Here is a 72,089-nt window from a genome sequence, read left to right as displayed (position 1 = left end):
GAATTCTTCTGAATTTTGGAAAGTAGTGAAGCAACTGAATGGAAAAAATTCATAATTAGTAACAATTTGGATGCTCATATTTTGGGAAATCATTTTAAAAATCTACTTTATCCAAGAACCAATACAATTCGCTAAAAATTTTGTAATCGTTGACTCTTTAGATCGGGATATCACCATAGAAGAAATTCACAGTGTTTTACATAAAGCTAAAAATAGCAAAGCCCCAGGATATGAGTTCCTTATGAATTTTTCAAAAACGCTTCAAACCTTTTTTTGAATATTTAGCAAGGACCTATTCAAATCTATTGCACATGGCTGAAGTAGCTGAATCTTTCAGAAAGTCAATCGTATTTCCAATACACAAAAAAGGGCACATAAATAATTTGGAAAATTATAGGGTCATCACTTTCCTAAATATGATTTGCAAGATATTAACAGGAATTATACTAAAAAGGCTTGAGTTTTGGGTTAATGAGAACAAATTGTTGAACTAATCTCAAGCAGGTTATTCAACAACGGATCACATTTTCTCCATCAAAAATATCGTAGATTCTTACGCAGAAAATGGGGAAAAGCTGTATTCAATATTTATTGATTTCAAAGCTGCTTTCGATAGCATTGATCAAGGAGCATTGTTTTATAAATTAAATCTACTGGGGTTATTCTCTAAGATTTCTAAGGTACTACGAAAACTTTACGATAAAACACATTAGCTGTATGGGACGGTGAACAAATATCAGAATGATTTGAAACCAAAAGTGGAGTACGTCAAGAATGTCTTTTATCCTTTATCCTTTATACCTGATGCTTTGCCAAACGGTATTAAAATTGCAGGACTTGTTATACAATTCCTCCTATATGATGATGATGTCGTTTTGTTTGCAGACTCCCCAGAAAGTCTTCAGCTCATGGTAAGTAGGTTAGATAAGTACTATAAAGTGTGGAATCAGGTAATCGAAAACTATGATATTTAGAACATGGTGAGGACGACACAGTAGAAATGAAAGGTGGTTGCTAAATGGTGAACATATTAAAGTTGTGAATGATCTCAACCCTAAGAAACACTTTCAAAGTAAATTGAAGGAATCGTTATCTGCTATAAAATCAACCTGGAAAAACTTGTTAGGAACACAAATGTTGCACATAGTGTCAAATTTAGAGTGTTTGATGCGGCTCTGAGAACTATAATGACATATGGATTTCAGGTATGGGGATATCGGCAGTATTATGAGGTTAAAAAACTGCAACGGCTCTTCTTAAAAAAACTATTTAGATTTCTAAAACCAACACCTAATTACTTGCTGCTGCTTGAAACAGGTCTTCCTCCTATTTTTATTTTCACCTTAAAATGCACATTGATAATGGAGCCAAAATACTTTCTTATGATGATAATCGATTACCAAAATTATTTTTAAAAAACACATTACATAAAAAGATATAAGTTGGTTCAGAAAATGGGAGGATATAACCATATTGAGCGATATTTCGGTGCATCCTTGGGAGATGCAATTATAATCTGAATGAGCTCAATTATTTTACAGACAAAATGAGCTTATTTGAAATTTCTATCTTTTGTCGCATTAGGGGAGAGCTTCTTGACTTATTTTACAAACCTTACTTTAATGACCAATCTTTTTATTAGTGTGCCCCATTCTAAAAGAAAGAATGATTTGTATACTTTAAAAAGTCAATATTAAGCGAATCAGACTCTATAAGTATCTTAAATAGAAGCAACTGGAAACTTCTTGCACAATATTGCATTGAAGCTCTAAATTTCAAAAGAGATTTTATAAATTATTAAAAGATTTTAACCCAAAAATGTGTCCATTATAAGTATTTGAGCGTAAATATTGTACAAAATAAAACCCATTTTTGTATTGCAACTTATTTAATTTGTATGTTCATATATTTTTCTTTTATTACCTTTTTTACTTTTCTTTGTGAATATCCCATAAATGGGTTATTCAAAATTCCTGTTCATATAAAGATCAAATTTTGATACAGTTTTGTTTACAGCTGACGAATTTTTCAAAGATTTTTTTACCATTGCTGGACAATAACTATAGGTTTTTATGCATAAAAAAGGCTATGGTACATCCGAATATCCCACTTTTGAAAACTCGAAGGTGATATAAGGGTCTCGATATAAATCGACATTCTTCACCTGTGTTAAGGTTAGAAGAGAAAGATTTAAAACTAATGGATTGTTTCTTTTCGCGAATATCCTACATTTAAGGACTCGAAGTTTTTCCTCTTTTGTTTTGTTTTTAAATTAATTACTTTTTTCTTTTACGTCTGTATATCGGAAAAAATTGATTAAGCTACTTCCTTGCATTTTTTGAATATCCATGACTTGAAAATATTTTTTCTAAATCAAAATTTTGAACTAAGTTAATTAAATAATTTCATGATAATTAAATGTATTTTTGCTTTGTAGATATGAACAATTACAAGTATATTAAAAAATAGTATTTATTTACTTTTGAAGATATCAAATACTTCCAAATTCCAACATTTGTTAGAAAGCTCGGTTTTAATTCAATATTGATTTACGAAATATAATGGACGAAATATTGAATCAGCATCTGTGATGTATTCCAATGAACGGAACATCTGTGCCGATGACACATCCAGTCATTTCTTGAGAAATCACTTAAAGTACGACAAAAGGTTGTGTTGCCAAAAAATTGTGTACCGTTCAGAGAATTGTTTATCACATTCATCGTTACTGACACCTTGAATAGCTGTCACATTTCTTTAGCAAACAAACAACAAAACCCGCGATTCGCGACCACCAAAAAAGGTTTCCTGAATTCGCTTATTGAGGATCTTTACAAGCTAGGTATATTTATAGCCTTTTGGGTAACGTATCCTTTAGATGGTTATTAAATTCCTTTGTTTTTGATAGAAATTCCTCAAGCAAAACCATTTCTATGTTCAGTGTCAAGTTGATTTGTGATTATCTAGATTAAGTCCACCTAATGAAATAGGTAAACATCTCATAGTCATTTTTCATCGGACCTGCAACATATGTCCGTATCCATCCAATTGTCCCTGACTGACCGAATCGAATGCGAAAAAATTACCTAGCAAGCATTTTTGTTTTCTTACCTCGCAACCATCCAGGAGCAAAAGAAAGCGAAATCACCATCAAAGGAGCTCAAAGACACACTATAGTCACATCAACATCAGTATGAAAAGATGGTGTTTGGTCTTGTGGACCTTTAACTCGATAAATCATTGTAGAGTTGGGGTTCCTACGTCTTTTTATAATAATTTTTTTTTGTTTTTGTTTTGTGTGCCGAATCTTCTATTTCGATCTTAATGATGTCAGGTAGGCACTGATCCGCCCAGCTTCTGTGTATCTAGAGTCTAGAGTATGGTGTGTGAATGTAGTTTTTTTTTTGTTTTGTTGATATCTGCGAGGTGATCTTAACATCACAAGGAATCCGAATCCGAACAGAAATAAAAGGAATATAATTCCACTTGATAATAGTTTTTTTTTTCTTAATTTGAGTTCATCCTCTTGCCCCGCTGACGCCATATAAAGAAGCAGACACTGTTGCATCGAGGAGTTAGATATACACTTAGAGGAGCTAACCAACTGACGCCAGTTAAAGTGTATATTGTGATAAACTTCTAGAAAGGATCATTTAGCTCCTGTACAAGAGAATATTCATACCATATGTGATCTTGAGGTAGAAGGTATATCTGCTACAGCAGTGAAGAGATGGAGAGTACCTACATCCTGGCTGACAGACTGTCAGAGTGTTAGACAAAATTTAGTGTCGCACTCTTCAATCTTGATCTAGTGCTTAACAGGAATACAGGGTTGTTATATAAATATAAAAAACTCTTAATTTTTGTATTTTTGTAGGAGTACTATTCTGGTTTAGCTTTATAATGGGTGTTTTCTTAGAGGTTCAGATCCTAAAAAATTAATAAAACAAAGATGATTTTTTTAAAATTAGCATGACATTTGATTTATTCGAAAGATAAATTCTGATATTATCTTTATGCCATATGACCGCCAAGGCTAGCTTGGATGTATTCTAACCTAGAGTTCCTTTATTCGATGACTTTTCCCAATATTTTCGACAGAATATCAATAATGACAAGGCGAATGTTGTCCTTCTGAAAACCTTGAAACGATTTACCCTTTAATCGTTACAGGCTTATAAAAGTAAACTACCGACTTTATATAGCTCCATAGTAGTACCCGTAGCGTGATGGTTTATGCGTTGGAATGTCATGCAAGGGATCTTAGGTTCAATCCATGCCTGTGTCACCTAACTTTGTTCACGGGTACTGCCTCTTGCAAGGTGTTCGATTTCGGCATATAAACTGTATGTCTCTTCCATCTCTGACAACATTACTCGCACACAGGAATGGTTGAGAGTTGTAATTCACTAGGCCCTGGTTCTTTATCGTTTGTTGCACCAACTAATTTATTTATAGTGAATACCGTGAAACTATACGGCTATCAAACATTTTTTGACATAATGTCCCTCGTCATCTTGCTGAAAACACAGCTATTGCACATCATAGTTCTTTAATAGATGTCCGAAAAAGACAGTTTTCATGGTCCTATAGTGGTCCCTTTTGACTTTAACGTTTTACACTGAATTGCTTTTAAAGAAATAAGGACCAATCATTCCACTAACCCATGAAGCACACTAAATAGTCAGATTTTGTAGGTTTAATACTGACTCAACATATACTTTATGATATCATCAATCCAAATACGGAAGTTCTGATTACTGACGTAGCCTATGAACAAAAAATGAGAACTGTAACTTTTAAAATAAATTTGCACCATTCGGAAGTGTTGTCCAAATGTCAATCTATATTTGTGTTGAAATGCCAAACCAAACTTAAAATAACTTTCACATGAATTTTAAACAGATAACAAAACTTAACATTCAATTACGTTAAAAACTTAAACCTCCGAGTTATTTGATAAAATTCTTGGTCCTTAAAGCTGGAAACACAATAAATGAATTTAGAAATTCTAGTGACGATCTATTTGTTTTGATTTAGTGCTCCGATTCCAACTAAACTGAAAAATCGCTCGTGATTTACCCTCACTTCTAGCTTGAAACCCTTTCTTACGGAGTACGAGCTGGTAAAATTAATGTTTTAATCCACGTATTACGGTCCTAAAATCTTTCATGCATTATTTTTTGACAAATGTTCTTTGGCTTAGCAATTTTCCAAAAATTTGAGAGCCTTCGATTTAATTTTAAAGGTCTTACTTTTTCAATTTCTAATATTACCTCTTTAATATATATGTTGAGATTTTTTGAGCTTCACATTTCTAAAGAACAGTGCAGGTTTTGGAAGTAAAAGCTGGAGAACCAAATTTGAAAATACGTGAACTAAGGAGCTCAAAAATATCTCCGAAACTCATCCGTCATTACTTTTTCTAAGATTTTTAACCTAAAATTGCGAGTTTCTAGCTTTCGCAAGACTAAAAATTTGGGAGTAAATCAAAATTGGAACATTAAATTAGAATAAAAGGAACCCTGTATCTTATCAATATTAAAATTTCAAATTCAAATGGTGTGTTTTCACAAAACGATGTAATTTGTTTAAAAAAAAAATTATTTAATGTCTATAACAACGCTGCTCCAAAACAACTATGCTAATTATAACAAAAAATTCTGATCGCGATAATTGCTGATGGAAACCACTTTGAAGACGTTCCACATCGGGAGCTGCCTTGCCTTGCCTAATGCCTAGGCCCGGAAATGACGTAGCCAAAAAGTGGATCTACTTATCTTGTCCCCTGATGATTGTGTGTTGGTCTGTCCCATCTCTCCCATGATGGAATGGAAGTGGCAAAATTGAACAACATATATAAATACATCGCTGGCAATCTAATTGCTATGTTGTTCATGCTCCTTACGAGCGTATACGCGGCAAGTAAATAGGACTGGAAACACCACATCAGGGAAATTGGTTCACATGGTTGCAACAATTATAATCGCATTAAAAGATGGTTTGGTGGGTGATTTCCCGCCACAGTGCGGTGCTGCGCTGTAAGTTGATGGAACTCTGATGACGATCAAGATCAAGATTCAAGTTCCATGAGTTTACTGATGACAGTTGTAATATAGGTAAGCTATAGGTACTATTTGTTGTTCCTTAGTTTATAATTTTTTGTGGTGTTTTTGTTCAACTACAAGCTTGATTAGAAAAAGAACTCTTTATGAGAATGAGTTGATTCGCGCATCGGGCACATTAACACCTTTCACATAACACTTGTAGTTATGGCCTGGCTATGGAAACAGTCAAGTCTGCAAAGAAATAGGTTTTATAATCATAAAATTGTGCGGTTGATGGTGGTGCATTAGTGAAGTTGATTGCATTTGATATCCATCGGTTGTGGCTTGGGAAAAGGTGTCGATGGGACGACGAGGGGTGAAGATTGTAAGGTGTTTTTTTTCCACTTCCTTGAGCTTGGCTAATGATTCGGGCTTTTCTATATTATTCTGATGGTATAAATACCTTTGATGAAGCTGACGATCTATGATCGAGGATGGAACGAAAATGACGATCTATTCATTTTCAAGCATCAAACATCATTTGTTTTTCTCTTTGTTTAATCTAACGCCTTTCACTTCAATATGACTTAAAAGATTGTTTGGTTATAAGTGTTGTTCTTTTCGGTTAAGGTGGTTATTAGATGATTTTTATCAAAAGATAGATCAACAAAGAGGTAGTTCTATTCTTTGCTTTGAAAAAAAAAACATTAATGTATTTTGTATTATTTTTTATAAGTATTTTTACTTCCTGAAAGTTAAAAGCTTTTGTGTCGATAGAAATCAAAATCGCTCCTGAGATTGAAAACTCCCAATTAAATGGTTTGTTTATCCTCCTTTTTTTCGGTGAACACAGTTGTATATTATTATAAAAACAGATGATTGCGTTCACAAGAAAAGAAATTGATAAATTGAAATTGCTCATTGATTCATCTTTGTTTCTTTTTTCTATCAAAGACGATGACTAAAGTTTTTATGTTTCAAAATCTTTTGATCTAAGATATCAATCAACTGAAGTTTTTGTGAGATTCTTACGTCTTGATAGTGTCTTTCTAATATATACCTTTAATATGCTCAAATAAAAACTAATACAGCTTCATTCCATAATCACTTTTGCTGTATGAAACAAAGGAAAAGTTTAAAGGTTATTAACTTTGTTATTACTTTACTAAGAAATAATTTTCTTATTATTAATTATCCTTTTGGTAAAAGTGGAATGACTGGCTTACTTAATAAGTATAATGCTTATTCTGTGTTTTTTAACAAGGACGTTCTTTTGACCTTTCTCATCAGTAAGGTTTGCCATATCATGATGGAAAGATATACGAGCCAACAACGAGTCGAAATTGTTAAAATTTACTTCCAAAATTTTCAGTCAGTGGCCTCAACGTTAACGTCCAATATATGTTCGTCATAATCACCTTAACAGATCAACAATTGAGCATCTAGTGGACAAATTTGCATCCACAAAATGTTCCCGTGCCAGTAAGACAAAGAAGTGTCCGTAGCGTCGAGAATATTGCTACCGTTGAGGGTTCAGTTGCAGAAAGCCCAAATGTGTCTCTCACTCGTCGTTCTCAAGCGTTGGTCATCTCTGTGATGTCGTTGTGGCGAATTTTGCGAAAAGATCTTTACAAGTTAAATTTCCGCAAGAACTGAAGCCGCTTTAACACCAGAAGCGTCGTATGTTCATGCATGGGGCTGAGCAATAACTTGAAAATAATTCTGATTTTCATAGAAAAATCATCTTCAGCGATGATGCTCATTTCTGCCTATAAGTGGCTTCGTCAATACACGAAATAATATTTGGTATTGGTCAGGCAGCATCCCGAAAAAATTACTGTTTGGTGTGGTTTATAGGCCGACGTCGTCATTGGGCCTTACTTCTTCCGTGATGATCAAGACCAGCATGTTTCTGTGAGTGAAAGTTGCTACCGTTCACTGATAACTGAATATTTGTGGGCCCCAACAGGACGGCGCTACAACCCACACATCCAATGTCACAATCAATGTATTGGAAACCAAGTTTGGATAACGTGGTTATCTCACGAAATGGTCCAGTCGCTTGACTGCCATTGCCGTGTGGCATTTCCTGTGGCCCTACGTCAGGTCTATTGATGAATTGCGTACGAATGTCGAAAATGATATTTCAGCAGTATTGGCTGATTTATGCTTTGAAAACCGTCAAAATTGGGTTCAGCGTATGGACTTTTGGAAGCGTGCCCGTGTTGGCTATGCAAAACAAATCGAGTTCCTTACATTATGGCAACAAATGTACTTTCACGGGAATTAAGGATTTCATTGAAATCCGAAAATGTTTTTGTTTTATTTAGAAGAACTTTTGTAGTGCTTTTATTGAAAAAACATTTAAATATTAAATTAGGAAGAACAAGAGTTTAATGTTATCGTATTTCAAATATTACTTAGTTGTTAATATGGAAGTCAAAAAACTTAAAAATTTCGGAAAATATTGTTTTTAAGTTCAAATGGTCTTCTTATCTCAAAAATAAAAATTCAAAAGATTATATCCCGTAAATACTCCAAAATAATGTGTATATGATTTGATATTTACAATTATCAGAGGATTTCTAAGTCAAGTTTTCTACTTTCTATTTAAAAAAAAAACTCCAATTGGTCTAAAGTAAATAAATCCAAAAATCTGCTAAATTTTGAAATCAATCGCTTCATTAAAGTTATTTTAAATGCTCCAAAACGCGAAAGTCATTAGGCTGTGTTAAGAAAAACGAGTGGACTATCACCTTAAGTTTAAATGGGAGGAGCCGTTTTCTAAAAAATTACTTTAAATAAACAATAATATGTAACAAAGAAGAGGTAACGCAAACAGCGTCCTGTCTGTGCCATTTAAAGTTTTTTTTACGGGTACTGCCTATTGCAATGAATTGACAAATTTTGCAAGAGCAATTCTTGTCATGAAAAATGAATTCTCAAATTAGCCGTTCGGATTCTCTTCTCGATTCCTGACAACATTACTCGCACACAGGAATGGTTGGTTAAGAGTCGTATGTATATCATTAGGCCCTAGTTCTCAACGGACTGACGCGCCACCTAGTTTATTTTTTGTAACTAAATTTCATCGGTTTTATTTAGGTCTAAACCTAAACGAGTGAAAAAAAACTACCAATCACATTTAAAAAATCCAGTTTTTGTAATCTTGAATTATTTTGTAATATTTTTGAAAAAAAAGCCTAATACCTTAAAATTTTGGCCGGATGTTGTCCCCTTCTTTTTATACTATTCCAAATCCAAATGTATTAAACATCAACTTCAAGTCGAAATATTTCAATTCTACTAGCAAGAGGAATTCAGATAAGAAATTTAAAGAAGATAACAGTGCTTAAATGCATCCACGTAAGCGCTAATGACTCTTCGGGAATTTGTTTTTGAAATATGAAGTCACTTTTAGCACTGTCATAAATCAAATCTAAACATTTCTATATCTTTTTATACCTAACCTATGATAAATTTTGCAAGACCAGAATACTTTTTATCTACACAAATTTGAATTTTCAGTCCAAAAATTTTGCAAACCTTCTAACTCGAAATTTTGCAACAAATGGGATATGCACAGATCATAAAATACATTTACTAAGAATATACACCGATAGGTATTTTAGGGCTCAAAGTTATACACTTATCACTTGAATGCACATAAAAGAAAACTATTAGGTAGTTCATTTTACATATTTCATAATAATAAATCCTTAAAATTTAACCAACATTTTTTGGAATTTTACAACGGGTTCACTTTTACGTTTACATTTATCAGATATTGAGGAAACCTACCTGACATTTATAACACTGTTAAGGAACTTTTATAGGAACAGAATCGTAGCAGAGCACAAAATTGTTCAATTTCAGAACATACAAAAATTGTTATTATATTCTTCACTAACAATATTTTGCATTTAGTTTTTGAACATTTGAATAGTTTTAGATTAATTATTTTAAATATAGCAAAAGGTTCAAAGTGATATTGAAACTCAATATTTTATTCAAACGATGTTTTTAATGTAAAGTTTGAAATTAAAAAGAAATATAATTAGAACTGAATTTATCTGAAATCAAATGAGTCTTTCATATGAAAACTTAAAATAAAACAAGACCGAATCTCTAAAAGCCCATCCTTAATTAATATTCTGTATTTAGTTTTTTTTTTTTAATTTAGACAAAAGAGTTTTGATTGTCTTTTATAAAAACCATTATTACAACATTTTCTTTGCAAATGACAAAGCTAAGTATACATTTCAAATGTCCTTGAAATGAAAATGTAGGACTAAAAATAAATAAATTAGGTGGTGCAACAGTCCGTTGAGAACTAGGTTCTAGTGACTTACAACTCTCAACCATTCCTTTCTGCGAGTAATGTTGTCAGGGATGGAGGGGACCCACATTTTAAATCCGAATCCAAACGGCTGATTTGAGAAAGCACTTTTCATGACAAGAATTGCTCTTGAAGGATTTGTCAATTCCTCGCAAGAGGCAGTCCCGTGGAAAAAAAACTTTAGATGGCACAGGCAGATATCGAATCCAAATCCTCTATTATGACAGTCCAACGTACTAACCATCATACCACGGGTACTACTAACATGTATAGGACTAGCGCAAGTAATATTTCGAAAGGGTGTTTTCTTAGCCGCATGAGCATTTTTGGATGTGGTCTCTGGTTTGACAATTGAGAAAACTTTGCCATTTCCATTCAGTAAAGTTTGGCAATTCTTATAGATAGGCGATGTATTAATGTCTAAAATTTAAAATTCTAAAATACTATCTTCTTATAGACTTCAAAGCTGTCTATGAAAGCAGGGTAGAGCTTTATAAAGAAATGAGAACTTGGTGCCCCAAAGAAAATGATAAGAGCATGGAGAATGACCATCATGAGCATCTTTTCAATAAATACAAAGTTATCCAGATCGCTATCAAGACCCGTCAACATCTACATTGGAGATGGGCTGGCCTGTTTCCTTCTCAACCTGGCGTTGGAGAAAGCAATCCGAGATTCTGAAACATCTACCAGAATGACAATGGTCTAAAAGTGTACACAACTACGGGCTTACGAAGAAGACATTGACAGTTTTGGTAGAAGCTAAAAATACAAACTGTACAGAACTCATTTATCTATAGATTGAGTGAACTGAGCGAAAAAATCCTGGGATTGCATATAAATGAGGAAAAAGCAAATAGGTGGTATTCTACTCAAAGACACCTACTACAACTTATCAAAAATCTCACCAAATTGCTGCTGTATAAGACTATAGTCCTATTGGTATTCACTTATAGACCCAAAACTTCGCTGCTCAGTCAAAAACATCTTAGCTGAGCTAGATCATGTCTAGGAACTTTAAGGTGCTTAACTGGATGGCGTCAGCAAACAACCGGGAACCGGAGAAGCATGTTGAACAAGGGCCTGATCCCGAATGTGGCCAAAGATACCAGATTCATTTTCCAAGATGGTTAACACAGAACCACTTCCAGGGTTATCTTCCCTAGATGTCACTTCATCAAAGACTATAGATAAACATATCACTGTAGATGTGGTACCACGGGATATGTTGAAGCCAGCCCCCTGGTTAATTCCTGGAACATATGTTGGGATGGCCTCCTCGTGACAGTATCTGCATAGGGTATTGGTATTTTTACATTACTCAAAAAATCAATATATAGATAGACTAATCCAATACCAAAGGTTAACAATTACGTGAAATTGTTATGTGTTGGTAGCTTAGAAAGATGAACTCTCTCGAATCATTTCGCCAAATAAGAAAGAGTAAATTTTTGCATAAATCCTTTTGGTTATTTTCAAAAACTAAGCGACATAACAATGCCTGGGCAGCAAGTGTAAAAACTTGAAATCAAATTAAGGCTCACTGTGAGTTGTTGATGTTGTAAGAAATAATTCTCTGTCGAAGCAGACGAAGTAAGTAAGTAAGTTAAGTCATTGGATTATGCCGACAGATCAGCAACTTTTAAGCATTGGAAGCCAATACGCAAGCCATTAGATTTATTGGCAAACGTAGCAGCGGCGTATATGCCCCGGAAACCATATTTAAAAAATGAATTAAATTAAGTTATTAAACTAGATTATAACAATAAAAATAACAAACAATCCTTACAATATTTTAACCTTTATTATAATTTAAATTATTAGCTCTTGAAAAAGCAACAGATAACTGATTTAAGTCTAAGAACTAAAGAAGTTTCCGTCCTTCTCAATTGTTTCGAACTACTTAAATAAAACAATTAGTTTTGATGTTTCTAACTTTTTTTTTTAAATACAATTACTTATAGTTCTTACGTAACAAATTCTTAAATTAACCAAACTGTTCATTGACTTTCAAAGTTTACACGTTATTTTTTCTTAGAACTCTCTAAACAATTAGAGGAACCAAAAGTCATTTTCTAGATAGTGTTCGTTTAAAAATAAAAACCTAACTTCTTATATTATTAATAGACTTTTGTTTAATGTATGAGATCTAACATCAATGCGTTGGAACTTTGCATCATCAACAAATAAGACTCTATAATATGTTATAAGGTGAGGAACATGGAACACACTTAGTCACTTCAAACAAAAACTTCCAAACTGCCTAGGGACTAAAGGGTGATGATGCCTGGCTTAAGGTTTACCAACTCCTAGAGCTTATTATTAATGCTCAAGGCCATTAATTCTTTTCTCATATATATGAAAGTCATCGTCTTCGTTATCTAATAAATCTAAAGTCTCTGCTGCTTAGACTCAAAACCAAAAAAAAAAATTATCTTTAACTAGCATCATCACCTTTACTAATGCACGTATTTTACGCACAATTACACTTCTTTCGTCTAGAAGTTAGTTGCAAATTCCTATTTCCTTGGTGCAAAAAGATTTAAAAAAAGACAAAAACAAAAGAAAATGATTCCTAGAAAACTCATGTTTTATTATATGAGATTGTCTTTAAATCCCATCAGAGGTACAAAAACGTTCAAAAGTAATGATAACTTCGCAGAATCATCGCATCCATTTCGCATCCGTCTTAAACAACACCAACCTCTACGTTTCTATATTGCACAGGCACACATCGACATCACACACTCCGACTTCACATAATAATCCTTCCAACATCCAACTCTATAGTTCTATACCTCAAAACTCATATCGCAGAAAGTGCAGACCAAATGGAATGACAAGATAAAGGCAGCTCATAAAAAAAAGATACAAATGAAAATTTCACATAAGCGAGAGGAAGAAACAAAACTCACAGGAAACTCATTTATGTTGCAAAAACATCATCACCGATGGAGGAATGAAAAGAAGATGACGGCGCGTTGATGCTTCAATGGGATGACCTTCACAAGAAACACAAGAGCATTCAGCATCAACATCGGTTAGGTTCGCATTCGGATTCGGAATCGGATGGCAGATAATATTTCTTCCTAACGTTTGTGTGAATGTTGATTACATGGATACATTTTTATTGTTATTACTTCTCCAGGAAAATTTTGTTTCAACAGCCAGAAATTCTGCACAACAAAGAAGAAGCAACAAAATCAATTCCAGCAAAAAGCAGAAGTTCCCCCTGACGGACGTCAAGTTGTTGCTACATCAATATCTGCTTCGAATGCAGCCTGCAGAAGTAGGTATTTTCCCCGTTAATAGTCGAGGTTTTAAGAGAAAACCAACAAATTTCCCCTTGATCTGAATCCGGTTTTCCACTTTCGAACTTCATCGCTGCAGAATCTGCACAAAGTATCTAGAAATGTTGTATCTTTAAACTGATTGGCTGTTGCCTCTGCTAAACACGTGCTCTGTTTAACGTCCTCGCAATAATTACCATGTTCGAAAATGACTGCCATTCTAAAAACTGTATCTCAAACCATGTTCGAAGTATGTGTCGCTCTCTGCAGACCACACAGACGAAGTTGGATACTTTGCAGCAGCTACTTCTGCAGTTTTGCTGCAGCAACATGCAAAAGCAACAAAATCAAAAGCAGCACAACAATCTTCCATATCCATATCAAAAGGCAAAGCAACAAAGAGGCATTCAACAAAAACCAAACAACAACAACGAAAAAACATATCTACAGTCTGTCCCCGCTGTTTGCCTTCGTCCATATGTCAGTGTTCGACTGTATCTATCTCTAAATACGAAAGAAGTTTTTAATAGTATCTCGATACAGCCAGTTGCTTCAGTTTAGAATTTACCTTCGAGCAAGTTGGTCGAGTTGATTATTGCGATTCGGATTCGAGAATACCTCTGTTTTCGTTACGTACCTACAATACCCACAACCTACGCACTAAATTCACCGTCGTCAGAGTCTTCGTCGTCGTCTTTTTTTAAGTCGAGAGAATTTAGTTGTTTATTCATTTGGATATTTTTCATATGAGATTGTTTTTTGAAAAAAAAGATACAACAAAATTTTAAGTGTTTGAAGATAAATTAAGATTTTTTGAGTTCTTGATTTTGTTTGTTTTTTTAATTTTTATTCTGGTGTCTTGAGAAAAAGAGTGATTTTGAAAAATTATTTATTTTTCAAAGAAATAGAAAATACGTATTGTGAAGTGAAATTTATTGTGCACAAAATTTCGAACGGATTTCTACTTAAAAGAAAATCGGAAAATTTGAAAAAAATCAAACATCATGGTGAACTCACTAATATCCGATACTCAAATGCTGATGATGGTCTTTGCCGCCACAATTTTAGGATTTATAAATGCCCATGGAGTTGGGTCGAAGGATTTATTCCGGTGCCAACAGAGTTGCTATCAAAAGGTAAGAATAGAGTCTCACAAATGGGGCTAAACTTGTTGCGCGCCCAAAATATATGAAAATTAGTTTAGGCTCTTGAAAATAAAAAGAATAGTTTTAAGATATTGGTTCAGAGTTCTGAAGTTTGTCTTTAACAAATTTCGGTGATTTGTTGAAATAAAATTGTAAAAAATCAAGAGTTAGAAGAATAAGATAAAGTGAATAGATACTTTTTCATTTTTTAGAATTATAGAGAGTTTATGAGTAAATTTTCCATCAAAAAACGGAATCAGATTAAATCCAAAATAACCAGTCACTGAAAAAAAGTTATATCTAGAATATTGAGAAAAGATCTAGGGCTAGGTTTTTAGTTTTGAAATGCCGGTTAATAATGTGATGCAGGATAACTTGAACTATTAATCGCTAAAGCTAGTTTTTAAAGTTTTAAAGAACTGGAACATTTTTCAAAATAAATGAGAAGCGTGATTAAAATTGTTACTGAAGATCTCAAATGCTTAGCTGATTTCGGCTTAAACCTATGTTCTTACCTGATTTTAGGTAAGATCTTGAGAGAAAAGTGTGTAAATTGTCCATTTCATACATACCCTTGAGAATTTTCAACAATGCAGTTACTAGAAAAGTACAGGTCTACAAGGCGCAGGAGTCAAATTTTCATGATAGGTATACCTGCTTGAAAACAACATTTTTACCGGCTTAAAAGATCGATCGGATGTAACATTTTCGTAATTAGTTTTGCACTTGTGCATCTCGAAAGATTAAAATAGCTTGAAATAAGATTAGTTTGTTCATTCAAACAATAATTATTGTTTTCTTGAGACTTCTATAATTTAAAATTATTAAAGATCTTAACGCAACAAGGGAGTGTTTTGATTTTAAATTCAAGCTATTGGGAAAGTTCATAATTGCGGCAATAATCAGGCTGGATAGGTTTTGTTCAATAAATTTGTCCACCCAAAAGATAAAACTTCTTTGCTATTATAAAAATTTTAAAAAGAAGATGAATACAAGAACATTTATTATATGACCTAGAGCCTTAGGGAGGAAAGAATCTCTCATAGTTATCGGTTATCTAAAGGTCCTTGAATTATGTGGTTAATCATGAAGATCTTATAGATATTTAAGTCAATTAAGTTATAATGCAAGTGTTTTTATTATGAATAAAAATTAAAATAAATCATTTGAGGTCCTTAATAATATTCTTCCATTTCATTTATTTAAACACACTTGATGGGAAATTTGAGTAAGAGACTTTGAAACCTTTTTAACCTTACAAACATCATTTGTTATTTTCTCAAAAACCTTTAGTTTTCAATTTTGACCGAAATTAGTTTTCTGAAATTGTATTTACCTACTTCTGGTGGTTATTTTTGAAGTAGAGGCAAACGAACATTATATGTTTAGAGGAAAATCTAACATACCTACCTGGGCCTTCAAAATGTAAAAGAGGTCTTTAGTTTTGTTGTTGTTTTGTGAGATGGAAACCCATTTCTATAATAAAGTGCAAATCATGTTAGACATGTGTACTTCTTATGAGAACTAATTGCAACATTTTTTGACAGTTGAAGTCAATTGTTTTTTTTTTTTGTATTTTTAGGAAAGGTTTTAGAATCTAGATGCATACCTGTTTTCTACTTAACTAGGTATGTATCTTTTTGTAAGGCATAGTAGGTATGATCAAGTCAACTCAAACATTTTTAAAAGTCATATGGTTGTGAAATCTTTTGTTATTTTGGTTTATCTTAGCTAAAAATAGATGTATTTTTTTTATCTATAAAGTATCTTGAAGTCCAAATAAGTTCAATTAGGTTCTTAGAGAACATTTCTCCAGATCAATCAAAACGTTATCCAATTTCCAATTTTGAGAAATGGTTTTTGAAAATTTTCCTTTCAATACATTTTTTACCAATAATTATGAATGATTTCCTCAACTCTATGTGAAAAGATTGAGATGATATTAAAACTAGTCTGTCACTTATTATGGGTTTTAGAGCAATAAAGTTTTAAACTACGATATTTATAAGCTTGAACCATATTTTCTAATTTTTTTAATTGTGATTAAATATCTAAAAAAATAAGTTCACTTCTTTGATAAGTTTTGGTTTTTAACGTTAGTTTAGTTTCTTTTGAAACACTTGAACGACTTGTTACAAAGCATATCACTTAAATTTATTTAAGAAATATATATTTTATAACGTAGTTCATAAGACTTGTAAATTGTGTGCCTCAAAAACTGTTTACTGAAAGTTTTAATCGAATTTTTAATTTGTTGTTTTTATACAAATTTCACTTGAAATGATGACTCCTTTTCAATCCCGTCAGGTTTTTGAAATACCTTTCTAAAAATTTAAGAAATCGTAATATGATGTTTTTAAAGCCACGAATGATTTTGAAAAGTAAATATCTTTATCTTTAACCGATGACATTTTCAATCATTTTAGTTTTCGAAAATTGTCATTAATTTAGAGAGGATTCTTAAGCTTTCATTTGAATCTATATTAAGTTTTGAAAAGAGTTGAATATTTTATGTTCACAAGGCTTTAAAATATACATTTTCGAGTAAATCTGTATAACGATTTTTGAGCTTATCCTTAAATTTTAAAATATGTATTTACCCAGGGATTGGCTCAACAAAAGTTCTTCAAAGTAAACAAATCAGTGCATCGGTGACCAATAAAACTTGATACTTGCAGTAATCTTATACGGAAATCAAGTTCATGCTTCGCAGCATCATTTTTATAGTTTTCTTAATTCCACAATTTCAATGATTTAATAGTGATAACCTTGTTTAGGGATGAATTTGTTATAATATTTAAAAAAAAATACTCGTATACCGTTTAGAGTTTTTCTTTTAAGAACTGTTTTGGTATAAGTGCTTCAGCGTTCTTTTAAAGTTAATTTAGAGCAAGTGAAGTCTGAATACTCATGATGATTTTTTGAAGTAAAAAAATACTGAAAATATTAAATTTTAATACCGAAGATTGACAAAATTATTAAGAATTTTTTTGAAACAAAAAAATTACTTTGTGATTTTCAAATAGCCTCATAAACCCTAATACATTTTTTTTGTTGAATTTTTTGTTGGATTAAAAATTGGGCTACCAAAAAGCTTGGAAGTGTATTATTTGATTGCTAGTTACATAACCTTGTTGTTCATTTTTTTTTTGTAAAATTAAGTCAACAATATTTTGAGACAACCAAAATTTTGAAATTCCAAAGAACTGGCATATCAAAGGTTTGAACGAAATAGATATTAGTGACATTTGGTGTTTATTGAGATAATTTTCCTTATAACAGTAATCTAAAGATCTTAAGTCTTTTATTTTTATTATGTATTTTAATGGTTCTATTTTTGATATTAAGATGACAACTGCGCCAATAATTTATATTTTTTGTCAAAATATAGACATTTCAAAAATATAATTTTTTGGGAATATTGTCAATATGATTAAGATCTCTTTTGCTGAATTGATGGCAGACAAGTCTTAAAATTATATTTTAGCCAAACATAAAAATGTATGTATTACATATTTTTGAAAGATTAAAGCTTGTTGCATATAAAGAATTTTTTTCATTCAGATCATACATATTACTCATTGTTAACATCGTAATTATTTATCCGAAATTTTGCGCCACTATTGTAACTTATACCTATTTCCTGTAAAATTAAAACTAAGCACGTCGCCTTCCAGGGTCACAAACATAAACCAGATACATTAACTTAATAACTACATCTTCATCTACAAAAATGTATCACTTCCTTAATGTCTCATAGGTATGTTTGTATTTACAATTATGATGTCAAATTTCTTGAAACTCCAAAGTCGCATGTCAAAATGTAATAAAATCACTGAACGTGCTTTTTGTTTAAATTCCAATTATGAATTAACTTTAAGACAACAACAACTATGACTAAGAAGACGACAACGACAACATAGACGACGCCAAAGATTAAATTACATTTAAGATATTTTGCATTGTCTAAGAAATCTCCAATATCCAATTATAATTCTTTAAGACTCTCATTTACAATGAAAAATCGTGTTGTATTCTTTTTCTTCTTTAAGTTTCATGTCTCACTGACTGCATCTCTGGATTGTGACAAACATTTAATTAAGATGTGGAATCTTAAGTTTCAATTATTGTGAAACAATGATGTGAAAAAAAATTGTTTCAAACGTTTGAAATTATTTGCATACCATTAATTATGTAAATATTTTTTCCTTTAATGTTTTTTGTAAGCTGAAAATAATAACATTTATAATTCAATAGTTTTTGTTGGTATATTACACAAATCCTTAGAAATGAAAATTAAAATATCAAACATTTTTAATAGTAGACAGTCATTTTTATGAAAGTAAAATGGGTATTGGTGCACTTTCTCCATTATTTCAGAAAATATGCCAACATATGTTCATAACACAAAATTAATGATAACATTAGGTATAGTCTCAAGTATTTACCTAAAAATAAGTAAATCACAACTATTCAACCCTCTGAAACACAAAAACACATCTCTATCTTATCATTCATTATATTATACGAAACATATTTCTTCAATAAAAACTGACTTAGACAACTGCAATAAAAGCAAGCAAATATCACATTATCACCAATAAAATGGTTTCCTTTGTTTGTTCTCATAATCTTCATGTGTATTTTTATTCTGCATGGATTTTATTTTTTCAAATTGAACAAACAAACCTCGTATAGAAATGAAGAAGACATTACTTTTATTACAAATGGTATTCCATCACAATAAACCATTCAAACATACTCGTAAAATAATATTATATTTCGTCGAATTTCAAAGTTTTTCTTTGATGTTTAACTTTCGGATGCATTCTTCACCACCAAATCGTTAAACTTAGCCTTTGTCCCCTCTGACAAGAGTAATATAAAAATATGAATATATTGATAGTCATAATTAACTGATAACAAAGAAAATTATTTTAATATATTTTTGTATTATTTTTCCACATTAAAAAAAAAGCTACCCATGCCTCGTTTTTTTTGGTATTTTTTGGGGTCGTAACTGCACCGATTTCGTTTTAATTATTATCGGGAGCAGATATACGTACCGTTCAGTATTTTCTCTAAAAAACCAATAAAAGTTTATTACTTGTCGTAAATTAGATTATATCAAGTCAATGAGTTCCAATTCCAATAAGATTGGTTATGTTCTAATTTTGTGTACGTTCTGTCGTTCGTTAGGGTTTGATATAGCGTGCAGAGAATCAATAGTCCACTTTTGTTATTTATCAATCGAGTGTGGTGTGTATCTATTCCAATAGATCACACGATCCAGAAAGTCAACATAGAAAATAAGGAACAGAAATGTATTACAGGGTGTTTTGGTGAAATATATTTTGTGAATTAGAAGAGAAGATACGAACATATTTATGTGTCTCAGAAAGTTATCATTTGAAAGAAGACACTAAGAATGATCAATGCTTTTCACTGTAGTAATATGTTTCTATAAATTTAAAAGTTCAAATCTAACTATTTTCCAAAGTTGTCCATTCTTCACCATTTCTTCCATTTTTTTCGTTTTCGAATTTTATGCAAAAATATGATTTAAATGTAACGGAAGCTATTAAGTCATGGAAAACTTATAATTTAATAAGTTGTTTGTCACTTTCAACTACCAAAAATTCATCAATTATTTAGGTTCGTTAAGTATTGAAGAAATCAACAGTTATTGTTGACATAAATGTATCAATTACCAATAGTCACAATTTATTGATCAATTTCAACAAAAAATTATTATTTCTTATTCCTGATGATAGCAACACACCCTTTAACATTTTATTTGCTTTAAAGCTTTCAATCACCATTATATTGTCGAAATGTCGATACTCAATCAGTTAATAGAGGTAACCTGTATTTGGAGGAGTAATCACTTTTCTTGACAGCCGTTGTGTTTACTCACGCGCGTTTTGTTCCTCTGTTATTATTTGACCAAATAGCCATGGCTGGCAGCAGCGGATAGATAGACAGATAGATACACTTCAATCGTTTTGTACGTATCTATTTATCTGTGTACATGCAGTATCTCTAAAAGAGAGATACTTTTGTTTGCTGACAAGTTTCAGGTTTCATATTTACAATCTTTATAGGTTTGTATTTTTGTCTGTGTTCTATGATGTTCGATTATGTTATTTTCTATCTTTGTACTCTCTGTGATATATCATCTTCTCATCATCATCATCATCAGAATAACTGAGTATTCTATAGATACTTTTTGCTGATGAAACCAACAATAATAAAAATAATTTCACAAAAAAGAAAAAAATGTATCTATGTATCTCTTTATGTGTTTTATTTTGAGTGTTTGCATTGTTGTCAAAAAAATGTTACAATTCTTATCTTTTTTTTTTCTTCTACAGATAGATACTTTTATTTTGTCTTTTGATGTGCACTCAAATGGAGGACACACAAAATAGGTATCTTCTGGAGCAATAGAAGAAATGAATTTCAAGAACTGGATTTGTGCAAAAATATAACTTTTTTTTTTTTGCAGAATGAGTTACACTTATTATAAATCTTTTTTAGTTGTTGTTGTTTTCGTTGGTTCATAACAAAAAATCCATGTCAATGACAATGAGATTGTTGACTAAAAAATAAAAGAATCTAAACAAAAATAGGTTAGATTTTTTCGGTTGAATTGTTTTTGCATGCGGCAGGTAGAATGCATCAACTACTGTTTTTTTTCGTACTTTTTCCCTTTCGGAAGGAGTGAATGAAATTGTAGGTTCAGTTGATTTATATAAGTGCATCTTTTGTGTTAGAAATATTTTACATTTCTTTTTTTTCAGCTTTTATTTCATTCTAGTTGGATTTATTGTTATAAAGGGAGGAGGATGATGGCAACAACAAAAACGTATATATTCTGTCCCTGACTTGTTTTCCAACTTCGACCTAGTTTTTCTTTTTTCTTGTCTTGTTTTTTGTTTGTTGCTGTCTTAAAAATATGGTATAAAGGGTATGCAACTTAAAATTCATACTCTTTGTCAAAACAAAACATAGACACAGAAAATAAGTAATTAAGAAGGACGAACTTTTCCATTTTCAATGTTTTGTTGCAAAAAGTTTTGATACTTCTGTCAAATTTAATTTAGAAGAAAATGGCAGATAAAAGTATAAGAAATCAAAGATGCTATCTTGGAGAGATGCACTTTTAGATACATTTCAAGAAATTGAGCAATGTCATAATTATGGAGGTGACAATACTTATTTAAAATAGTTTTAAAATGGACACATAATATAAACAGAGAAAGATGCATTTTAAATATGAAATTTAAGTGATAAATTATTTACAAGGGAAAAAACTTCCATACTAACTTTTTCAATAATCACGAGTTATTGCTTAGCTTTAAAGAAGTCAAACAAAATTGTCAATCTACATAAATAAGCTTGCTGGGATTTTTATTAATTTTGAACTAAGTGTTTGGTTTTGGTCATGTTCAATTATTCACTTAAGTATTGAAGCTTCCTTAAGGCTTCTAACAAATTTTGTTTCCTTCCATTAAGTTTCGATTAATTTCAAAGACAAGTAAATAGAAAAAAATAAGGCATTTTTGGTCTTTCTCATTCACTTAGTGAACAAAAGCTACAAGCAAAAGAGTACTAAGTCTATGTTTAAAGCTCTTTAAAGGTTATTTTTATAAGATAATGTAAATTCTAAAACGAAAGCACCTAACAATTTCTATGGAGAAACATAGACTGTCAATAATTTACAATTTTTTTTCGAAGTTAGTGTTTAAATTTGTTCAGAAGTTCGATAAAGCTTCTATTAAATCTCTATTATTCTGTCAATTTGTTCACTAATTTAAAAGCTGAGGGCGTTTCGTAGCCCCGACGAGCGGCAATTAGACAGGATCACTTAAAGAAAAAAAGCTCTCAACAAATTGTTAACATGTTTCATTTTTTAAATCAAAAATTTGGATCTTAAGCTGATTAGTCAAAAAAAAAAGAATTCGGTCAAAAAGTCTTGATAGCGCTCTGCTTTCGCCCTAACTGCAGCTCCTTGCCCCTTTCGAAAGAAGTAAGGACCGATGATACATGTGATCTGCGCCAAACATTTAATTTTTATGAATATAATATTGATTGTCTAATGAATTGGAGATTGTCCTTGCTCTTTGTAGGGTAATTTTGCTTACTGACGGTATCGTTTAACCATGAATTAACTTCATCAATATTTACCGTTTAACAAATAAAATGCTCTAAGAACTTTTGGAAATTTGGAAGCTTTGTTCTGACACTATACAGTATATTAAAAGTTGTCAAATACTAGCTATACTGAAAAGGAATTTCAGCACGTAAGACAATAGCTATCGAAACTTCTCATTTATATAAAAAAACACCCTTTATATTACAAACACAATATTTTTCTCAAACAGATTTAGGTAAATTCAGTGTTACCAATTAATAAGATGTTCTTTTATAGAAAATAAAAAAGTTCTTATAATTTTTCCGTTTCTTATTTAGAAGTTTGTTAAGAAGTTGGCTAAAGCTTCCATTAAACAGTTTAAGTTTCTTTATTGTAAAGTTTAACAGAAAACTAAGTATTTAAAAATGACAGCAATATTTGCCAAAGCTAATATACATCAATGTCTGATAGAAAAAATAGTTTCCCAAAGAAGCACATTCTAATAGAAGCTTTATAGAAATCTTACAGAAACTAATAGAAATAATAACGTAATTTAATTCTTGTTTGTGTTGTTTTGTTATAAATTCTTCACTGCAACTGCAATCTCTTAAATCTATTTTTATATTTTCAAAATATTTTCCAATAATTGTCAACAAAGCAAAGTAATAATTATAAAACTATTTTTCTGTCTAAGAGTAGACTCAAACAAAAATTGCCTCTGCTGTACCAAGAGTACCAATCAAGGTTGTTTTTTTTCTTATTTTCGAAAAATAAAATACCAATTTCAATTCTATTTTTAAAATACAAATAACATCACTGAGAATTTTTGCACAGCTTGTGTAGGCGTCCGTCCGTCCGTTGGTCTACGCTGCAGAAGTGGCGTTAAAATTGTTTGAACTTATGTCCTATTGATGTCTTTAATTAAATCCTCGATGCATATGCAACAACGAATGAAAAGTAAAGAACAGAATGGCTTCGAAATATATAATAAACTCATATAAATTAAGACCATCAAGAAAGAAGATTGACAACAAACATGTGAAATATAAATTGAATTTCCGTTCATTTTATTTCTAACTGTATACGTTCTGTCATTTAAATGCAAATTAATTCCATAACCATCATCATTATTGTCATTTTTATCATCATCATCATCGATGACCAGACCATTCAACCATTCAACTTCAAACCTTATGGATAGAGTTTGAAAACCTGGCAAAATACAATTATGACTGGCACTTCCGTTGTCAACTCTTTCTGACAAGAATACATAAAATGGCGTTCTTTATATTCCAAACAAGACCACTGAAAGAAAAACGAATTATGATCATATAAATGCTCGATTAAATGCTGTCAATGTTGCCCCCAAAGCTAAAGAAACAAAAAAAAGAGAACGCTTTATAAACATGTAAATAGTATAGGACTGTTCGTAGTTTGAAAGACTTACTTGACAGTACGTTGCTTGCGTCGTCGTCGTAGCCGTATGTAAATTGAATACTTAATTGCCAAAGTGGCACGTGTGCAACCGAAATAAAAAGTTTCTTTATATTCTTCGAGCTTCGAGCAAAGGTATTTTTTGCGCATGCGTGCGTGCCTTGAGTTTCTTCAACATATCAAACATTCTTAGTCTTTGATTGGAATAGTTGCCTTATAGGTCTTAGGACTACTCCAGCAGCAACTGCCTGCTTCGGGGAACCAAGTGCGTCACGATTCACAAGCTGCAAAGAAGAACGTTTCAAACTTTTAATTCATTGCCCAGCAGGTATTCCCAAGCTCACCTCCAGCTGGAGTATAGAGCCGTCCAATGGTTATGACTCCTCTCGGTCTCGATTAGAATCTGTCCAAGTCCACAACATGTCATATTCACGCTAACTTTATGCGCGGAAGAATTCCCAAGATTTGATCTAGCGGAGAGCCTGGCGAACTATTATAAAAGGCACCCCAATGAAATTACTTACTTTATGCCAAAACTCCCTCTATCCCCACACACACATGTCCATTCAGTCACCGTCGCTTCGCTCGGTCGGTAGATGGCGTGTGATGTTTTATTTGCTCAGGCGTCTTAAAATTGCATTTCCCGTTAATTGATTTGTCAGTTTGGTTCAGAGTTTGCACGTTTATTTTTCCACCATGTCACTTCGGGAGGAATGAGAGGTATAGGTATAGTCTTAATGTTTTCTAGGCATCCACAAGATGGAGTTAGTGACTTACGAAACACGCGTTTTCATATGCAGATTGTAATTAAAACCAAATGTAGATTCTGGCCATATGATGACTCCTCCAGCTCTCGAGGAGCAATAATCGCATATGAGAGAGTTTGTGTTGTGTACTCCATCATCGAGATAATTACATGCCTTTCGAATTATATATACATATTTTTAACTTGGCGCTTTCGAAGATTCTTTTTGTATCTTATTTTTTTTTGTTTTATAGAAAAGATACAGATACGAATGTTACGATGTTGATGTTGACTTCGAAGAAGCAATGAAACGTGAAGAGAGATGTCTCATTTGGATTTAGTAGTTTTATTTTATAACTTTTGAAAAAAAAAAACATATTTTATCATTTTGTTGATCGCATTTTAATTGGACGTTGATATGTGGTTGAGAGCTGAATAAAATTCATCTTATGTATTTTTTCGTTTGGTTTGATAAATTTTATTTCGATTGCTTGGAGATGATAAGTTTGTGTTTATTTATGTTTTTATTTTTTGAAATATTAATTGGGGCCAAGAGCCATTAAAATGTAATGCGCGGAAAATCTTTTCGCGCGGGGGAGTTTTATAATATTCAGGTTGATTTTGTTCGTATACAAAGCAGTGGCGGTGCGGTGGTGTTGATGGGTGAGAAGGGAGCGACAGCGGTGAAGCTGGTATAAAATTCAGTGTAATTTACTTCGAGCGGAAATAGCAACAGAGTCGGGGGAAGATTACTTCTTTTTGTTTCTTCGTTTTGTATTTTTTCTTCATCTTTTTTGTTTTTGTGATTCAAGTGTGCCCCTCAGCAATTTTGTACTTTTGTTTTGTTTGAACTTTTTTCTTTATGTCTTTACATTTTTTAATATGATAGAAGGCTATTTTCTGGAGTCTTTTAAAAAGATATTAGGAGTGTGGGAATAAACAAATAATTTAATTGTTGTTTGTAAGTGTTTCTCTTTTTTTTTGTTGGTTGTTCATAAGGAAAAGTTATTTGGTCGAGTGGGTTTTTTGGCAACAAAAAAAAAATTCTTAAATAAAATGTTTTTTAATTATTTTTGTCTGAGACACACATAATTGGTGTGTTAGTTTTTTTTTTCTTCTTCTCATTTTAGTTGTTCAATTACTTTTTAAAAAGTTTGAAACAATAATTAAGATGTTTATTTGGGTTTTTTAAAATGAGAGTCAAATTGACTCACACCTATTTCTGGTGTTTGTTCTTAACTTTTAATACTCCCGAGGTACCATGTTTGGTGGTGTGAGACAAGTAAAAAAAGTTTCTTAAGGAAACAGCTCAGATTCCATTTTAAGAAGTCAGAAAAATAGATTAACTTTTTTACAAAAGCCATTTTCTTTTTTAAATGATTTTATCAAAATCTCAAACCTTTTCCTATTATTTTGTTTAGATTCTTATGTTTTGTATAAAATTTAAGACGAAATCAATTATTTCATCGTAAAAAGAAAAAAATATAATTAAAAACTTGACCAAAAGGCCGAATAAGAAATCTTGATAAGGATCCTTTGATTGAACTTAATTTTCTATTTCTCGTATGTCCTTCTCTCTTCTTCGTGTTTTTGATCTTATTAAATTTTCCAAATAAGTCGTTCAATAAAGATATGAAAATACTTTCAAAACCACCAGCTGACACCTTTTGTTAATTTGAGGGCATTTATCTTTAAGATCCTTTTTAATAGTAAAATTTATTTTTGTTTTGTTATTTTCTTTTCTCTGTAATTTTTTCGTTGTGTCCTCCAAAGGATATCCTTTCGATTAATTTTGTTAAGACGAAAGTATATGAGTTTTGTGTTATTTTGAATGTTTTATCCTTGATATTGTACAAGTTGTTGAAAGATAGAGATACTTTTTTATAAAAGAACCTAAAGAGACCAAGAGAAAAAGAAGAAAATATTATCCTTTGAAGTTTTTTTTGAGTTAATTAAGTTTCTTATACTTATTGTTTTGTTTTCTCTTTATAACGTTTAAAGTTTTAAAAGGTAGGCACTTATGTACTTCCATTTTTTAATTTAACTTATTCATCTTCTTTTGTATATACAATAACAACAGTCCCTAGGTTTGTAAGTGGTGCATACACAAAAAATAAAACTATGAAGGACATTTCTCAAGGATTTAATAAAATTTACATATCTCTAGCCTTGTTGTACTCCTAGATACATATTAACATACCACAAAACTGATAAAATTTTAGCAAATTATTATGTTGTGCTTTGTCTGTGTGGTGGCGGAGAGGATTTAATAGTAAAATTTACTGCCTCCACCCCATCAGGACATCCTTATCTTTTATAGAACAAAATAAGCAAATGCAAATTCCCAACCGAATGCGTTACAAATGCGATCTTAATCCCCCCAATTTAAATCGGATTCCATAATAATTTAAATAAATGCACACTCCGGTATAGGTACAAACATGGAGACAGACATTTGATTGCGGTATTCCTGTCTCTATACGAGGGATTTGCGACTTATTGTACATCTATTTTGTCATCTGAAGGTAAACGGCACAGTAGCTACTCGTATAAGAGGGGGAATTTCTAATTTTCATCCTGTCAAAAGCTCATCCTTTCTTTGAAACCCTTTTTGTGTGTTGTCTCTTCTTATGACGATGACAATATGCATAAGACACTCGATTTGTTTTTTTATGAAAATTCTGTGTATGAATGAAAACTTCTTACCCATATTATACCTTTTTTCTTGATAGTCCTGATTTTCAACGCTTTTCGTGACAAAACAGAATTATATCGACCGTCGGCGCATGGCGGCATCGGCAGTGTGCATAAACAAAATTCCCGAGCCAACATCCTGTTCAACCCTCTTTATTTTTAATACCTCTATATTCGCCCTCCCTATTTTTAAAACGAGTTGGTCTTATAGCTATTTAAAATTAAAAGAAAACAATACTGGGATTTAATAAAACCAGATCCAGATCCTCAAAAGCCCGATTCCCATGTTGTCCTTGAAAATGGAATATAATGAAAATGAAAAAAAGAAAGGGAATTTACATTAATTTCCAACAAATTAAAGATTGTCAATCTACGCTCTATTTAAGCCGATTAGTCCTTTCCCAGACTGCGTTTCAAAATTGATTATTTTTTTGTTTTCTTAAATGGCGCCCGGGTGTTTGCAAAACAAAAACACAGACTATAACGCGCTTTGCGATAAACAAAGCGAGTAACAAAAATGACCCTGCTTTTTTTTGTTGGATTGATATTTATTTTTGTCTATCAAGTTATCAAGATTGTCTGACATTGTTCGAAACATAGTTCAGCCTCCAGTAGCAGAAAAACCAACAACAAAAATATGAAGAAAAACACCCCTTTTCGAGTATGAAATAAATCCTTTTTGGTCATACGTATGAATCGACATCATGCAGAGGTAATTTTAAGTTCAATATCAGAACAGAAGTCAACTGCTTGCACGAGTCAGTTATTTGGATATCATCTGTCTTTCATTGTGTCTCTAGGTACGACTTTGGTGCTTATTTTTGATTTGATAGAAAAGGTAACTTTTTTATCTGAAAATATGCACACGTTTCCCAAAAAAGACAACACATTATAAATAATAATTACATGATTCGTATCGTTTTTGTCACAGAAACCATTGCAACTGATAAGGGATTTGGTCATACATAGATTAAGGCGTCAAGCTTCAGGGGGCGCCAAATGGAATTTATTAAATTATGTGTAAAATATTTCAACTACGTAAAGTTTCTTCGTTGAAAGAGGGTTCCATGCCAACTTTTATGAAAAAAGGACCTTTTTACCACATAAAGAAGCCTTAATTGCTCGTAGGGCACGATGGAACACAAATGCACCACTGTCACACATTGCGTTAAAAAACCATACACGTTTTGTGTCATATTTACATGACTATATGTTCATGACTTCAGCCAGGGAGATTTGACGATATGAGTATAAATCGAAGCCGATGCGCCAGCTTTATTGTTAACAGAAAAAAGTAGAAGAAGAAGAAAATCATAAAACATTTATGACCGAATATGACAAAAGAAAATTATGGAAAAATCCATCGATAAAAAAGAAAATAACAAGAAAATCGAGGAGAAAATATTTAAAAAAAAATAACAAAACAAAAATTGTAAACGGCCAAATAAACGGCTTCCGTTCGTCGAGGCTCATACGAACACACGTTTTGACCGTCGCTCGTCTTCTAAACCTTGTTTTCTTCGTTGTAGTTGTTGTTGCCACATTATGTATCTTAAATCTAATAAGAGAGTATCTTTTGAATAATTTTTGATTCGTGTTGAATTTATTTTGTTTTTCTTAGTTTCCTTTTGGGTGCACTCCTTTTTTAGCTTGGCTTGGGAGTATAGGATATTATGATGATAACACCAAAAAGGTCGATTATAGATACGTTTTTATTTTTTTTTGTTGGTTGCTCAAAGATATTATGCTGGTCTTGATACAAAAAGTTGATTTAAAATTCAGTTAGCGCGCAACAACTGACTCGTTTTGTGTTTTTCTGTTGTTTTTTTTTTTTTTACTCGAAACAAGCTCCTAGAAAAACATTTTGTATTGGGATCATATTAAAGGGTTAACTATATAAAGTGAATTTTAAAGAGAAAAGATATAAACAAATATTAAAAACCAATAAATAAATCAATAAAATTGTAAATGTTGAAATTAAACAATCATTCCAATGCCATTGGATATTTATTTAATGATTTATTCAATATTCAGAGGAAACAATATATGCATGTTTTTATTTACTTAGTTGTTATTATTTGTAAAATAAAATGAAACTTTAAAATATTCTGTACACTAACACAAAATACCACCACAACCATAGTAACTGTGAAAAATTTGAAGTATCATTAAAAAAATGAGTAAAATTACATAAAACATGAAGTACCATAGGGTTGAATATTTGGTCCAGTACTTTTTTGAATATTTTCATTTGCTGCTATTCAATAGAATACTTAAAAAGTGTATGTTAATGCGGTCATATTCTTATCGCCATATTTAAAAGAACAGTTTAAAAACTAAATGTCAGCATTTTGAAGATATACGTAAGCCTTACTTCAAAAAATTAAATCAACATTTTTAACTATAAAAACTTATTTCTCATCCCAAACCACACTTCCTTTATTATTGAAATATTCAAATTAGTACCATAAGAATGGCTTTAACTTAGACATCACTATTCTATATAATTAAAGTTGACAGATATAATTAATAAATCAATGAATTTATTATCCAATTAGTGGTTGTTTTTTGGCAACAATTCTATTTAATAATTCATAAATGATGAAAAAACATCTAAATTAAAAAACACTCAATAAATCTAACGAAAATGTTGTAATCCATAATGATTTATGACAGATTTGGCAAAATAAATTAAAACCACATATGTTTTGGAAAAAACATATTTTTGAGGAAGTAGATTTTGAAGTATTAAAATTTTGTTTAGCTAAGATTTGGCTGAACTTTTAAAATTATCAAATGATAATATGACCGGTAATTTCTCTCCATTTTTCATATTCTAATTTCTCCTTGTCTTTTTGAAATTAAATGTTTTATAGCAGCAAGCAAATTAAAAAGTGGTGGCCCTAAGGAACAGCCTTGTCATAAATCGTTGTTTTTTTCAAATGAAATGAGAGAAATTTATGTAAATCACTTAAATCAGCGAGTGATTTTAAATGATATAAGCAAAATCTTAATGCATTCAAAAATCAAAAAGTAGTGGCCTAAAAATGCAACCTTGTCATGAACCGACTTAAAATCCGATCTGCTTTTCTTCAAATAACATGGAAATTATGTATTATTATAAGAACAAAAACTGAATGCGTTGATAATTACAAAAGTAGTGGTCTTAAAGAGCAACCTTGTCAGTTACCACTTTAAACTGTTTTTTTTTTTTTTAATGAAAGGGAAGAAATTTATGATATTTATCTACAGTAGCTAATTTTAAAAAGAAACATAAGTGTCAAATATTGAATATGAGCAAATTTTGAAAGCATTACAAAAACTCTTCCCATGAATAAAGACTGCCGAACAAAGGTCTACATTAAATTTTTGTTTAAACTTACCTTCCTACATAATTCAATTTAAATACAAAATTATGTCAAACTTCTTCACTTTTAACTGGGTCAGGGATATTCTACTATTATATGAGTTGTGTACGGAGGATGTATGTACATGTATAATGTAGAGTTATAAAGCACTGTTATGTATACATAAATTTAATTCATTTTTATGAATTGCTTTCGAAACAATGCAACCCCATGCGCTCTGAAACACACAAAAGTACTATATATACATGACACACAATAGATGTGTGTCCAACCATCAGAGAGTCACCTCTTAACCTCTATATATAGTTGAAATATATATACATAGCTAGATCTACCTACCGCACCCGAAATTAAAATTATGTACGTATCTTTTAGATTGTTGGATGGTTTGAAAAGATTTCTGAATAATTCACACACCAAAATTTTATCTCAAATTTCCGTTTGCATGTACCTATAACTCGTATCTATGGATATGTGGTGGCATGCATTGATTAAGAGGATAATTTTTCACTTTCCTCGGTTTCTTCAGTGGCTTGGTTATTGTGCTTCTGTTCAACTATCCATTCAAAGTCATTCAGGGTGCAGGATGAACAAAAAAATAAATTAAAGAAAAAACCTATTCAAAGTTGCAGTAGCAACAAAACCCTACCTTTGCCTCTACCTATAGTTTCGGCAACGGTTTTTACGATTTTAATAATATTTCCCTTGAGAGAGTGAAAAGAAAATCCCATTCAGGTGAGCATATAATCATAACAACGTCACCATTGCCTTCACCGCTCCGTCGTCGTCGGTCTGTCTCTCGGCAACAAAAATTCATTGAAAAGGATTTTTGTTTCCTTTCATTTGGACTTTTCGTGAAGGTAGGTAGCTATGCAGAGTACAAATATATGGATGTCATTTTTGGACCTCCTTGAAGTAATATCATATAGAAAAACCTGGAAGGCTTACCAACTTATATTGCGGTGGAAATTCCAGAATAGATACACAGACGAAAAAATATCACCATTACTCTTACTCAACTCTTAGATAGAAAAAAAAGGAAATAAAATAAATGTCTGTCCTTGCATTTCCATTTATGAATTGCCATTCTGTTAGAGTGCGTCCTTTTTTGTATACAAGTATCTATATATGTATCTATGCATTATTCCCAATGCCTTCTCTCTTCCTTTCGACCATCCAGAAAGGACAATTAAATGCATTAATGTGACTCTTAGACTTGAATGGGCTACTACTATAATAGATGTCTCTTTCCATAGTTTATTGCTTTTTTCCCTATTCATTGAGGATTCTAGTTCTTTTTTTTTCTATCTGTATCTTTTTGTTCTTGTCATTCTTGAATCTTAACTCAAACTCATTGCTTTTGACTAGTGACCTCCTCCGTTTGCTTTTGTCCAGATTTTAAAATTTTTCTTAATGTCCTTTTTTAACACATCTACTGTAAGGATAGTGAAATATGTGTGTCTTTTGAAAAAATTCAATTGAGCAGAAAATAATTCTATTTCTTCAGAGTGAAATTGATGTGCAATTACATGGAGCAAGCTATATTCTTTGTGAAAGATATTTTATCTTTTTTTCTTATTATTCATTTTTCTTTCATCCTTTAACTTTTTCTTTTTGACAAAAGATAGATGTGCAAAATTTTTAAATACAAGCATTAAATGAGATTTCCCATGAAATGTTTGTCCCATTCAAAAATTTGGTGTAAGTATCTTAGAGATACACAATCGAATCTTTCCCAAAAAAAAAATAAAATAAAGATGCAAAAGTATATTATTGCATTTCATATACACAGGTGCAAAAGATACCAAATAAAATTGAGAAAAAAAACGATTCTCAAATAAATTAATCAAGAAACTGGTTTTGGGATAAAAATGAGAAGAGAAAAGAAAGAAGATGAAGAAAAAAAAAAAAAATTGGTGGTCTTCTGAGGAGAGATAAATAATTGTATGTTTGGTTGCATTGATGCGTATAAAAACATCACCAGCAGTATGTAGATACATGAAATCAATTCAAAGAGTATAAAACATACAACAATAACAACAACAACAACAATGCATTTATATGGATGGGATGATGGAGGATATTATATTGGCTTGAGATAGATTGCTGCTGGGTTAAACAAGAATAAAGACCCAGAGAATAAAATGATAATAATAAAATTATTTTTATGTAGTAGCCCCCACATCACCATCACAACTTTGTATTTTGTTTTATATTCGTATTATTTTTTTAACTTTCTGATATCGGCTTGATAGTCTGAGAAGGAGTGTTGACTGTTGAGAATTTTGATTTTTTCACACCTTTGGGTATGATTATAAATGTTAAAGATTCAATTTATATGATATCTTCTCTCCTCTCCTTCCATAGAATTACAATCACCAAAACTAAGAGGAACATGAACTTATATTCACTTTTTTCAAAATATAATTTTCAGAATTCTGAAAATTTTTATCAAGTCTTGAATTATCAATATTTCAGTACTTGTCCATCTTTTGTTTCCCTTTTTTAAAAAAAAGTGACAATTTTCTATTCATGAATATCAGGCTGCCAATTTTTCCTGTATATATACCGTAGTTTTCGTCTATTCAAGAAACTAAAAAAAAGGTTACTTGGGCGTATACGTACTTTTTTCATTTAATTTTCTTACTTGATTTCTTCTTTCTTAATTTTTGATTGTTCGCATACTTTGAATCAATCCATTAAAATATAATAATCAAAAAAGGTTTAAGGCTGTCTTTAGACACAAATGGGCTCATATTCTCAGAAGGAAGCTAATACAAATGGTCACTAGGGCGAATACGTACTTTTTTTCTTTAAATTTTTCTTACTTGATTTTTTTCTTTATTTTTGATTGTTTTTGAATACTTTGACTAGAGTCAGTAGAAACTGTAGCTAAAAGAAAGTTTAAAGCTGTCTTTTGACACAAATGTGCTCATATTCTCTAGAAGATAATAAAAATGGGCCACTCGGGCGTATACGTACTTTTTTCGTTTAATTTTCTTACTTGATTTCTTTCTTCATTTTTTATTGTTCGCATACTTTGGAAGGAGTCAATTGAAACATAATAATAAATTAATTAAATTTAAATTCGAACACGAAAAGTTGTTCATTTTTGGGTAAAATTTTTTTTTTTTTAAATATTGGAGACATCCACTTTTGTAAGTAACTTTCCAGTGTCACCATAAATATTGAACCTTTTTTAAAATAGAATGGAAACTTTTGATCTCGAACTATGTCCGATTTTCTTTATTTTCTTTTTTTTCTTGTCTTGTAATGTTTGTTGGGGCTTTCGATTGGTGATTTAATTTTATGAGAAGTTTATTTTATTCCCCAATATAAAAAAGGGTATAACTATATAAACAGAGTATAAAAAAGATGGTCCAAACTGAACGGTGTAGATCCAACGGACGGACGACGGCTGGCAGCGAAAGACCAACAACGCACGGGTTTTCGAATGCAGAGCACAAGGCAAAACCAATAATTCCAATCAATATAATACAAGACCGACAAGCAAGCATCATCGCAGAGTCTACCTATCTATCCATATGGAAGTATTATATCTGAGAATTTATTTATGTACAATCGTTACTCTTGACCACTTTAATTGATTGGAATTGAAGGAATTTAAAGTCTTTTGCTAACTAGTTAAGTCTGATTCATTGGGTTATGTTCGATGGAGTTAAATTAAATACAAAGCAAATTAATAGGTATTTATATTCCAATTTATGTGTAAAGAAAAACAAAAAGAAAGAAAACATGAGGGCTTGAACTTTGACCTCAAACTGTGCACAAAGAAAAAAAAATCATAGAATAGTTATTTAAATATATTTGATTGATGAATATAATTCTTCTTTATTTTAAAAACGGATTCTAAGGCTATAATTTAGGTAAATTCTTCTTTTTAGAATTTGATTTATTATAAATTGAACTTCCGTTAAAAAATTTAATAGTTCTCTCTTAATGATTGAACTCTATTTAATTGAAGTTTATGGCCTTGTGGTATTCAGAGCTTATTTCTTCCTTGTTTTATAAGAAATCAAAGAAACACTTACAAAAAAAAAAAAAATTACCCAAAGTTCCCAAGTTATCTACATCAAGTCAAAAGTTCAATCAAATTCACAGCTATAAAGTGTTAAAAAATAGTCCTCCTCCGACACAAAAAAAAAACAAAAAGGATTGACTTGGGTGTGAAAAGACAATCTGGTTATTTATGGCACATATTTAACTCTATAGAGAATCCAATAAACACACAAAATGCGATGCCAGAAACTAATAGCTTTTTTCCGTACTATAGTCTCCAATTTTCGACCTCTCAACAAGCGTTTTCAACATAGAATATTCATCCCAAAAGATTTAGGTTTCTTTTTTTTGGTGTTTGTCTTCGCGTTCGTTGGGGAGGTTGGTTGGTTTTTTGTTGTTGTTTTTAGATTATCACATGGTTTTGTTTGCTTTTACACCATCAGATTGTCTCAAATGAAACATAAATTTCGACTTAATCTCCAAAAGACACTTAATTCTAAGAAGTGTCCTTGGCATCACGAACAAGAACAATACCACACATAGATATCTAATACATTATTCTATGTATATACATACTCTTGTATATATGTAACCATTCCCATCAGTGACACAAATAAATCAGCGAAGGAAAAGCTTTTTACTCGCTTGGTCTCTTGTTGATTTGGGAATTCCTCATGCGACAGGCAATTTATCGAATTAGGAACAACAACAAAAACAACACAAAAAAAGTAATAATATACAAAATTTCAATCTATGGTTATGGTTATGTGCTAAAAGTGTGTGTTTTTTTTAGTCTTCCCTCTTTAACACATCCTACGCTATACATAACTACCTATTTATTCATCACCCCCGCAGAAAATAGCTTTGACTTAAAATAAATAAAAAGATACAAAAATGTATCAACGCACATCTCAAAAATTATTTTTTATGGTTTTTTTATTCCATTGTACCAATATAGCTAAAGGCCCTAAAACTGATGGGTTGAGATGTGTGAGCTCATTTATTCGTTTTTTGTTGAGATTTTGGGATTTTAGTCGGTTGATTTATGACAAGCGTTTTGTATGGCGATACATATCAATTTGTTGTTGCTTGTTGCACTGTAATAATAAAAACTAATTAGTTAAATAAATAATGGATCATCGATGGATTTAGGTTTAATTTTCCTTTTTAATTTCTTAAGGGAAAACCTTTAAAATAAACACACACAACATTTTTCTATAAAGAAAAAGAAAATCAAAAACACTCTCTGTGCCGCACCATACCTCTCTCTGATAGCGAATACTCGATGTATTTCAAAGATACATTATTACGTATTAAAATTTGATGGCGCGGAAAATTTGATTCTATGGATGGAAAGAAGCGATGGTGATGTTGATATGAAATTCAGGTTTATGTGAAAGACTTCATAAAAAATATATCTTCTGCTAAATATGAACAAGCTTAAGCTTACTCTCAAAATGTGTGAGATAAATAGATGCGATTTTGTTCTTTATAGATACTTCTTCTTCTGTGCCATCATTCGTGTATATTTAAGTCAAATAAGTCGATTATTATCTCTTCATTTAGATCGAATTATATATTCAAGAGTATAATTTTTGATGCCTCTAAAAAACAAACATCAAAATTAACTCACATCACATCAAAATTTATATCTCATAACAAAAAGATAAAAGATATAGATACAAATTAATATAATATCTTTTATTGGATTCATAATAATTATGAAAATTCTCACACTCTTAATGATCTTTTGTTTTATAATTGTTTGTTTTTTTTTTTCTGTTTTAAATTTTATTGTTTAAATGAAAAGCACATTTAGGGTCATATTTTATACTCATAAATTTGTTCTTTTTAATTAACTTTAAAAAAAAATAATAAAGAATAAAATATAAGAAGCTTAATGAATACAATTTGTCATGCGAAGTCATAATGATTTATTTTATGTGGGTCAGAAAATATATTTAAGTTGAAAAAAAATGAAGAAAATTGAAATACAAAAAGGAAATTAAGATAAACCAGCAAGAGAGGTGTAATGTGTCAAGTTTTTGGGTGAAAATTTTATAAATTACAAAGCTTCGAAGTTGAACAGGTCAGAGTTCTTTTGATGATAAATTTATTTAAGGAAAGAATTTCGCAAACTGGACTTTAGTAATGGGTAATTAAAACATTAAGTTTGAAATTTAAATCGTTTTGGACTTGTTATAAACTTTAAGTAATTGAATTACGAAAAGTCACAAGAAAAATTGGACTAATAAAATTCATCCATAAAAAGTTTTAATTCAAATATTTTAAAGGATATTTGGTACACTTAATTTACATTTTTTTAGGTAGTCAAAACTTTTTTGAAAGCCACATCAAACAAAATATTTCAATTCAGCTTTCATAAAATATTTTTAAAAAATTGTTTAGGCATTTTCGCCTTCATCATGAACTTTATAATTTAATAAGAAATTCGTGAGGTATAAAAAATTAAAACATCTGTCTACACTCTTGGAACTGTTCTGCCCCTAAAAATTGTTAACGCATAATAGGAAGTTTTTGGAATCGGTCCGATTTGTGGAATTGAATGTTTTCATATCTAGATTTTTTAAATTCCCTAGAATATAGACCAACGATTTTAAGAGAGATAACTGAGCGTCCATATCTTAGGACCCAGTAGAGATATCGTCTTCTAATTAATTTTGTTCAACTGGTAATAACATCAAAATATGCTAAAATCATTTTCAAAAAATTAAGTGGGTTGTTGTTGTTTACTTGAGCAATTTGAAAAAAGTGAAAATTTTTGGTAACAAAATATCTCACGAACCAATTACGCTATCGACTTCGTTTAAATGTTTTATTATGTAATGCGACGTGATACAAAATTATTATAATATTTAATCAAATTCAATTGACGGTTTTTCACAAATAAAAAAAAAACCGAACAGATGGTTTTTATATCAAATATCTTACGAAAAAAGAAGCTGGGATGCGACCCACACTGATAACTTCAAATCCCGTCTGTCCATTTTATTTTTTATGAAAAAACGGACTGTTGGATTTTTATATAAAAATTACTGAATAGCGAAAACAATATTTTAATTTTTGAAAAGCTATTTGAGTCGAACGTAAATTTTTACCAAGTTTTAGTATTGTTTTTTTTTAGAGCTTTATTTTTTGTAAAAAAAACTGTCAATCCGATTTTATTCATAGTTTTATCAAATATTGAAAACAATATTTCTTATAAGATAAAATTAGTTTGAAGCCAATATTTCAAATTTTTTAAAAGATATTTGAGTCGAAATTAAATTTTTACCAACTTTTATAAATTTTTTTTATGTTTATATTTTTTGTAAAAAAAATGTCAATTTGATTTTTCTCAAAATTTTACAGAATATTTTTTGAAAGATAAAAGTAAATTAAAGCCAATATCTCAAAGTGTTGAAAAGATATTTTAGTCGAAAATCAATTTTACCAGCTTTTATTAATTTTGTTTAGGTTTTTATTTTTTGTAAAAAAAAATGTCAATTCTATTTTTCTCAACATTTATCAGAATGTTGAAAACAATATTTCTTATAAAATAAAATAAAATTAAAGCCTAAATTTCAAGTTTTTGAAAAGATATTTGAATTGATATTCAATTTTTACCAAACTTGAGTCTTGTTTTTTTAGATTTTTATTTTTAATAAAAAAACTGTCAATTCGATTTTTCTCAAAATGTTATCACATGTCAAAAACATTATTCTCCGTTCCACAAAACTGTTTTAAAGATGTAATCATATTTTATTCGTACAATATTGAAGGTGACAAATTTTTGATTTATAAAAAAAAACCGTTAAATGGATTTTTTTCAAAAAATGTACTTCTTTGATATCACTCGACAACTTTTTTTACAAAATGCAAAACCTACAAAAACAAATAAATAGTTTTCGACTTAAATATTAAGAAAACAAAAAAAAAATATTGACTTAAAATGTTTGTATCTCACACAAAATATTGTTATAAACATTTTGTAAAATTATTAGAAAAATTGGCAGACGGCCTTTTTTTAATTTTTTTCTGAAAATAATTTTTTTTTAAGTTTCTTTATGTTTAAATCTTATTTTACTATAGACATTGATTTTTTTTTAAAATCCTCTATTTTTATTTTCTTGTTATAATTTGTAAAACAAAATTTATTTGGAGCCCATCTCTCAGCGGGTTTTTGAGATATGGCTGACAAGGTCCCGAAAGTATGGACACTACAATAAATTCTTTTTCGAAGTTAAAAATGATTTTTAGAATTTCACACTATTATGAATTTTGGAAATTATAATTTTGATTGCATAAATATTCAAAATTATTTGACAAATATTCAAGCTTTTTAAATATTTTTGTTTTGGACTTTGATTTAAGAAATTGTATTAAACTTAACTTTGAGAAAAAAAACCCTTAGAACTTTTTTAAATAAACTAAGATACTGTGTTTTTTAAATTGTTTTATTGATTTATTTTTAATATTGGGTACCTATTATTTTATTTTTCAAAATACAGCATTCTTAGATTTTTTTTAAATAAATATTTCTTCTTTTTTATTGCAGTTTGTTCAAGATTGGCATCACTGTATGGATTTCGATGATTGCAAAAGTGTAAGTTTTACTCAATAATTTCTCAAATCAAATTTATTTAAAAATATTATTTCCGTTTCTATACATATTACTGCATGTAACACACATATATGTACATATATGATAGCTGCTCTCTATCCCCCCTAATATAATCTCTATATATACTCGTATCTATATCCAACAAACCAAACTTATAAGCTCCCCTTTTGTGTATCTTATTTAATAAATTGTATCTTTTTGCTTTTTACTTCATTTATAAATATATCTGTTTATTATAAAACAAAGAAAATAAAAAAACATATTTCTTATAATACTCCTCCCTAATTCTTCTTTATTTTCTTTTTCCTTTTTTGAATGAATGAATGATGAATGTGCAACAAAAACGCACAATAGGTATTTTACTAAATGAAAGAAAATACATATAATAACATCTTTCGCACGCATTGGTTAGTTGCAAATACCCCCAGCATAGCATCCCATAAAAATAAAAGTCCTACAACTCATACATACAAATATACATATAGAATATAGAATAGTCCCTCTGTGGAAGGTAATATAAGAATAAAGGGTGTGCATTTTATTTGCTCCGTTTGTGTCTCTCGTGATGTGTCCGTGTGTGACTCCCCTCTTGTCATGCACTTAATTAATTCTTCCGCAAAACACAAGAGAAGCATGCTTAAGATCCATTTTAGTTTGACATAATACCTTCATGGTTTTTTTTCTCTTGTATATATTTTTTTTTTGAAAAAAGGGGACTTAACTGACATAACGACGGACGGACAAAACGAACGAACGCTCTTCAAAGTCCGTCCATCCATCCATCCATCCGTCGTCGTCCATCTATCCAATACACAACACACATCCATCCGTCCATTTCCGTATATATGAGGAGAAAAGAGATTTTCTGAAGGGTTTCTTCATTAAAGTCAATAAAAGCAAATAGAAAATAAAAAAATATTATGTTGACAAAGAAAACATAACCAAAAGGGGTTGACACACAAGAACACACCTCAAATCGAATATTATTAGGGACATACAAATATAGCATACAAAAAAACATGTATGATGGCAACGTCATCATTGTCATCGGTCCTCGCGAAAGTACGGGTATCCATTACAAAAACATTCTTTGCAGTATGGACGGGACGGACATGAACTTAACGTAGCGTACGTTGGATGGACGGACTTGAGGATAGTGGTCACATATACAAAAAAAAAAAAACATCATAAGTGGGGATCTGAGCTGCTGCTGCTGTTGGACTTGATGCAATGGAAACATGGCCGGTCACATGGAGTACGTACTCACACAGTGTTTAGTGTCCAGCCCACTTGAGATTCCACTTCTTTTTTTCAACGTACTCTCTCCTGAAAAAATAAAACAAAGAACATACAATATATGACAGGGCTCATTGTAAATGACGTTACTTTGATCATTCATTTGGATAATTTCATTTTGTTTTTTCAAGAATGACGGTATAGTCAGAATACAGTACAGAAAGAGGTTCCTTCAACTTGAACACACCACAATCATCATATTAAGTGTATAGTTAGTTGTGTGTCCTGTTATATTTCTCTCCTCTTTTTTGTTTTTTTTTTTCAACCCTTGTCATTGTAAAGTACGGTACATACCTAATAATAAGGATAAGGAATGTAAACTCTGCTATACCGCATATCTACATAACAAATAGTACACGAGTACATTTATTTCAAAACCCTTTTTTTGTGTGTTGGGTTTGCTTTTATTATGACCTACAAGGACCTCTCTCTCTCTACTTTTATCCTTGGTTTAAGTACAAGTTTATGTGGCGGTTAAATTCCTATGAATCCTTTGTACTGGTTTTACCAGTTTTATATCTTCTTTTTTTTTGTTTTGTTTTTTAAATTAAGGTAAACGGATGTTATTTGGACTATCTATGATTTGAATTGCCTTAAAAATTTCAAAATTTCAGGTCACTGTGTTTTTCTGACAGATTGTATTATTAACACACATGTTTACAGCTTAAAACAAAACATCCACCAAGGGTCGATTCTGATTCTAAAATGACCTGGATTTAAAATTTCATTTCGTTTGTTTTTGATGAAATAAGTTTTAATGGGGTAAGGAATAAAATGAGACTTATGACACCGTTAGTTTTTCGTAAGAGACGTTTTCATTAATTACAGAAACAAACGCGAACTTTTTCAACTTATTTTTTAAAACTAAAAGAAAGAACAATTGAAATTGCTTAGCGTCGCGAAAAACTTTATTAAATTTCTCCATTACAGAAAGTTACAATTTCCGACTGATAACTGATAAATGGTGAAGAATAAAATTTAACAATCGGGTTGCTAAGAATTTTGATAGTAAGAAATGATATAGACTTTTTTTAATAACAAGACATTTCAATATTTATCATACATCAATTGATAGTTGACACTCACAGATACTGTATTTTTGTGTACCAAACACCCATCCAACAATCCAGGAACCATCAATTGAAAGTTGACATTCTTAGTGACTGTATTTTCGAATACCAAGAAATTTAATTTAGATTTTATTAACCATCAATTGATAAACCTTATTTTTCTAATGCTGAAAGAATAAAAATCTGGAATTATATCAAATCAGAAAGGACCCATTCAGAAACTCAACAACCATCAATTAATAAGTTAATACTTTCAGAAACTGAATTTTCGAAAACCAAGAAGTTTCATTTTAATCAATTATCAATTGAAAAACCTTATTTTATTTTACGCTGATAAAAAACTGAACTTGTATTTAATCGTTTAAGGCCCATCCAGCACCTATCAATTGATATGTTGACACTCTCAGTAGCTGTATTTTCGAATACCAAGAAATTTCAATTTTATCAACCATCAATTGATAAACTTTATATTTTTTAACGCTCTGATAGAAAAGCATCTGAAATTATATCAAATTAGGGAAATACCCATCCAACAATCCAGCAACCATCAATTGATAGTTGACATTCTTAGTGACTGTTTTTAAAATACCAAGAAATTTAATTTAAATGTTATCAACCATCAATTGATAAACCTTTTTTTTAAAGCTTATAGAAAAAAATCCAAAATTATATCAAAATATAATTAGCAAAGGCCCATTCAGAAACTCAACAACCATCAATTGATAAGTTGATACTTTCAGAATCTGTATTTTCGAAAACCAAGAAATTTCAATCTTATCGACAATCAATTGACAAAACTTATATTTTTTAACGCTGATAGAAAAAAAATATTAAATTATATCAAAATTTAATCAGCAAATTCAGAAACTTAGCAACCATCAATTATTGGTAAGTTGGTACTCTCAACAGCTGTTTTTAAATTAAAATTTTTATCAACTACCAATTGATAGTTGACACTCGAAATAATAGTGTTTTCCCGTATATGACAACTAATAATTTTAAACATTAAATAAATTATCTAGAAACTTAATTTGATTGATAATTTATCAATGTGTAAAATTGTCAGCATTTCATCAATAATTGAGAACGACTGAGCCGATTTGACGAAATTAGTTTGGAATTGACAGAAAAGAATTTTGCTAGAGGAAATTTTGAGATTTCGGAGAATTCAGGAAAACCAAAATTTGATTTTTGTATTTGATGTTTTGTGTAAATGTTTATTAATATTTTATTATTGAATTGAAAAAAAAAGTATTTTGAGTAAAAAATTGATTAACTACAAAAGAAGGCAGGCATTTTTTAACGTGATTTTATGATATTGTTTGGAAGATTTATAAAATTCGGATATTTTTGAAACTTATTGTGATAAAAGATGAAAAAGATGGTTCTGTGTTGAAATCAATACCAAAAACAAATAGATGGCTGATGGTTGAATTTAGCTGACCTTAACTGAACAAGTGTCCTTTTGGGAAGGACAAATCAAATTGAAATGAGAGCACCTCACAAACTATGGTTATTTCAACTGAATTTCTCCAATTCAATTCATGTGGATTCAGTCCCAGAAAAGATTAGGTTCTTGCAATGGCAATCAATCAATAAATCTCAAGACCAATAGCTGGAAGTCTTTGGAAGTAATCTCAAATTTTTATTTTTACAAATAAATAAATCTTTAAGTAGTAATTTTTAAACAATCCCAAGTTTTTTGCCTCAAATTTAAAATATCTCCTGGACTCAATATATTGGCACGATTATAATGATAGACATAATAAAAGATTTATAAATTCATTTGTATTTGTTAAATTGAATAAAGGAATTTCTCAGTTCTTCGACTTTTTTTTTAGATTATTTGCTTGAAATCAATATCTTTTCACCAAATTGAATCGCACGTATTTCATCTTCTTTTTTTCTTTCTGACAACAATACAAGATGTCTGAACCTACATAAATTCGTAGGCTGATCCAAGCTATAGACCTATAGAATCCTATAAAACTAAAGACGACGTAGAAGTTAGGTATAGAAGTACATACTCGTATATGAATAGAAACGTGGACCTATTTCTTATACTCCATGTCTTGAGTCTTCAGTATTTTTTTTTCTTCTCTCGATATAGCTATCGCCTTTAATTTATTGCAGGGATTCCATGATGTGTGCTCCTCTTGTATCCCATTCCATATGACATATATATATCTTTGTCAACATCGCGTTGGGATCAAGCATTCCAATAAAAAACCAAAGAACTCAACACGTTTCAAGAACAAAGACATAACAACTACAACAAAAAAGACGATGAAAATCTTTTTAGTTCTCTAAATGTCAATCTACCTTGCCATGATTATGATTTACAGGATTAAGGATTTGTTTTTGGATAGACTCGTATGTGTGGTTGGTTTTAGAAATTAATTGATTTCTCCCTTTCTCTCTCTTTGGATTATTTTTCTACGAGGAGCGATATAAATCGTAAATCAGTTTTGAATTTTAAATATTTTTTCTTTGGAATTTATTTTTCATTCAAAGAAAGACAATTTCGGGAGTTAAAAGAGATTACCCCAAGGAGATTACTTATTTCAATTAATCCGAAAAAGGGGCAACAAGAAAAAATAAAAAATAAGAGGCATATAAGATCACATATCTATGTACCTATATATAAAAGAGGATTCATAAATTTACTTAACTAAGTTGAATCCTTCGATTTCAATGTAAAGAACGTATCTTGAATTTAAGCCTTCGAAGAAAAAAGTCTTTCCTTTGTTCAATCTCATCATGATATTTGTGTTGTAAGGAAAAAACAACCAACTGTATAAAGCGTACGTTCATCCCAGACATTCCTTAGAGATTTATTTGGAAAATCCTTCTTGTCCCCAAATTATTTTACAGAGAAACACATATGGACCTTATGTTGTTCTTGGCCTGTGCGAAGAAACGAAAGAAGAAAAATAATATCCTTGGGGTATATTGGCCACAAACCCATAGCTATAGATATAGTGGGGGATCTTATGTTATTGTTTGACCAATTACAGGGAGTTTGTGTTATTGCGTATCTTTTTTTTATGTATATAAATGGGGGGAAATCCGTTATAAATCTCACACATTCTCCAATTGGAAAATTTTACTCCCAACATCGCATCAAGTCTGCTATACATATAGGATAGGTCCTAGTATCAGAGATTTAAACAACAACAACAAAAATAAAAAAGGATGTTATACACACAATCAATTCACACACAACCATATTGCTAGGCAGGACATTCTAGCTCTAGATATATAAATATAGATAGGACAGCTTCATTCTGTTTATGTTCGTCGACTTCGTTTTATTTCAAAGAAATTTTATTGGACATGAAAATAATCGAAAGGGAGTAATACGTATATCTTTTTGTTCTCTCGACTTTTTTTTAATTCTGTGAAACATCGCAGAGTCCATATGTGTTTGTAATTTTAATCGGGAAAGATACCTTCCTCGAGCAGAGGAAAAAATTATTTTTCAAAAGGATACTCCTGCATATAGATATATCTCTTATACCAGATACAGTAACAGTTGGCTAGCAATTAAGGGTGCTAGATACGTAGTAATGATAATGATGATGATGATGACGACTGAACTGTGAATGGGTCGGCAAGGATATCGATTACACCCAGGATTCACGTTTTGTAGAACCAACTCCAGGATAAGTGGGAATATATAGTGCAAAATGGATTTAAGATACTGTTTCAGATCCTGCCACTACTCTTAATATATATTTGTGTATTTATGTATACTTTTGTATAATGTAAGGCAACAGGATGAGAAATATCTGCAGTGGGTGTCTTTGTGTGTGTGTGTATAGTGTTTATTTGTTTGGAAGGAAGAATTAAGTAGGTAATCTTATCAGAAAGAAAATCCTCAAGAACGAGAAGATGCTATGTGATGTAAAAGCTTTCGATTTGAAGAAGAGAAAGTATAGATGGTACATATATTATGGTTATAAAACACAAACAAAAAATACGAAAGTATCTATAAGCTGATGCCTGGCAGATTACATCCGACAGCCTTGACCTAATGACTTTTTGAATAATGGAGATGAAATTTTTCCAAAGCTATATTATTTATATATCTCTCCTATTCTATACTCCTTCCTACCAAACAATCTAACATTAGAGGTATAGGTACCTAGCTTCATAGATGCATCAAAATAATGCTCGAAGGATTTTCTGATGGAAAATAAACTTTTGTTTTATAAGTTTTTCTTCTTTTTTTTTAGTCTATATGCAATATACTTACATATTCCATACATGTATGTATACATATAAGAACGTTTTGTATACTTAAGGGTGTGCAGGTATATTATGGGAATTGATTTGCTTTTAATGCTCATTGAACTGAATGGTATTGAAGGATTTATGTTGAATTTCAATTTCTCACTGAAAGAGAATCCTTTTACGATAACAAAAAAAATCGAAATAGAAATAAAACAAACAATGATGAATTTCTTATACGAAACGTTTCAAGCAGATCTATAGATGTTTTATTTCAAATAAAATATCCTACTTTAGATTTGAGAATTATTATCAGTATAAGAGAGTTTCTAAAGTAAAGAACAGTCTAGTTTTATTATTTTATATAGAACAATAATAATATACTTAAGAACTCCCACACAACGAACCAAATGTACACAAAGTACGAATACTACGAGTAAGTTCATATTGGGGTAATTCCAAATGGCGCCCAACGTGAGGATTTCTTTGAATTAAAAATTACCTTAATACCCAAACTTGTGCCGAAATTGATTTCTGTTTGAAAGCACTTACAAATAATAATATTTAATTAATGAATTCTTTATATTTTCTTCATTTTTCAATTAATTTTTTGAGATCATTTATATTTTAAAGGGTTTACAAAACATTTTTATTTTTTTTCTAATGGCTAAGGTACACATTTGATGTAAACTTTATTTTTTTAAAACAGAAGTTGGTTATTTAAGCGTATGCATTTCAATGCCTTGATTTGATTTATTAAAATGGCTCCCAACTAATGATTTTAGAAAGCTACAAAAATTCCAATAAGGTTTTTGAATATTAGATAAAAAGCATATTTACACAACAATCTTTTTTTCTGTATTTTCAATGGATTCCATTATTTAAATAACGCCCAATTTGGGATTATGGATAGTTATAAAAATGCCAATAAGATTTTTGAGCATAATATGAATATGATATTTACACAACAATTTATTATCTTCTTTATTTACAACTGTGTTGATTTTCTTAAATGGCGCCCAACGAATGGTTACATGCAAATGTTATGCTTTTTTGTTTTTTTTGACTGTTTAATAAAACAATTGTGTTAAAAGCTATTGTGTTTCAATGATGACACAGTTTAATACTCCAATTCGACAACTTAATGAAATTGATTATTTTCTTAAATGGCGCCCAACTAGAACCTCTTTACTAATTTCCATGATTTCACTACGCTTCATTTTTTCAAACAGAAAATTTATTTACAATAATTGTATTGTTATTATAGTTCATACAGTCAAATTAAAAAGGCTTTAAAAATGGCACCCAACGTTAGTTTCTACTTCAATAAAATACTATTATTTATTTGGTGAACACAGTTGCTCTTAATTTCAAATATAAATAATAAATACAGATTTTAAAATATGCATACCCACTTAATGAGCATCTAATTTAAGACCAAACAAATACTTGTTAATTTGTGACTTATTTTAAAGTCAAAAAGAAAGAAAAAAAAACTTTCGTTTTATAATTGTTGCTTTGTAGTCATAATCAAACACAAGACAAACAAAATCGAATAAAATCAATGAGATCCGCACCTTTGTAACTGTCAACATACATAAATATCTCATATGAATTCTTTATTTTATTAAATTTCACTCAATTTTGATAAAAACGTATAACATATTCATCCAGAAGAAAAAAAAAAACTAAACTAAATAAAACGACTACTGGCCTTTCAAATTCTATTTTCTATTTAGGTCTCACATATTCGTAAAGTTTAATTAGAACAAACGATAATGTCAATAAATTGTCAACTGATCTGTTTCGATTATAAATGACATTAAGAACATGAAAATATTAGATAGCCGCTCATTAACAAAACGCACAAACAAATGGGATCATCATTTTTAATTTATTTTTGTTTTCTTTCGTTCTTTTAATTTGAATCTCAGGAAATATTCAGGGCAAATGAGATCAAAACTAATATATGTATGTTTCAATATGTTCTCCCCATCGTATCTTTAGATACCTACCAAAAATATTGAAAACAAGTTGAAATTTCTTTTCCACATATTTTGTTTTATTTTTATAATTAAAATAAAAAAGAAGAACACAAAAATCAATATAAGAAATAAAACAAACACCAGCTTCACGAAAATCGAAAATCGTTGAGGTGGATGACAACAACAACAAAAACGAATAAAAATCTGTATCTTGTATCTTGGCACAAGAATTTTCTCTTTTTTTTTTACTTTTTATATCGATTTTGATTGAATTAACAGATAAAAAAATGTCAACGAAATTGATTTCAAGAATGTAAGATACACTTGCATCTCTTTTGTTGTTATGCTTTTTTTTGTTTTTATTTTCATTTTGGTATTTGTAAAATATGTAAAATAATCTGATGATGACAATTTCGATTGAAAAGAAGAACAAAATCAGATTGAGTCAACCATTTGACCATTGCCACCCGAAAGCAACCCAATAATCGTAAAGAGATCAAATTTACGACTTGATTTTATTTCCAATTTCTCTGATTATTTGTGTATCTGTGTTTTTTTTATTTTCGAAGAAGTATCTTCAATATCTCAATAATATATTCGATTACTAGATCGATGATTAAATAAATTAGAAGCCCAGACATGTTCAATAATTCTTTTTCCCAAAACAAATACGTCTTTTTTTTGTTGTATGTATTTGGAGAATGCACCACCATCCGAAAGTAAATACCTCAAGGCAATTGACTAATAAAACATTTTTGATGAATATCATCGCTACTTTTACAGAAAACAGAAAATAATATCAACAAAAAATTAAAATCCATTAATCTGTGTATAAAAAGAAAAACTTTCAAATAAAAATTAATTTTTTTATCATTGAAGTATATTTAGTTTCCCCCCTAGATATGAATAAAATCATTTAGTTTTTCAAAAAGTCCATATCTCTTTTTCGAATCGAACATAAAAATACCCATATTGGTTTACATTAGATATTACTATTCACCACTGTGTATTGTACACTCGATACTTTTTTAAAGAGAGAGAATATAAAAATTCACTATGTGATGTGATGTGGAACTCGATTGGATTAAATTCGCATTTATAAAAACTAAGTTTTTGTATTTAAATTAGTTTTTCTATCTTTTTTTCGAATATGAAAGATAGACAATATTAAAAGCGACTTTTTGTTTAAACTCATTAGATATGTATCTATTAATGCGTGTATCTATGAGTTTAAACTATAAATGAAACTTGAAACTAATTTAAAACGCATAGATAGAAGATTTATTCATAAAGAACAACAACAACAATAAAAAAATGAAAAATAACTTTTAAATTCAACGATTTATTACAATTTTTGTTTTGTTTCTGTTGGGACAAAAATGGCGCCCAACAATTTTGTATTATTATCTTATATTTTTTTTTAATATAAATTGAAAGATTTATGTTGTATGTAGATTGGTTTTTTAAAGCCAATAAGAATTTCATTATAAATCAGTTTGTTGCTTGAACGGAATGGGTGTTTAGTCAGAGGTATGAATTTTGTTTTCGATATGGTTTATTAATTGGCTGAATTTACAAACAATCTTTAACTTATGAATGTGTAGATTGGAAATGGATAAAAAAATATTGTGAGAGACGTGGGTCTTATGGGAGAAAATATTATAAATTTCCTAAAAGATTATCTTAAAACTGCTGATGATTTATGAAAAAGGTAATGTAATTTATAGCTTGTCTAAAATATAGTCAAATGAGTTTGGCAAAATGCAATTATTCTTAGTGATAAATTATATAAAATTTAAATAGTCTATCAAAGCCCTCTTTTTGGAATATAAATTAATGTGTTGTGTTTTTTTTTCATTCACTCTAGCATATATTTTATGAGAAACATTCGTTAGCGAAAATAACACTAAGCAAATTAATAAAATGTTGTTATTTATTATAATTTTGGTTCTACGTTGGGCGCCATTTAAAATAATTCCTTGAAATATTGTTGAAGTTTAATATGACATGCTGGCCAAATCAACACAATTTGGTTCAAAGAAAAGCTTATTAATTGCTTAAGAGCTACTTTTCATAATTTTTGGTTTTGCGTTGGGCGCCACTTAAAATAATTTCTTGAAATATTGTTAAAATCTTTATTTATGTTTTCAAATAATGCAGCATACTGCCCAATGTATAACAATTTGGTTTAAAAAAAGCTATTTTTATAGTAATTTATTTGCTTATGAGTTACTTTTCATAATTATTGGTTTTACGTTGGGCGCCACTTAAAATAATTTCTCAAAAAAATTTGGAAATCTTTTTTGTGTTTTCAAATAATACAGCATGCTGACCAACTCAATATAATTTAGTTCAAAAAAGAATATTTTATAGTAATTTAATTGTCAATGAGTTACTTTTCATAAGTTTAGGTTTTGCGTTGGGCGCCACTTAAAATAATTCCCTAAGATATTGTTGAAATATTACTTGTATTTTCAAAAAAATAAAATATGCTGGCCAAAGTATAACAAATCAGTTCAATAAAACCAAATTTTATGGAAATTTAACTTTATTCGTTGGGCGCCACTTAAGTAAAAGCCGCTATTTAAAGAGATTTAAATTTATAATTTTGAAAAGAATATCAAATACATTCTTGAAGTCTTATTCCATTCGAGCTAAATTGAGTTTTTTTCGTTATATTATCTCATTTTTCAATGATTTTCATACGTTGGGCGCCACTTTTAAAATGTTGTTCAAAGAAAACTGTCAACATTAAAGCTAATGGTACAAATTTTGAAGACAATACAAATTCTGTTTTCAATTACTAGACACCATCAATTACATTCCATTTCAATTCTTAATTTTATCACCAACTATTAATCACACTTACTTTGAAATTTGTCCAATTTGAAATAGATCCTATCATTTTTAAGACCCAACCATCTGGATTCACTCACACAAAGGGTCTCTTTTTTTTTAAGACTAAATTTCTTAATTGGGGATCAACTCATGCTTATACATATATTTATACTTTAAAAACGAGTACATATCAGTCTGTCTTTTTTTTGAAAGAACAACAAACATGTTCTACTCTATTTTCTGGAAAGAATTAAATCCTCCCACTGAACATAAACATAAAATTTCAATTATCCTTCGAAAATGAAATTGAAAAAAAAAATTATTGTCAAATGTTCTCATCTTACACTCTAAAGAAGCATCAACAAAATGTACATTACAACCAGAAAATCCTTATCTTCATGTTTTTGAAATGTGTGTGTGGTGTCTTTTTGTATACATACTCGTATATGGTATAGATAAATTCACATTTCTTTCAGCAGCTCAATTGAATTCCCATTCAACTAGCGACCATAGAAGATGAGATGAAAACCAAAGATCTCTTAACCACATATCTATACAAAACTACTTATATAAGCACTATAAGAGTTTTGGAATCTCAGTGCAAAGGACCTGATGTTTGGAACGACACACAAACAGGCAAAAAATATAAGAATGAAAAAATAGAAACAGAAATGGTCTCCACATTTAGAGAACATCGACAACAGCAACGACAACACATTTGGGTGTCAAATATCATCTGCAATTTGTGTCATATCTTTCAATTTGTCACTTTAAGTGGTCACACATAGTATATTCTGTGAACTCCTAAAGGATGTGCTAGCTGGAGAAAAAAGAGTGAGAGGAGTCCTAACATACTCTTGTAGAAAGAAAACGACAAAAGGATGATGTAGCAGTTTTTTCTTTGAAAGGACTTTTCTATAGTTCTTCGAAAGGAGAGAGATACCAAAAAGAAAACTCTTTCCTAACAGATTCTCTGAGTCATTTGAGATTCCAAGTTATGAGATAATTGTACACTTCTCTATGGCATGGTGTTTGTTTTGAATGGACTTTTCCCTAGGGAGGTATACACATTATACAACACAGTCTCCAGCTCCATCTTGTCGTGATTAGATCAAAATTTGTTCATTCGAAAGATGGAAGTGATATTTTTTCCTAAATATCTTCCAGATGTCACAGAATACCTAATGGAGTCACCCTAAGTGGTGTAAATTATTCCAGAAACAAAACATAACAGACAAAATATATGGCTAGCATTAATATGCCAAAGGCTTGTCTATACCATTCCTTCTTACAAATGATTGGCAGGCCATCAAAATCGAAATCAAAATCTCATCTGGAAATCAGAAGATTTTCCTCTGATGGCTTCCCCCCTTTTTTTCTCGTTTTATACAGGATCAATAAATTTTTCGTCCGATTTATCAGCATAGTTGCATCAAATTTAAGAAGGGGGAACAACACTTTTCTCTATGAAAAGGAATTTCTTCTTTTTCTTCTAAATTATATTTATTTTTAAATTCCAAGTGTTTCTCACTTAAATATATTTGTGTATAAGATACACGAAGTATGTTGTTGTGTTATTATCCAACACTAATTAGATTCTGTTATGCGTTGTTGATATGAAGCAACATGGAACAAGAATCCAGCAACAGCAGCCAGAGTGTTTTTTTTGGAGGAAGTATGCTGGAGGTGCTCTGGTGGTGGTTTGGTTTATAGAAGAAGAAGATATTGCATGATGGTGTAACTTGTTTCATCTGTCAGCACATTGAATGGAGCATAAAGTGATTGAGATATAACCGCATCGATACACGGTTCAGTGGTTTTTAATTGTCGATTTTTGAAATTTTTATTTTGAAAATGTATTAAATTGGGGCCAAGTATTTCAATTTAAAAGAAGAAAAAATCCCCAAAACCCAACAAAAAAAAAACATATCTCCAGCAGGGAAACCATAAATGAGATGTTTTTACCCGAATTGGAAAAGAAAAATATTTAGAAAATAATTAAAAAGAAGAAATATTACATGTGTGGTTTTTGATGAAACTTTTTTTTATTTTATTTCTGTTCGAGAATACCGATTGATTGGTACATATACATAATTTAGAAATGAGTTGTTTTAATGGGGTTATATATAGAAAATAATTGTTTGTATATTTGGGAAGCCTTTAAAAAGGAATTTTGTGTTAGACATTCATTTCAATTCCAAGAAAGATAGTTAAATTAAAATGTATTTTATTGTTAAATGGCGCCCAAAAGATATTTTTTATTTAATATAAAACAATTATTAAATAATAGAATTGAGAAAACAGAACAAATGGACAATGTGTTTCCATTGAAAATTGTATTCCATACTGTCCTCAGGTTTGCCGATAATTATTCTTTTTCAATTAGTTTTTTTAAGTGGCGCCCAATGTGAGTTATTCAGTACCTAATTACATGATATTTTAGCATAATCGTAAAACAATGCATACATTAATGTCTTTCTATGCAATTGGCAAAACTACTAATGCAGAATATGATCGTTGAATTAATTAATTTGTAAATGGCGCCCAATGTGAGTTAGTCAGTACCTATTTCCATGATTTGTTAAGATATTTTCCAGAATATGAATACAGTTTTTTGATAGAACACAATTTTCAGTTAGTAGACATGCAGGATATGATCGCAGAGTGAATTATTTTTCAAATGGCGCCCAATATGAGTTATATTCAGTACCTAGTTTTATGATATTTTAACATCATCGAAAAACAATTCATACGATTATGCCTTACTATGTAATTGACACAACCTAGACATGCAGAATATGATCGTTGAAAGAATAAATTTGTAAGTGGCGCCCAATGTGAGTTATATTAAGTACCTAATTTCGTGATATTTGTACTTCTTTTGAAGAAAACACATACATTTATGTGTTATGATGCAGTTGACATACCTAAAATATGCTAAATATATAATCGTAGAACAAAGTAGTTTTTAAATAACGCCCAATGTCAATTATTCAGCACCTAAATTTATGATATTTCAATATTATCGTAAAACAATTCATACATTTATACCTTATTATGTAATTGACACAACTGAGACATGCAGAATATGATCGTAGAATTAATTAATTTGTAAGTGGCGCCCAATGTGAGATATAAAGTAACTATAACCATGACATTTTAAGATTATTGTAAAAAAACGCCTTCATTCATGTGATATCACGCAATGATTGAATATGAAAGACCTGAGATATGCAGAATATAATCATAGAATGAATTAGTTTTTAAATGGCGCCCAATGCGAGTTACGTTTTGTACCTAATTTAATGATATTTTAATAACTTTTTATTAAGAAAAAGCGTACATTTATGTGATATTATTCAATTGAAAGTCTTTAGGTGACTCTTAAACATGAACCTCAATGAAGATATAATTGATTTCTTAGCAGTGCCGCATGATCAATTGTATATTATAACCTTACCTACCTTTTGTATTCCAATATGTCCTATAAAAATTATATTTGTTTGCATAATTTAACTTGATAATATTATATTGAGTACAACCATTTTATAAACAAATATATTTCATGAGTATTAGTTTTTTAATTAATGTTCTTTAGCTTGTTTTTGTTTAAATAAATAATTCATCCCATTTCATATAATATTCATGCACAACAGAATTGAATGTATAATATATCACAAAATTACAATTAAAAAAAAAACACTTACACATTTAGAACAAAATATACCTAAAGACCACTACACTCTGATGCACTTAAATAATAAAGAAAAATTTTAACAAACTTAACAATTCCACTTAGTGCTAAAATAAATACACTTTTTAGTACCCTTTTATTTTCGAATGTACTAAAAGAATTCAAAAGAAAAAAACGAAATAATATTTTTTATTGTTTGCTTGTTTTTTTTTGTTGTTGTTTCTTTTTACATTACTCACTCATATATTTTTTTTCTTTTAGTACAAAAAAAAAATATACAACAATACAACCATCTCTATTCAAAAGTACTAAAACTTAGAAAACAATTCTTTTTTATGTTACAGATGTGCATCACACCACCAAATATCAATAGTTATATCCCAGAAGCGTTCAGTTTTCTGGTGAGTGATATAATTTATATTCAAAACAAAAAATAGTCAAACAATCAATATAATTTTCCATCTCTTTATATAAATAATAACATATGTATATTTTTTCCTATCAAAATTTTGTGCCAACAAAAATATTCATATAATCCATTCGCTTTTTATATCATTTTTATGTTGAAACGCTTTTTTGGAAAATTTTTCTCATTTTATTTTTGAGTGGCATTTTTGTTTTCTTTATTTTTTTTGGTGTATTTTGTGTTATAATATCCTTTTTATGTCCTGGATGTTTGTTTGTATGAATCTCGACAAAAAAAAACGAAAATTATATAAAGGGTGTCCATGAAAATGTATGAAGCTCCTCCAAAAAAAGTTATCATTTTGATGTCAGATATATGCGAAAACCGACATATCTATCTGAAAACGTTCTCAACACATTTTGTGGTTGTGCAGTAGATAGTTGTTGTTGTTCTTGTTGACTGTGTTATTATATTTGTTCTCCTTGTTGAGAATATATCTCGTTGAAAGGTCCACATGCAACGGCAAAAATAGAACCATCAGCTAGCTGCATAGAGGCAAAAGTTACTGTATGAACTCCCCGTGCCCTGCCCTGCCCTACCCAGTGCCCATGTATCCAAAGATAGATATGCTCGGGTATAACTAACAGAGAGTAAAAAAAAGGGATTGCACATCCTGAGGGAATATTTTATGCGAACGCGCGAGGTAAAACTATTTAAATATTAAAAGTTATATGAGTTAAATGCAGCAAAACTCATCGCATATGCAAAAACGTTGTTGCAACTTTCACAAGAGTCTGCTATGTGCCACATAGTGCTTTTTCTCTTACTATTGTTGCTGCTATTACTGCTGTACAGTTATGCATAGAGATACTGCTGATAGGTTGAAGTTGAAATTCTGTATAATATGCCCCCAAAAATCAGCGGGTATACCCAGGACACAATTTTGTTGTACTATAGTTTGATGCAAGCTCTAGTATATGATAAATAATATGGCAGATATAAAAGGAGGGGGTTTATGTTCCACATAGATAGAAGATTGTTGGAATTTACTCGAGTTTTGAAGTCGTTTAGCTTACTTTTCGTCCTGCTGGTGCAGAGTGTAAACTGTATATGAAATAGATGCATGATGAACAACTACTAACTATAAGAATGACAACTTTACTCCAGTTCAAAAGCATTCTTGGCAACGAAATCAGCTCATCAGTTGCATAAATAATAGAGCATGCACTGCACATCAGGAAGAGAACAAAAAAACCGGGGGAAAATATAAGTAAATGTGCAAAGAAAAAATACTAAAGTGAATATCAGAAGATTACAGCAACAATATGGTTTATAACGGCGAGAACTTTTTAGTACAATAAACGGAAAAGTATTTTTTTCCCTTTGTTTTTTAGTTACAATGTGCTTATGAAATATTTACTTCAAACTTTTTGAGATTAAAGAACAAAAAAAAACTTTAGATAACACAAATCTATCATGAAGTTGGAAGAAGGGGCAAAAAAACTCTTTTCAAATGGGGTCACAAACGCTTATGTCTTATGAGCACAATTTGACTTGGAAATTAATTTTTAAATAGTTGGAAAAAAGTTTTTATTTTTTTGTTTTATGTTGAATTAATGTTGTTTTTGAAGAGATTTTCTTTTTTTTTGCGGATAAAATTGGCAAGTTAATACAAAGTTTGCAAATTGAAAGTTCCTGAAATTGTTCATATGAGTATTTTCTGTGAAATGAAATTACTGAAAAGTCTCATTTAACGTAAAGGGAAGTGGATGTGTATAAGATGTCAATTTATATTTAAATTTGAGTAATAATAAGTTCCTTTGATTTATTTTTACAAGCAGTTCTGTAAAAATTAGTTCTAAAACTTTTTTAATCACTGGTACTAAATTTGTCTTAAGATGTACTAAAAAAAACTTGTAGAAAAGTATACAAAGAGAAAACCAATTAATTACAAATATCTGTTTAGACCTTTTGGTTCTAAAAGTGATCTTTACAGCATTGAAATACTTATAAAATTTGTAATGTACTAAATTATTTTCAGTATGTACTAAAAAACAAAATTTAATTTTGAGATAATTTTAAGCAACTTAGAGTTTTAAGCCCCAAAATAATAACTAGGTCCGTTTGTACTAAGATGTTTTAAATCTGTACTAAAAAAATCACAGGGAATGAGACAAAGAATTAAAACCATATAAGTAGAATTAATCTAATATCAACCAAAACTGTGTATTCTTTAGTTTCAATATTAATTTCATAAGTACTAAAAATAACAAAATACTTTTTCAAAACACGGTCTTATATATCTTATATGTATATATATCAAAGGCTTTACCAAGAATATTAAAAAAAAAAACAAAAGATGCAATTCTAAAAACTTCGTATGAACTAAGTTCATAGATACTTTGTACTAAAGTTAAACCAAATTTGGTTTAGACTCTCTAGATTTAAAAAAAATAATACAACAAATTCGAATTTTAACTATGTTTTTCTAATTTGTTCTAATAAGATAAAACCCTTTTTATTTTGAAAAAGAAATCGTATATATCATATCTTGTAAGCTTTGTACTAAAATTTAACTAAATTTAGTCTTATAAAATAAAATAATGTAGGTTTTGAAAACTCTTCATAAGAAAATTCATACTAAGTCGATCTTTAGCTGAATTGTACTAAAAGTAAACTAGAATTAGACTTATTAGGTAAAAGCCTATAGGTTTGTGTTATTTTATTTCCTTCCAAAGAATTTAGGAAATTATTTAGTACTAAAAAACATTGTACTCAGGTTCAATATAAAAAAGGTTTAATACCGAAACAATAGCAGTTGTAAGTAATTAGAAGAAACTTGATTCTACAGACCTAGTTCCCATGTTTAAGTCTCTTATAAGTTCTTGTTGATAGATCACTTTTATGGTTTTTATTGTTTGACCAAAAAAAAATAATCAAATTCCACATTCTAAGCTTCAACCTCTGCCTTGTTGCCTCTTCTATCCCAAATCTTTATACCTCGCTGACTCCTGCTACCAGAGTAAAGTAATCTAATCGACTACATAATCTTGATCTTCTTGATTGGGGACAAAAGCACCACATTCCCTCCCGTCTCTCCTCTATCGTGGATATCTTTGGTCAAAGACATTGTGGACTACAGCTTCCGAATTTAAAATTCAAAATATGCGCCCATGCTCGCTTAGTAGACATTCGAATAGGAATACGGGAGTATAATAAAGATCAAAATGTTACGATATTTTTCGACCATATTAAGCACATGCCAATGATGTTATAAGAGCTAAACATAGTTTAAGGAGTGGAATCTATCTTACTCTCTTGTCCCAGGGTAAAGGTAATTATTTTGTAGAAAGAAAAAAAGAAAAACATTTCTTCGTCTGCTCCTCTAAACTTATAGCAATTTACCCCCAAAAGATCTAAGAGACTGGAGTTGGTGGCGAGTATCTCCTGTAGTGCAGCACGTTGTCGTTCACGTCGTCGCATTACCGACTCCGTCGTTGTCGTTGCCGACCGCGTCGACTATTCCACGCTGCAGTACAGCATAACCGACCTATGACACAATCGAATAAAAACGCTGAACTAAATCGTGATTGATCCACCACCACGATGGGGCATACTTGACAAAAAGTTGGATAAAAAACAAGATTTCGGAGTTGTTGTTGTTTTTCTTCATATATGGCTATAATATACACAAAGTGCCAGAGATACATTGGTTAGGAGTACTTGTAGCCTAACAAAAATGATAATCTTTTGTTGCGTGATCGTTGTCGAACATTTGTTTGGAGTTGTATAACTTTGTAATTCGTCTTCTATCTCTTTCTATCTGCAATCTTCATACATAAAGAAGCTTCAAAATCCTTCTTTTCCTTTTTCTGTTTCATCTTTATTTCTTTCTCTTTAATTTTGTTTTACATCATTTTTTATACAGCTTTGTTAATTTTTTTCTTATTTTCTTATATCTTCCTTTACAGTGCTGGAATAATTGCGATCAACAACTTGGACCGTTTCCATTGAACGTTAACTCAGCGATGCGAGAAGGATCTCTTGTACTAACTGATATTGCATGGGATCAGGCTGTTACCAATGCATCTAAACAGTGTCTGGTCACGTGGGAGGTCTCTGGAGGCGGTCTGATGGGTAATCTACTGACTGATAGCTCCACCGTTGAGCTGTCCCTATGGCCGGACACAGTATATCACGTGCAGGTTACCTGCAAGCATAAGGTAAGTTGTTGTTTTTCTTTTCCTCAGTACTGAACGAACTGAGAGAGACTTTCTGCTTTGTTTGTTTTAGAAGGTACCTATCCTATATACCTTTAAATAGATATATACCCCTGTAAGGTACCTAATCTACCTCTTCGAGGTGGAAGGAAGATAGACCACAAAAAAAGTGGGGACATGTTTTCCAGAAAATCACGAATTTCTTCTGGATGCGCGCAGATATCGCATCTCTCGCATCTTCCTTAGAGCATAATAATAAATTGCTGATGTGCATTCCAAAGATCTTCGCACGATTATTTTTCCCGTTCTACGGTCTTGAGATGTGTGTTAGTGTTAGATTGAGTGTGTGTAGTGGTTCTGGATGCACATCGACTTGTTAATTGTTTGTTCGAAGAGTGTGAAAGCATCACTAATTGGCTAATTACATTGCAATTGAGATGTGTTGCATTGGCGAACATTCCAAGGACTTTTTTTCTTCCTCGTCTCATTTTTACTATTTTTGCACTACACACTCATTTTTATTGCTTCCACTGAGCTTATAGGAGTTTTGAACAAGTGCGCTTTGCGCTTGAGAGTTAAACCGGAGTTAAACTAGAAGGTAAAGCATTAACATCAGGCGTGGATTGGATGCGGTATGGCTGCAATGTTTGTAGAGAATTTGCGTGCAAAGTGATTAGTGTCGCTAAGTTGGCTATCGGCACCGGCACGCATGTGTCGATAGGAATCTGAGAGCTTTGTTTTTCTTAACTATGGGGGGAAGGGGCAAGAATGAGACGCAGGTTTGTTTGCGGATTCAATGATTACGGTATTCGATTAAATAGAAATATGTGGGCATGATAAATATTATTGCATAGGCAATCAATTTAGAATCAATTGGTGATGATTATCGAAACGTTTGAATCTCTATTTGATTTCTAAAAAGATAACTTAAAGGATTTTATAGTCGTTTTGAGAGTTGGGACCGTTATATGAGTGTAGGTTAAGTGTGGATTAAGCGGTGAAAGAAACCTGTTTAGCTAATTTAATCCAAGCAGTTTTTGCGATTTCTGGAGGATTTCGTTTAAAGATCACTTCTGAAGTTCCTTAGAGATAAACTTTAATGTCTTCTTCCCACAGAAATGGCATTCAATTTACTTGATAATTGGAAAATTAATGAATTTCACTTTATCATTTTATGATATCAGTTGAAAAAGTCGTACAAACAGTTCTATGTCTCATTAGTTGAAAAATACTTTTAGAATCTACTAAATCATTTGTTTTGATAAAATCTAATTCCTTTTTTTCTTCCATTTTCTTTAATCTTTTTAGGAAACTGGTGGTATGCGAAGATCATTCAAACTCATCGTTGACACCCATAAACTTACCGACAAATCCGCTTCAAGCTTACAAGCTATCGCAATCGAAAACGCCGGCATGAAATCTCTGCCAAATATTTTTGCCCAAGAAACATCTTCTGGAGAGACCGATTCCCGTATGCGCATCCTTAAGGACAGTTCGAAGGACTTCATCAGCACCTACAATCCCAGTGTCAATAATGTCGAAAAGACTCCAAGCTCAAGTCAGAAGACCGGCAGCATGAGCAGCTCCAGCAGCAGTAGCAGTACCAGCAGAAGCAGCAGCTATATTGAAAATGAATCATCAACGTCTGTGCATATGTCGACAGTGCTCCGCACTAAACTTACCTCTTCAACAGTACCTGGAGTTATCTCAGCTGATTTCTTAGCACAAAGCATAGTGTTCGGTGTAGCCCTGGCCGCTGTCTTCTTCATTGGCTTATTCCTGCTGTACGTGTTAACACGGCCCGTGCGGAAGGATGTACCTGTCGACAAAGTCAACCTCATCCATAATGAAGCCACCTGCGAGCAAGTTGTGTCAACAGCGACGGCATCCAACCGAACGCTGCACGTGTAAAGCTGTGAATTATTAGTTTTTGTTATCCTGCTAAGGTTAAGCAACGAAACATCCAAACTGGAAGTAGTGATGTCCTTAGGTGTACATAGTTAAAAAAAGTAAAAACAAAAATAATAATAATTAAAAAACTGTAAATAGTAGTGTACATAATTTAAGAAGTAAACAAAAAACTTTACAAAATAAAGTGAAGAAAAGAAGTGGGAAAACAGGGACGGTGTCATTTATAACAAGTGAGACCCACTTAGAGTTCAGATTTATATAGAAAAAGGAAGAATTTAATGAAATTTCTAATTTTAAGGATTTGTCTAGTCCGCGAGATAAAAAAAAATAAAAATATCGTACATACCACTCATTTTCATATTCGTCAAAACAAATAAAAAAAATAATAAAATTTAAATTTAAACAAAACAAAAACATTCAAAAGTCAAAAGAAAAGAAACAAAGAAAATTCTCTAAAAATACTAAAATATTTTGAAATGAGGAAAACCTATGAATCGGTTTATTACCCCATCTCGTTTTTGTTTTCTAGATTTTTTAATTCAGTTTTTGTTTTTCTTTTATTTATTTTGAACATTTCATTTGTATCTACACAAATGAAATAAAATCAATAAAATCTTCCATATGAGATCAAAAAACGAAAAAAAGAAAAACATTTGTTTGTCCTTAAAATCTTTGTAAATAGAAACTCAAAACAAAAATAAAATTTTGTAAATATTTTAAATATAAGTAAAATAAAAACTGCTTACTCTCTGCGTGTGTTTTCATAAAAAAAGCAATCCATTCATTAAAAAATAAATTAAAATAAAAAAAGAAATAAGAGTTCACCCTAATTTGCAAGTTAAATTTTCTGAATTAATTTATTTAAAAAAAAAAACAAGTTAAAAACTAAATATTTATAAAAAAAATAATAGAAACTAAAAAGAATACAAAACCAGAAGTAGTTTTAAGTGAATTAACAATTTTAAACTAAAATAAATTATTATTGTCCTGTTAAACATTTTTTTCTTTTAATAAAAAGATTTTGTTTATTTTTTCATTTACATTTAATTTTTGTTTGTTAATTAAATTTTTAAATAAGCAAAATATAAAGAAAAAACAAAAAAAAACAACGGCGACGAAAGCACACATGCAAAGACTGATAAAAGTTAATTCTTTAAAAAAATATGTAAATTAATTAAATTTAATTTAATTTTGTTTTTTTCTTAAGGAAAACATTTTAAAAGGGAAAGCAATTCGTTTATTTTTATTTGTTTTTGTCTTTGTAAAAATAAGTTAAAAAAAATAAAACAAAAATTGTCAAATAATAACAACAAAATATATAAAAATAAATTAACAAATAAAAAAATAAAAACAAACAAACAACTAAATTATAAAATAAAATGTAAAATGTAAGTATTTAAGAAAAATATTTTCAATTCTAGTTAATATTAGAAATTATGTTGATTTTAATTAATTCGAGGTGAATCTTGAATAAAAATTGTAATTATTATAAAAAAAGAAGAAATGAAAAAAAATCGAAAACAAATTAAAAAATAAAAACACTAAAAATATATTTAAAATGAGTTCTTATTTTAAAAATGAAGATGGATTTTCAGGTTCTTTGAAGAGGTATGTATAGCAATTGCTTGAAAAATAGTCCTCTAAAAATTAAAGAACGTGCTTGGAGTTGAATTTGAACTTTCAGAACCGTTTTAATGTTATTCCATTAGTTAAATTAGCTTACAACTTTATTGGAACAGAAGTAAATATTGATTTTATGGATGCCAAATCGAAATCCAGACTGAAAATAAAATCTTCCTTAAAACTATAATATTCATTTCCTTTAGACTCATTACCTAGAATGTCCATATTTATACTATAATTTAATTATTTTTATTACTTAATTTTGTATGTTCAGCACAAGGTATGCGGTTAGATAGGAATGATTTAGAAATGAAAAATCGGAGCACATTCGTTTTGATTTTTTGAGCATTGCATATGAGGGAGAAAATAAAACGTAAGGCATTTCACATTCGTGTAGTACGGCCAAAGAAAGGATCTCTGTTTGGACTGAAGTGTACATTTATTTATATTCTTTCGAGAAGAAACTCGAGTAGTACGGTTTAACTGTTTAATTCATCCAAATAGAAATTTCAAAAAATAGTAAAAGTACAATGTTGTCCAAGCTATTTCATTGGGGAGCTTCTTAAAATCGCGTTCTGTCAATCCAGTTACAAAAACCTTTCCGATTGTTTTAATCAGTAGCTTACGAATAGGTTGGATGATATTACTCATCGAATCATTTTCTAGAATCATTGTTGCCATCACATTGAATCTTTACTGTTAGTTACAGGAAAGTCGAAAATCGGGCATGCGAGGAGAGGTGCCCATATTGACATTTCCAAGGCGACTAAGGGGGCTAAGCATGCTGTACCATCCTCAACGAACTATAGATCTGAGTAAATGCATAAGCTTCTCGACTTTAACCTGAATGTATTTTCCAACCCCGGATTTGACTATTTTGTGTGTTTACATATCTGCCCCAAATGAAAATGTGCCTAGTCAGAAAAAATAATTTTCTCGCCCAAAATTGTTCTTGCTGCTGCTCTTAGAGGAAAACTGTGAAGCAGTAACCAAGCTGAAGGTCATAAGCGAAAATACCGATATATTTTTGGACAATTCATTCTCAATCGGATGGGTCAAATATTAAGCTGTTAAAATCGAATATCAAGGAGCTTCGATATTCGGCTAAAGTTTACATCTTCTTCCACAAACCTGGGTCTTGAAACAGCTTTCAATGCCAAAATAAAACAGACCGTCCATTTGTATTATTAGTTTCAACTTTAATCATCTGTACTTCAGGCTTGTTAATCAAAGACAAATATTGATACCCATAAGACATAGAATTTTAGTGTCCATTTTATGAAACAAAATATTTTTTTTGGTTTTCAAAAATAAATTTATTCGTTTTCGAAGCTCAGTAAATATAAGAACAAAAAACAGGTGAAATCAAACAACTTGCAGCTTCTTTGGAATTAAAATGCCTCCTGAAGCGCCTTTGATTCTACAGTCAAAAAATGTTCTGACAATTTCTGGCTATAAAACCATAAACAATAACAAGCAATATGCGATCTTATAAATCTTTTCTTTGCAATGATTTCTAGCCATGAAAATAGGTATAGACATTTTTTTAAAATTTCGATTAAATCGTTGATATTTCTTCTCCTCTTAAAACAATAGCCATTAACCGTGTTGTTACTGGAATGATTTATTTTAGACAAATTTGGTAAGCATTTTAAAAGACAGTCATATGCGGCTGGGGACTTTTTCTAGAACTATGAAAGTGTCATATGTAGCAAAATGTTAACCATTCCTGGATAACAAGCACTTTAAGTTTGTAAACACTACTTATTGATGCCCCGATCGTACTTCTTGCATAACCTTCTTCAATAAATATTCTGTTTAACACTGAAATAATTATTCAATTTGGACCAGTGGTTCCTGAGATAAGCACGTTCAAACAAGCAAACAAACAAATATTAATGTAAATAGTAGTAAAGTTGTAGTAAAATGTTTTTTATTTCCAACTTAATATCTAGAAGTTAACATTTTCAAATAATATTTTAAGTGTCCCGTCTGTCGGGTAGTTGAATTTACGTACATATTATTAAAACTATTAGTTTCAAATTAAAATTTGATGATAGTATTAAGAAAATGTTTTACTGGTTATATTCTCTCACTCTCGTAAGTCCTTCTAAACTGGTGCTGTTTTCTCAATTGAGCACTTGGATTATTTCGGCTCCTATTAACCAATCTTAACCAAGGAAGGCCACGCCAAATTCCTTTAAAGACGGACATCTGTCCAAGAAGTGCTAAATGAAATTTGTACTCCCTAAAGCTGCACAGAGTTCATAATGATTATTCGTTCTATCCAAATCCGTTTTTATTAATATTGATTAAATCAAATCTTGCCTTAAAAATCCAGGTGATCTTATTCAGTTCGAAACCACCATTAACGTAAATCTGTCCTCTTAAATGATCCAGATGTTTGTAGATGCGCGTACTGCTCTCAGATGCCCTTCGTAGGTTTTCTTGTTGACCCTCTGTTTTCAACAGCAGCAAAAGATCATTGCCTTTTTGGATCCAATTAATTTAAGAAATAGATCTCTCACCACGCCAGAACAAGTTTTCCCTCAAAAGTATTTTTATTAGCTGATGCGGTAGTAATGTTGCACTGTATTCGAAGATCAAGGTGAAGATCAAGGGTATATTAATGTCCGTCCTCCGCCCCAGTTTCCATTGCCAAAAAGTAGTTTGGATTAAAGGTAGGCAATTTTCAAATTCGTTTTAAGAAATAGCGTTGAAGTTTATAGATAGATAGATAGATAGATAGATAGATAAAAGATTTTATTAATAATTCTTTGTTTACAAAATCAGTACAAAATTTTTCACAAAATCTTAATAGTGTAATGTTAATATTACAGTATTATTGACATAACTTTTATTGATGTCTGTCAGGTTGGCTAAATATATACTAATATAAATCTTATTATAAAATTATTGAAATAATAACTACAACGTTATTCTTTACATTTCGTATTCCTTATTAATCATTACTTATTCTTTTTTTTTTTTTTTTTTATTAACAAAATTAATTTAATAAAAACTCTCTATACTTTAAACAATAATTTAAAAAACTAAAGAGAGATTGAAAGTTCTTGCCGTTTAAAATTTCATAGAGGTCTTCTGAAGAAAGTACATTTTTACCGAAACATATCAAGTCTAGAGTTCTTGAAAACTGGGCATCTGCCAATAAAATGGTTCCACTTCATCTTGATTGCAAATTGTGCAAATACCGACTGTATTTTTTTGAAAGCTTTGGCGTTAATATTGAGGAGCCCACCCCTAGCTTTGAGAACGAGGCTAACCAAAATATGGTTTAGAGTAGTATTCGAGTTGAGGATAAAGATCATGGAATTGTGAATTTCTGGCACTACTAATGTTTTCCGAGATTTCGAAATTTATCAAGCTTTCAATAATATTTGCAGATCGATCAAGGAAGATGGAGAAGTAAAACAGTTAGTATCTATATCTAAACCTAGGTTATTGTATATATCTCTCCATTCGCGGGCCCAATAAATGTTTACAGCGATTGTCTCCTCCGCAAGGATACGTGTTAATCTGGATCTAGGCAGTTTAAGAGTTTTTCTTATGTAATTAAAATGGATTCGTAGAGTTTGAACATAAAGAGAGTGAAGGCCAGTTTCTAAATGTAACATATAGTTGGGGGTGTTACTGGGGAGGTACAGCATTTTTTTTATGAAAAACCGAAATAGTTTTTCAACCTGCTCAAATCGCTTGTAGCCCCAAACCTGAGTGCCATAAAACATAATTGATGTAGCTGAAGTGTTAAAAATCTTAAGTTTTTTAGAAATTACTATTTTAGAGTTTTTAATATAATTTGACCACTTTGCATTAATTGCATTTTTTTAAACAACCAGCCTAGAGTCGAGATGTTTATTAAAAGACAAATTATAGTTAATTATAACACCCAGGTATTTATAATGTTTTACTATTTCAATGGGGTTCTCTCCATAATTCCATTTAAGATTCTTAGAAATTCTTGCACCATCACGGAAAACAACTATCTTTGACTTGTTAAAGTTGATTTTTAGGCCCCAAAGGAAGCAATACTTGAAAAGATGATCAATCATATGTTGCAAATCAGCAGGGCAGTTAGAGAGCAAGACGAGATCATCTGCATAAAGTAAAATCTTAATCACCATATTCGCCAGTTTCCATTTGTTTTTTTAAGTTGATATTTCTTTTTGCTAGAAAGTATTGCCACGTCGAGTTTATGCTGTTCTTCGCTGCAGTGTTTCGCTTTTCTACGTGCTTTGTAAACGACATATTTGGTGAATGTAAAACTCCTAAGTATAGTTGGAGACAATTCAAATTCTTTCCATATTAAATGTTCAATTTTCTTTACTAGTTAACCTTCCACCATTTCTGAACACCATTATCTCGGATTTAGATAGATTTACAACTAAGCTCCGTGACATCATCGGCCAGTATAACCATATCGTCTGCATACAGCAGCAACCTTATGTTGAAAAAGTCAATAAAGAGTCCTCTTCCTAAAGATTCATCCAAATCGTTTTTATACAGTGCTAAAAGCAACGGTGGTAACAAACATCCTTGCTTGACTTCAAAAAGTGTCTCAAAATATTCGGAGAGCTCTTCTCCCGTCCAAACAGCTGATTGTGTGTTGGAGTATATGGCTTCTTTCAAGTTTACAAATTTATTCGAAACTCCTATTGTGTGTAGTTTGTAGATTAGCAATTTTCTTCTAATTATTAATGTAAATAAAAACAAGGCAAAAAGTATCTTTAATACAAGAAATCGCATGGAACCCATAGAGACAAGCTTTTTGAAAAATTTGCGATTTCAGAATGGTATCATTGCTAACAGTATATTAAGTAAATGGAGTAACAGTATCTTGAAGAATTAAGGCGGTAGTTTCTTGTTGATAATAAAAACCGGACAATCATACAGCAAGTCCACATGATTCTTAGTTGAGCTCTAAGGGCGTATCGAGGCATCTACTGTGGAAATTAAAGTTCTGAATTTAGTATAAGAGATTTTAAAAAGCAATTTTTAAATTTGCTTTGAAAATTTTAAAAATTCGAGGTGGGCCCTATTTATATCTGTTTTCAGAGTGGCCAAAAAGTAAATTTCAAGCCATTTTAAGATAATTAATTCTTAACAGGATACCAAATACATGTTTTTTTATAGAGTATAAGTTTGCTATTAAGTTCCAAGTATCTTAGTCGGCAGCTTGAGTCGGTAAATTTCTGAAAGAAGCCAATTAACAATACTTCTCCATAAGTATAGCCAAATTACAGCTGGTTTATGTTGATGACTTGTTTCTGAACCTCACAAACTTAATGCCCTGATAGTGGTTAAAAAATAGAACTAGATTTAATTGACATACATAGGTCTTCTAGATCTCTAAATCGGATTCAGGAGACGCCCGAAAGTGAATTTCATCAATGTTTCCCTCATTTAAAAAATCAAAATGTTTTGTGAATATATTATCAAATTTTTGGACAGAGGAGTGGCTTTCTTTCGTTGTTATGTACCAGAAAGTCGACACCCCATCAACTAAATGACATTTTTAAAGATGTCAAATTGAAATTTATTTTGTTAACATAATATTTATTCAAAAATATCTTGCGTAACCAAATACGAATTTCGAAATCATTCATGATTCAATAAACACGATTTCTTTAAAATTATTAATATTTTCTTCTTCTTTTATTTTGTAAAATGAAACTCCCAACATGGTCACCAAGCCCCATCATCACAAAAAGAATTATATAAACACGACGAATTAACATTATATGCAAATTATTCTTTATGCGGGAAGCAACTTCATTGAAATCGAATAAAATAAATCAACGTTTCTATCGACGACGCATTATTTTGCAGCCCACGTTCGGATTTTCGAAGGTGTGATTAATGAACAAGTAGGTTAAATAAGAATACAAGAAAAACAGTGAGCGTTTTTCCTATTAGAAGAAAACAAAACAACATAACTCTTTTTTTGGCCACCTTTTTTCAACGACGCACGACAAAAGAAACTCACGCACAGTTAACCATCTCATAAATTACAAAGAAAATCCACAATTTCCTGTCAATTTATTCTCCTAAACGATTTCAGATTTTAACAATAAATGTCAAAGTCTAGAAAGCGAATAAATAAAAAAGGTCGCACGCCCATAACTCATACATCCAATTATTTAACTCTGTCCCTATACATTACGGGGCTAATTGTAGAAGTCCCTATACACGGTAGAATTTATAGAATGTTGAATAAGATAAAACAGGATGAAAATACGTCCTTGGCCCATTATCTACCCGCCACGCCGCGCCGCACCACCGCCTCCCCTCGTGCTGACTGCTGGCAATTCGATTCAGAGGCACTGCAACGCATGATTGTGTCATCATTCTTTCAATTCGCATCATTTCCTGTCGACCGAAGGGAAATGCCATTAATTTTCTTTCACAACATTGTTTTATATGAATGTACCTATATCTACATACATATGAACTAGGTACGTATTTTGAACATTAAAAATAACTGCACTCTGCACATTGCACAAGAAACAGGGTTGTGCCACTGGCCGACCCATGCAGATGGGAATAAGTATCTTTAGAGCAGAACGGAATCAGCGACCCGAATCGGGATTATTTAATCCAATATCAAAAAAAGGACGAATTCATGTACATGCATTTTGGGATTGGGCCTTCTTCAGTTTGAAAAAAAAAAAAAGAAAACGGAGGGTGCCGCTGCAATCACAGTTCAATGGAAGAAAATGATGATGCCCTTTTTAAAATTCAATAAATTATTGCCGAATTGACTTGAGCGCTGAGCGCCTCGCATTCGCATAGAGTCGTCCTCATATTCCTCCTTATTGATATCCTTGATAAGACCCGTGCGCGTTGAATATTGCATAACAACCATGCAAAAGGGCTATAACGTGATTTAAAATAAAAATGAAAAAAGAAGAACATCATTTAGTGCACTTGATCATCGTCATAGAAAATTCAGGACAACATTGTTTTTATCAATATTGTCTAATTTTTAGGGTGAATGCATTGGGTTCTTAAAAAAAGAATGTGGTACCCTTAAATCCTTTCATTTTTCATATTTTTTTTTTAACAAACTTTAAAAAGGTAAGATGTTATTTTGGAAATGGTAACAATAAATATGTTTGTGTTCGAAATATTAAGTATTGAGAATATTGATTGAAGAACATAAATATTGAAATAAAAAGTAGAACAAGTCTTTCAAAAGTACAAAATTTATAGGAAATAACTGAGGAAAATTGATAAGTTAAAAACAAATAGCGTTTATAATAATGTTAAAATTAGTGTAAGTGTTAGAGTTATATTTAAAAAGTTATATTTTAAGTATTCTTCAATAGAAGGGAAGTATAATACTATAATTATTGATATTGGTAACATTGTCATCACTGCAAGAAGTAAATGTAAAATTATCATTACCTTTTCACTTATTTTGTTTGCTTGGGTTGTCAACAGTGAATCCGTCCGTATCTGAGCCTTGTTGGTGCTTCGTATATTGATATTATTATTAAAAACGTTCGTTATTTGAACACTCCTTCGGAAATATGTATTGCTACAGTAAAAACTGCCAAGAGGGTGCTTATAATAATCCTCTATTTGCCTGTTTCGGACCCTGTGGTAATCTTTACCATGCAAAATGCGTTGGTTCAGCCAACGCTTTCATTGAAAAAATAGCCAATTCGAAATTTGCTTACTGGTACTGTCACGACTGCCTTAAGCTCTATGTATCTCAACTTGCTTTTAAAATGTCTTCTTTTAAAACTTTTTATAGATTTTGAAGAGCTACTGAAGTCTTTCAACACTGCAGTTTGCAAATTAAATGCATACTCTGTAACCAACATCACGGTCGATAGTTCTACTTCGACTTATGATTTGGCACAGCCTATTCCCACTACTTTCTCTTCTACATGTGAAGATATTCTCGCGCAATCAGGTTCTGGTGTTAATAACGCAGAAAGTGTACCTGAGAAACAAAAGAAAAAATTAAGAAAAGAAGCTGAGAAAACTCTGAACTTGCTAGAAATTCTACCCCACCATCAAAAAGAACAAAATTTCAACATCACCCCAATACCTACAGATCCCACCGGAACTCACAATATACCTCAAATTGTTGTCTTAGATTTAGCTTCCAATAGTGACAGGAACTGTAATAAACAACGTCATCCCTATCAAAGCTGTCTCGAAACCAAAAATAATTTGTATGTCTCGTCTGGACCCAGTTACTACGCCAGAAGATATAACTTCCCACTTAGTATCTACCAAGAGCATACCTTGCAGCTCATCCATCAGGTGTACTAAGATCAGTAAACCAAAAAACTTTCTTTCCTCTTTTAAACTAATAACGAATCCCACCTACTTTAATTCTATTTGCAACCAAAATATATGGCCGACAGAGACTTTAGTCAAGGAGTTCACTCAAAGTCAAAAACAGGGTGTTGCTTTGAAAACCAAATCAAAAAACTTGACAGGCTTGCGCTCTTCTACCAAAACGTAAGGGGTCTTCTTAGCAAGACTACTGACTCCCAATCATTTCCACACGACGTATTCGTTTTAACAGAAACGTGACTTAATTCAAGATTTTCCGACACAGAACTTTTCAGTCAAGAGTTCAAAGTTTACAGAAACGATCGTCATATTGGTAATGAAAAGGATTTAGGTGGAGGTGTCTCATAGAGGTAAAAAATACATATTTCTCTTCTTCTGTACCTTTTCCATTTGTATTATCAATTGAACTTGAACTGGTATATGTAAAGATAATGGTACAGACTAAGACTTTTTTCATTTTAAACGTTTACATTCCTCCAAAAAGTTTGGAGTCCGTTTATAACGATCTCTAGTTGGCATTAGACTATCTTATAAATTTGTCCAGCTCTGACACCAATATTTTATTTCTAGGTGATTTTAATTTACCACACATTGACTGGATTCCATCCGAAGACGAATCCTGCCTTGAAGCCTCTCCTT

General features: G+C 30.8%; 1 protein-coding gene across 2 annotated transcripts; it reads left to right on the top strand.

The window, feature by feature from the left end:
- Positions 1-14,228: 14,228 nt before the first annotated feature.
- Positions 14,229-62,847, top strand: LOC129947306 (transmembrane protein fend-like). Of its 2 annotated transcripts, XM_056057822.1 has the most exons (5): positions 14,229-14,812; positions 39,778-39,825; positions 55,304-55,360; positions 59,337-59,588; positions 60,894-62,847. In XM_056057822.1, the coding sequence occupies exons 1-5, from the start codon at positions 14,681-14,683 to the stop codon at positions 61,494-61,496; spliced, it is 1,092 nt and encodes a 363-aa protein (XP_055913797.1). In that variant the 5' UTR covers positions 14,229-14,680; the 3' UTR covers positions 61,497-62,847. The 2 variants fall into 2 exon arrangements, with proteins under 2 accessions (XP_055913797.1, XP_055913798.1); XM_056057823.1 differs by lacking the exon at positions 55,304-55,360.
- Positions 62,848-72,089: the final 9,242 nt, after the last annotated feature.

Source organism: Eupeodes corollae, chromosome 2 (genome assembly GCF_945859685.1).
Source record: "Eupeodes corollae chromosome 2, idEupCoro1.1, whole genome shotgun sequence".
NCBI classification, from domain to species: domain Eukaryota; kingdom Metazoa; phylum Arthropoda; class Insecta; order Diptera; family Syrphidae; genus Eupeodes; species Eupeodes corollae.
Note: the sequence above shows the minus strand (reverse complement) of the source record. Positions and strands in the feature narration are given on the sequence as shown.

What these genes read in the sequence shown, in the direction of transcription:
- LOC129947306 (XM_056057822.1), top strand. Translation starts at nt 14,681, where the DNA reads ATGGTGAACTCACTAATATCCGATACTCAAATGCTGATGATGGTCTTT. An exon ending in ATTTCGATGATTGCAAAAGT is followed by an intron (nt 39,826 to 55,303) that starts GTAAGTTTTACT and finishes TTTATGTTACAG; the next exon opens with ATGTGCATCACACCACCAAA. An exon ending in CAGAAGCGTTCAGTTTTCTG is followed by an intron (nt 55,361 to 59,336) that starts GTGAGTGATATA and finishes CTTCCTTTACAG; the next exon opens with TGCTGGAATAATTGCGATCA.